At 34.9% G+C, this 72,089-nt stretch overlaps 3 protein-coding genes across 3 annotated transcripts; 2 read left to right on the plus strand and 1 right to left on the minus strand.

Moving 5' to 3' along the window:
• Nucleotides 1-13,843: 13,843 nt before the first annotated feature.
• Nucleotides 13,844-15,925, minus strand: LOC120150673 (U-box domain-containing protein 12-like). The gene is made up of 2 exons (XM_039163309.1): nucleotides 15,259-15,925; nucleotides 13,844-14,932 (listed from the first exon to the last, which is right to left on the minus strand). Exons 1-2 carry the CDS (start codon nucleotides 15,870-15,872, stop codon nucleotides 14,008-14,010), a joined length of 1,539 nt encoding a protein of 512 aa, XP_039019240.1. The 5' UTR covers nucleotides 15,873-15,925; the 3' UTR covers nucleotides 13,844-14,007.
• A 21,378-nt stretch (nucleotides 15,926-37,303) lies between these two features.
• LOC120150686 (probable CCR4-associated factor 1 homolog 10) lies at nucleotides 37,304-38,452 on the plus strand. The gene has a single exon (XM_039163314.1). It carries the CDS (start codon nucleotides 37,402-37,404, stop codon nucleotides 37,735-37,737), a length of 336 nt encoding a protein of 111 aa, XP_039019245.1. The 5' UTR covers nucleotides 37,304-37,401; the 3' UTR covers nucleotides 37,738-38,452.
• LOC120149640 (probable CCR4-associated factor 1 homolog 7) lies at nucleotides 37,843-40,313 on the plus strand. The gene is made up of 3 exons (XM_039162374.1): nucleotides 37,843-38,187; nucleotides 38,868-38,940; nucleotides 40,210-40,313. Exons 1-3 carry the CDS (start codon nucleotides 37,843-37,845, stop codon nucleotides 40,311-40,313), a joined length of 522 nt encoding a protein of 173 aa, XP_039018305.1.
• Nucleotides 40,314-72,089: the final 31,776 nt, after the last annotated feature.

The raw sequence follows: 72,089 nt of genomic DNA on the forward strand, positions 1-72,089 counted from the left end.
GGAAAGAGCTTCTGAGTATTGGAAAGATGAAGCTCATAGCCTGAAAAGAAAGTTGGAGGAGTCTGATGAGAGAGCTCTGAAGGAACAGCTGAAAACTACTTAGAGGCGCTTAGCAAACAGTCAACATCAGAACAAGCGCTTGAGAATCCAGGTAGTTGATATGGAGAAATCTCTTTAGAAACAACATGAGCAAGATGGCAAAACAATAGTTGAGTTAGAAGCTATTGTGATGGATTCAAGAAGCAAGCAAGCAAGCTTCAGATAGTGCCCTTTGACGGAGGTTTACAGTGGTGTTTCTGTTGGGAGCAAGCTCAACAAAGGGTGAAGGCCAGAGACACAGTCATCTGAGATTTCCTGGATCAATTACAGAAGGCATCCCGTTATCTACACGGCCTGGCAAGGGAAGCTGGAGTGGTTCGACAAGGCATTCAACCAGTGACAGATGAAGAAAGAATACTTGTCAACCTACTAGAAGATGTTTGGGGTCTAGAGGATTTAGTTCGGATATACCTTTGATTTTTTTTATATCTCTTAAAAGATAAAACATTTTTGTCTAAATAAGGATTATTTATAATAACGAACACTTTTCTGGATCAATGCCTCTAGATTACATACATCATGTATTGCATACTTTGCATTTTATATTTCATGTTTATTTTTTTATATATATTTTCCATGTTTTTACATTCGTATTAGCTAACAGAACATGTCTCAGAAAGAGCAAACACCAAGCTTACCTCCACAAGCTCAAAATACACATCATTTGCACAACACTCAAACATAAAAGAGACAAATGGAGGCTAGAATCGAGAAAATCGAGGAGAACATGGCAAAATTATAGAAAGAATTGGAGGACAAAATAACCCAGAACAATCAAAGTACCTTCGATTCCATAATGAAAAGCCAGGAGTCCTTGGTCGATCAAATTGTAGCCAGGTTGTCAAGTTTGCACCTGGGGTAGGTTCATCTAAAATGGTAGCTATATCGCCAACCCCATAAGTGGTTGTCTCATCCGGGATCTTACTACGACTACAGGGGGACTCATCTGCTAACAAAGGGAAAGTTGTATCAGTTGTAAATATACAAACTTCTGTAACCAACCCCGACAATCATCCGGACGACTGCCCTATCCCATATTTTGACAAGGAGGATAAGGCAAAGAATATGGAAGAGAAGATCAGAATGTTGGAAGACCAGATGAAGATGGTCAAAGGGGCCCATGATTATTATGGAGTGGATGCCATGGAGCTGAGTCTAGTTCCTGATTAAGTACTTCCACCAAAATTCAAAGTCCCACAGTTCGATGGGAACAGTTCCCCCTCAGCCCACATCACTATATTCTATTGGAAAATGACAGAATATGGGGGAAATGACCAACTCCTGATCCACTGCATCCAGGAGATCTTTTTCGGTTCAGTTATCCAATGGTACAACCAGCTCAGCCGAATTCATATCAAGACGTGGAAAGATTTAGCCAAGTCTTTCTTAGAACAGTACAAGCATATTAATAATATGAGACTAGACCGAGTTATGCTGCAGAGCCTGGAGAAGAAGCATAACGAGAATTTCCGACAGTATGCATAGAGATGGAGGGATTTGTCTGTGCAAGTTCATCCACCCTTAGATGAAAAGAAAATTAGAAAGCTATTTGTACAGACCATAAAGGCACCTTACTTCGGGCACCTGGTGGCAATCACATCGGGAAGTTTCTCAGATCTAGTCATGGCCGGTGAAATGATCGAATTGGCCATTAAAAAAGGAAAAATTGAGGGAGGAGACTCCAGTAGAAAGCCTCTCATGAAGAATAAAGACCGAGATATCAACAATGTCAACACCTACAACTCCAATAAAGTTGTTACGATCTCAAGTTCAAAAACGACTGCAGCTGTACCATCCGGTACTTCTAACCAAGCTCAGAGAGAACTAAGGAAGGAAAGGGAGAGGGAGCAGTTCGATCCCATTCCCATAACATATAAAGAGTTATACCAACAGCTCTTTGACGAGATGGTTTGACGAGAACGCTCATTGCGAATATCATGGCGGTGTGCAGGGGTATTCGATCGAAAATTATCTCACTTTTAAGAGGCTTGTACAACGGATGTAGAACAATAATTGGATACATTTCAACCCTGGAACACCGAATATCGCCCAGAATATCTTGCCTAATCATCCAGAGACTAGAATACATGCAGTCACCACCGAGAACGGTAGGAGAATCAAAACTAGTGTTTCAAAAGTTAAAGCTCCTTTAGCTTGGGTATGGAGCCAAATAGTAAAGGCAGGGTTTCTTGCACCCCAGTCATGTGCAGCAAGAAATGAAGGTGGTAACCATTATTGTTACCACAACGAAGAAGGGCATGAAGTGCAAGAGTGCCCAGAATTCATTTCGTTAGTCCAACTCATGATGGACCGGAAAGAGCTGGAATTTTACGAAGAAGTTCAGGATTCCCCGGAAGAGGACGTTTACGCTACCGGAGAATCATCAGAAAAACAATTCGGTAGGGGTAGTCATTTGATAATTACCCCTAAGGAAAAGATGACAACAACACCAGCTAAGGTGGTGATCACAGGACCTCGACCTTTTTAATACTAGGACAATCGACAAGTGCCATAGAAGTACGAATGCCAGGTGAGTACTTCCAAAGGATGTGATAGCAAAGTGGGGAAGAGACCACTTGAGCCTTTCAAAGAAGATGTGTTGGCTATAAACGAACCTATAAAGGAGGAAGAAGCTAAAGAATTCCTCAAAATCCTAAAGCATAGCGAGTACAGTGTTGTAGAACAACTCCACAGCTTGCCGACATGCACTTCAATGTTGGCATTATTATTAAACTCGGAGGCACACTGAGAAGAACTACTGAGAGTCCTAAATAAGACGTTTGTGCCGCAAAACATACCAGTCAGCAAGATGAATCGACTGGTAAATAATATTCGAGCTGATAATCTTATCTCATTCTCAGATAATGAGATTTCATCCGGAGGAAGATGCTGAACAAAGGCAACATCACTACGTATTGCAAGGGGCATGCCCTACTAAGTGTGTTGATCGATAACGGTTCGACCCTGAACGTGATGACTTTGGTTATATTAAAGAGGCTGCTAATAGATACCTCTCATATGAGAACTTGCTAGAATGTAGTCCGAGCATTTGATGGACTAGAAGAGAGGTTATTGGTAAGATCAAGGTGCCATTAACCATCAGACCAACCACCTATGATGTCAAGTTCCTAGTGATGGATATCATGCCTTCCTATAAGTGTCTTTTGGGAAGGCCATGGATTCATCAAGCAGGTGCAGTACCATCCATAGTGCATCAAAAAGTTAAATTTTTTTATTGACGAGGCCTTAGTAATTATCAATGCTGAGGAAGATGTCGTGGCAAGCGTGACCACAGAGGCCCCATACATCAAAGTAGATGAGGAAGCGATAGAATGTTCATTCTACTCCTTGAAATTTGTGAATGCTATATTCGTGGCAGAATGAAAGAAGATTCTTAAATCCTGACTCTCTAAATACACAAAGATAGAGATCAATCAAACCCTAGGTTGAGGTGCCAAGACCAAAAGGGGGTTTGGGAAGCAATTCCAATGAAGGATTAGTCCAGTCCTTCCCATTTCAAAATTAGATCAGTTTGGGCTTGGTTTTTTGCCCAATTATCAAGAAAAGAGGAAGGAAATCCAAAAGAACCGGGAAAAAAGGATAGCCAAATTAACTGGAAACGACTTTCAATGGGAACCGATGGTATTCCTACCTCTTTACCATACGTTCAAGTTAGGTGATTATGTGTTCGAGACCACCTCATCAGATTTAGAAGCGGTTGTGGAAGATCTAAGCATCAATATTATGACCACAAAAGACAGATAGATCCAAGATTTGCCCTTTACCACCTAGGTTCGTGCCTAACAGCTGGTAGGTAGAAGAACTACCTGTGGTTTACAAGAGTCTTTTAGAGTAATATTCGAACTATCCCTATTTACCTATACTCGGGGCAATAGGTGATCTTTTGTAAGGGTGAATAAACTTTGTGGTTTAATTTCAATAAAAGATGCAGTTTTTCTTTTTTCATAGCAAACAATTTTTCTTGTTCATTTATTTTTAATTTTCTTTATTTTAGTACTTCGTTTCCATTTTCTTTCGAATATAATTCTTAACTATTCCGTGTGAGATATTTTCCTCTCACGCATACATGTTTCTCTCTTCTTTCAGGTCCCAGATAACGATAATGTAGGCACTGATGATTCTGATCCGGAGGTGGATTTTGAATCAGTCGTTTGCCTCAGAGAATTCGATGAATGCGATAATGAATAGGAGTACAACTTACCTACCGAATTGCTGAGAATGTTAGAAACAGAAGAAAAACAAATACTACCACATGAGAAGACGATCAAAATCTTAAATTTGGGCACTGAATATGACAGAAAAGAGGTTAAAATCGACACAACTCTTTCGACTAAAGTAAGATAAAACTTGATAACCTTGCTTCAAGATTACAGAGATGTGTTCTCCTGGTCGTACCAAGACATACAGTGTTAGACACAGATATGGTAGTCCACAAAATACCAATTAAGCTAGAAATCAAACCCGTGCAACAAAAGCTAAGGAGAATACGACCAGAAATGCTTCTTAAGATCAAAGAAGAGGTCAATAAGCAATTTGATGCCCGTTTTCTTTAAGTAGCCAAGTATCCGGGGTGGGTAGCCAACATAGTGCATGTTTCGAAGAAAGACGAGAAAATACACATGTGTGTCGATTATCGGGACCTTAACAAGGCAAGCCCTAAAGATAACTTCCCTCTACCTTACATTGACACATTGGTGGACAATACAATCGGGAATACTTTCTTTTCATTCATGGATGGATTCTCGGGATATAATCAGATCAAGATGCTTCCTGAAGACATGGAGAAGACCACGTTCGTCACAATGTGGGGAACGTTTTGCTACAAGGTGATGCCCTTCGGATTGAAGAATGCTGGGGCAACATATAAGAGAGCTATGGTGACCTGTTCCATGACGTGATACATAAAAAAATCAAGGTTTATGTCAACGACATGATCGTCAAGGCACAAACCGAGAATGAACATGTCGAGAACTTGAGAAAGCTCTTCTAGAGATTGAGGAAGTTTTAGCTGCGATTGAACCCTAACAAGTGTACCTTTAGGGTAACATCCAGAAAGCTATTAGGCTTAGTGGTTAATAAAAAAGACATCGAGGTCGATCTCGATAAAGTTAAGGCTATCTAGAGTCTACCTTCACCATAAACACAAAAAGAGGTCAGAGGTTTTCTGGGCAGATTGAACTACATAGCATGGTTCATATCTCAATTAACCGACAAATGTGACCCAATCTTCCGTTTTCTCCAAAAGAACAACCCAGGAGCATGAGATGAAAACTGCCAGACTGCATTCGAAAAAGTAAATGAGTATTTGTCTCGCACTCCTATCCTGATGTCCCCTATCCTAGGCAAACCTCTGTTCTTGTATCTATCCATATTCGAGAACTCAATGGGGTGTGTCCTGGGTTAACATGATGAATATGAAAAAAGGAAAGAGCCATATATTATTTGACCAAGAAGTTCACCGATTGCGAGGTCAGATATGCTCCTATCGAAAAGGTTTGTTGTGCTCTAGTCTGGGCCACAAAAAGACTTAGACAATACATGTTATATCACACCACTTGGCTAATCTCCAAGTTAGACCCACTAAAGTATATGATGGGTGTTCCTGCTTTTATCTGGAAGGTTAGCCCAATGGCATATGCTCTTGTCTGAATTTGACATCGAGTACGTGAGCCAGAAAGGAATCAAAGGAAGTGCCATATCGGAGTTCATGGCAAGTAGAATCGATAAGAATTACGAGCCATTGGACTTTGATTTCCCAGACGAATACTTGATGGCTATATCCTTAGAAGAAGCAAGTACTTCAACAGACATTTCCTGGGGAATGCATTTCGATGGTGCATCAAATGCATTAGGAGATGTCATCGGGGCAAAATGTAAAGACCTTGCGGATATACAGAGATTCGTCATTAGTAATCTATCAGTGTCATGGAGAATGGGAAACCAAGAATACAAAGCTGATGGAATACCGAAAGCTAATACTGGATCTGCTCGAAGAATTTGATGAAGTCACATTCCACTATGTGCCTAGAGAAGAAAATCAAATGGCTGACACTTTAGAAACCTTGGTAGCCGCATTCAAGGCTGGCGGGGAGTCTGAAATGATGCCAATTGACATGTAGTAGTATGAGTACCCAGCTCATTACTACCAAATTAAAGAAGTGAAAGACACTAAACCTTGGTACTACGATATTCTGTAATATATCAAGCATCAAAGTTATCCAGATGAAGCCACTGAAACTGATAAAAGAACCATTAAAAGGATGGTAGCTGGATACGTCCTTGACGGGGAGGTCTTGTACAAGAAAAGCCATGATCAAGTCATGTTATGGTGTGTCGATGCAGAAGAGGAAAAAATGATAGTGGAAGAAGTACATGATGGAGTTTGTGGAACACATGCAAATGGACACATGATGTCAAGACAAATAATGAGACGCGGGTATTTTTTGGTCCACATTGGAAAGTGACTGCATCAACTACGCTAGAAGATGTCATAAGTGTCAGATTTATGGGGATAAAATTAATGTTCCTCCTCATCCACTTCATGTGATGACATCGCCATGCCTTTCTCTATGTGGGGCATGGATGTTATCGGGCAAATCCATCCGAAGGCTTCAAATGGTCACCATTTCATCCTTGTAGCAATCAATTATTTCAAAAAATGGGTACAGGTTACGTCATATGCTAGTGTCACTCAGTCCACTATTTGCAAGTTTTTGAAGAAATCGATCATATGTTGGTATGGTTTACCTGAAATAATCATTACCAACAATGTTACAAACTTGAATAGAAAAATGATGAATGCTTCATATGAACAATTCAACATAAAGCATCACAATTCTACTATTTACAGACCAAAGATAAATGGAGCAGTAGAAGCAGCAAACAAAAACATCAAAAAGATAGTGGAGAAAACAACTGAGACTTACAAGGATTGGCACGAGAAATTATCTTTCGCTTTGTTCACTTATCGAACCTCGGTACGAACCTCGACTGGGGCAACTCCATTTTCACTATCTTATGGAATGGAAGCAACGCTACCCATTGAAGTAGAAATTTCGTCACTTCGGGTCTTGACATAAGTCAAGCTGGATAATGCAGAGTGGGTGCAATCCCGATATGATCAGCTAAACCTGATAGATGAAAAGAGATTGAAAGCTATTCATCACAGGAAAATCTATCATAAACGAATAATTCAAGCACATGACAAGAAGGTGCGCCCGAGAATATTCCGTGAAGGAGATCTGGTGCTAAAGAGAATTTGGTCAGTCCAGAAAGATTTTCGAGGAAAATGGATGCCAAATTGGGAATGACCTTATGTCGTGAAAAAAGGCCTTTTCCAGAGGAGCTCTTATCCTTGATGCAATGGACGGATTAGAACTGCCACATCTCGTCAATTCGGATGCAGTCAAGAAATACTTTGCTTAAAACGAAAACCCGAGAGGGATTTCTAAGTCAAAGAAGAAAAAGAAAAAAGAAAAGAACAAAAAAGAGAAAAACATTTAGGGTGAAAACCCGAAAGGGTGCCCTAAATTAAAAAAATAGAAAAAAGAACAAAAGAGAAAAGAAAAAGAAAAATAAGGTGGGTTCAAGATGAAAACCCGCAAAGGGCGTCTTGCAATAAACGATGGGTCTAAGTTGAAAACTCGAAAGGGCAATTTGGATATTGATTCAAGAAATCCAGAAAATGGAAACATCACATCATCTGATTTTTGTACAAACTCAACGAGTCAGAGAAAGGTTGCACTCTCTAGAAACTTTGTCGTATTTTAAAAAATTCCTTGACAAAGGATGTGTTTAAGGTTAACTAACGGATTTTCAGCTTAGAAGTGCTCAAATTATCGAGATCTAAGACATTTATTCACACCTCATCATTCCAGAATGTTTATCATGTATTGTTTGTTCTTTTTCCCTTATGAATAAAGATATTTTTTTCTCTAAATCAATTCCTTTTGAGTATCTTGGATTGAACTTAAATCTAATGATTTATTTACTTCTACAAAATATGATCATATATTATTGTACAAAGATTCGTTGGAAAGTACAGTTATTCGGAATGTCGATCAAGGCTCATGCACGTACTTGAGATAGACGAGAAATATTTCCCAAATCAAGGATCAAAAAGATAAAATCTTCACATCAGATTTAAACCTTTGAAGAGTTCAAGATCGGGAATCAAAACTTTAAGATTCCATAATCGAAATTCCAGACATGCAACCGGAGATCGAGATCTCTCTCCAGAGCCCGAAACAACATATTTCACATATGCGTTTTAGGCACACTTAAGAACATTGCATCCATAGTATCACATATATGCATCACTTTGCAGGTTCTAGTTAGAGTCAATTTTCAACTTCACAGCGAAGGATATTGGACTCGAAATGACACAATTTGCTCGAGATTGGATTTAAACTTCACAACGAAGGATATCCAACTCAAAACCATTCATCTTTATATTGGATTTCAACTTCACGATGAAGGATATCCAATTTGAGGCTCAACTTCATGACGAATGGGTCTTCCACGATTTTAACTTCACGACAAAGGATATCGTGTCCATCAGCAAAATCATTGGATTTTAACTTCACGATGAATGATATCCAATTCGAGGCTCAACTTTACGACGAAAGGGCCATACACGATTTTAACTTCACGACGAAGGATATCCAATTCGAGACTCAACTTCACGACGAAGGGGTCATCTATGATTTCAACTTCACGAAGAATGATATTGTGTCCATTAGCAACATCTTTAAATTAGATTTCAACTTCACGACGAAGGATATCCAATTCGAGGCTCAACTTCACGAAGAAGGGGTCATCCACGTTTTCAACTTCACGACGAATGATATCTTGTCCATAAGCAACATCCATCCTTATATTGGATTTCAACTTCACGATGAAGGATATCCAATTTAAAGCTTAACTTCACAGCAAAAAAAGGTTTCCCAGTTTCATTCAGAGTCGATTTCCACTTCAGAGCGAAGGATACTGGACTCGAAATGTTGGATTTCAACTTCACGACGAAGGATATCCAATTCAAAGCTCAACTTCACAGCGAATGAGCCACTCTACGATTTTAACTTCACAACGAAGGATATCGTACCCAAAAGGTTGACCCAACTTCACGACGAATGAGTCATCTGTGACATAGGAATGAAAAACATGTTTCATACAGGTCAAATTTTAGCCTCACAACAAAGTATATTGGGCTAGAAGATAATCCATGAGCTACTTCCCAATGCTTTGAGCTTGGTTTAACGTCACAATGAGGGTTATCGCACTCAAGAGGTCTGCAATTTCAACTTCACGACAAAGGATATCGTGCTCAAAATTTTACAGTTCAACTCAACTTCACAACGAAAAAGTCACCCATAATTTCAACTTCATGAAAAATGATATCGTGCCCAATGGATCGACTTAATGTCACAGGAACCATGTTATCACCCTTAGACGACCCGAACTCTTCATCATATATGAGTAGTGTTGTCCCCAAAAATTATTAACACAAGAATGTACAAAAAGGGGCAGCTGTAAACACCAATTTTTGTTTACATAACACTGCCCACTCCACCACCCATACTTGTCGGCCACCAACACGCCCCATGCTGTTGTTGACTCTCCACCCATGCTGCTCCATCATGCCGTGCCAGCACCCCATGTCGTGGCCATATCATGATCTATTATCGTTGTTTTTTATAATGTTGTAATGGGTATAAAACCCAACGGAAATCGATGTAAATGGGGGATTACACTCATTTTTCAAAGGGAAATAGCAAAAAATACAGAATTTTTTTCAGCAATCCTAAGATATTTCAGTTTCCTTAATTTATTTGTTCAATTCGAATGCAACTAATAATAAGAATTTTAGTTTGTAATTTTGTTCGTAGTTAACGTAAATTCCATGAGTTTAAAAAAATAATTAAAATAGAAATAGGGAGTTAAGTTACCTTGTTGCGGTGTTCGTCAGAGTAGGAGTGTCGCCGTCGTTGGGTCTAGAGTCGAGTGGTCGATGTTTTGTTCACATATATTAATGGTTAAATCATGCATAAGGTCCTCGTTTTCAGCGTGTTTTGTGCTTTGGTCCTATCAGGGTAAAATCACCTTTAAGTTCCCTTATTTTCATGTCTTTTGCACTCTGGTCATATACTTTGTTATGTGTTTCAAATATGCATATTGATTTTAATAATTTTCAAATTTAGTCACTGTTTATTTTATTTAGTTGTTGTCTTTTGTTTTATTGCATTTTAATCCATATAATTAGATTTTATTATAATTTAAGCCCCTGTATTTATTTTAAATTGATTGTTTAGGATCTTATTTGTTCATATTTATTAGGTTCTTCTAGTCTCTATTAATACTATTTTAATCCTTTAATTTTCTATTTGTGCTATTTTATTACTTTAATTTTTTCCTTTTGCTATTTAATCCCTTAAGTTTCTGACTTTTCTCTTGCAATTCATTCCTATAATTAACTTGATCTATGAATTTTAATTTTTTTAATTTAATCTTGTTTTAATTTGATTTTTTTCATTCCTTTTATTTACTTTTTATATTTTATTTTACTAACTCTTTGTCTTTGTTTGTTTTAATTTTTTTCTTTATTTATGATATTTTTAGGATAATTTTAATCGATCAAAAGGTAAATAGTTATGATCGAATTTTTAAATTTTAATTTTAATTTTCTCAATTAAGACAACCGACAAATTAAAGGTACCGAAAGGGCAGTACAAGGGTGTTAATCTTTCCTTGACTGTAACCGACTTCCGAATTCGACATATTTATGGTAAAACGCAAATCATGTAAGATGGTATCCGGTCAACCGATTTCTTTACGAAAAATAAATGATTTGTGGCGGCTCTAATATTTTATGTAAGTCGAAACCAAATTTCAGGGCCCACCCGAAAGACGGTCGCAACACTGACGTGGCACTTAACTGTCGTTAACTCTCTGACATGGCAGCTTCTTTTCTCCATCTTCTTGTAGCTTCTTCTTCTTCTTCTTCTTTTTGCAGTTTCTTTTCTTCTTTTTCTTGCATTTTCTTATTCTTATTCTTCTTCTTCAAAACTCTAACTAATCATTTACAAATCAAAAACACATATTTATAGTAAAAATCAAAACTTTTCAATCCAAAAGAGAAAATAAATAAAAAACCATAATACAACAATCCTGTAAATATAATGAAAATCATTACCATGTTTACGCTTATAAGGAAGTGTTCCCACCTCAAGCCACTTAGCAATTTCATGGATTCTTTCTCTCTCTCTACTTTCATAAGAAAATTTAGCTTCTCTCTCTACTTTCATGGGAAAAATTGATTAACTATGAAAGAAACACTTTCTTTTAATTTATTTTGAATGAAAAATTTATGATTTTTTAGTTGTAAGAAATTGGTGGCAGCAAGGAAACAATTGTCTATACGTTAAGCACCAAATATCCTTATTATTCAACTGAAGGTGATTTACAGAATATCTTTGAAGTTTTCATTCCGATTTTATAGTTTATTTTGTTAGTCTTTATTATAATTATTTTTGGAGTAAGGAAGTTAATTGTTAGATTGTTATGGCAGAGATTTGAGGGAATACTTGGTTCGAAGATTGGTTGTATTATTACATTTGATGAGGTTTTGGTTCTTTCAATCTTCATGTCCAAAGCAAGTGAGGTTTGTTAAGAAGTTGGTTTTATGTATAAGTTTCTGTGGGTGATACCAGTTGCTACATTATATGAATTCTAACATTAAATTTTATGAGCCTTTCATTTGCTTGTGTAGAGTAGCATTAAATGATTTATTGCCCGGAAGGAAATTGTCGGAAGGAAGGTTGGATTTTCTTGCAAAGTTAATTAATTTTTTTCTTGAGAAAGTAGAGAGAGAAGTTGAATTTTCTTGGGAAAATAGAGAGAGAGAAAGAATCCATGAAATGGCAAGACTTTGGATATGAGATTTGAAGAAGAAGAATAAGAATAAGCTGCAAGAAGAATAAGAAAAGAAGCTGACACGAAGAATAAGAAGAGGAAGAAAAGAAGCTGACACGAAGAATAAGAAGCTACAAGAAAATAAGTTGTCACGTCAGAGAGTTAACGACAATTAAGTGTCACATCAGCAAAAACAAACAGGAGCTAACAGCAGGGTCCTTATTGAAAACAAACTAAAAGTTTGATGATTGTATTGCAAGTTTCAAAAGTTGGATAACCAAAATGTAGGTGTCCTAAAAGTTCGGGGACTATTTATATACCTTATCCATACAAAAATGTGAGTGGGAAAACAATGCGTCTCAAAAAGACAGTTTGCCCCTTTTACTTTCTTCGTGGCTGACCCCATTTGGTAAATGACTTTATAGCTTTGTTTTAATGAAAGATTGGCCCATCCCACCGTCTCTGTTATGAACGTCATGGGATATTTATTGGCAACAAAATGTATACCATGAATTCCAACTAATCATTGCCTACCAATCCTTTTATTTCTCCTCCCAATCTCATAAGTAAACATCAACTTTCATTTCAATATTAATCGTGTTAATGTTTACAAATCTCATTTCTCATTAATATAGGCTCAAATTTTGGTTACAAAATTAATGTGAGATGGCCCAATATGAACTAGAAATAGCAACTCTAAAACAAAAAGAGAGAGAGAGAATGGGTGTCGCATCTAAAGCAAATTTTGTACCCCTAAATTCATTCATATTGATGGCAATGTACCTTCCCACAATCCTCATTCAACTTTCAAGATCTGCCATGACCCCCCCCCCCATCACCACCACCACAAACTCTGTTGGATTTTCTCGTAACCGAAACAGAAATAAATCTCTGACCACCACCGACATCACGGGTATCATATTGCACATTTTTTATGTTTTTTTTTCAAGTATTTGTTTCTTCTCCAGCCCATACATGACTGTCTAAAGCATATACACCAAGTTTTCTTCCATCGAGTCCTCTGGTAAGAGCCCAGTTACATAATTTAATGCATGCTTAATATTTATAATTGTTTACGGTATTTTATTATTTCGAAGATTGTAATTATAAAAAATATTATATGTGAAATAAGTCCGAAAAAGATATAATAATAATCAACATTGTTGTAATCACTACTATGATGAAGAACAACATTTAAAAGGCTGTAATAATGATAATCCAGCCAGTATAGGTGGGGTTCATTAAAGTCGATTATCAGAGATTTATTTTACTGGTTTTTTGCTTAGCTGGGTTTGCGTTGATTGTGGGTACCAATTAAATCGTAATTGCAAATCAAGATTGAAATTTCATTTGCAAAGTCCACACGCACAAAAGGATTCATTTATGGCAAAGGCAAAGATAAGAATAAATACAAAAGTAACAGTGGTTGGAAATTGCAAAGAATGGTGTCTGGACTGCACAGGAGAAAATGACCGACACCTCTTCGCTTCACATGAGCGTGTGATGAAAATTGAGAAAAATAAATAAGTAAATGGGGATTAAAGGCGTAGGGCCATGTCTTTAGACAAAAACTGTACCTTTGAGGAGGTTTGACAGTGACAACATGACCTTGATTATAGGGCGGTAGGGACCGAGATGGGCTAAAAACATTAATCTAATTTGACAAAATCAACCTTCTGATTTCTCTGTTTTGCATGCCATTCCCACTGACAACCGGGAATCACTTGCTGCAGATTCGTCATTCGGAGCACATTCAATCAGAATTCACACATTCAAGTTACTTTTGAACTCAAAGAAATGGTTTCTACAAAGCTTATGATATGATGATGATGGAATATTGACACTGGTGATATCATACATTGACAAAAGCTACCCAAATAGAAGAAAAAAGAAGCACAAGGGACTGCAAAACAAGACTGAAATCTTCTTCATTTCCCCATTCACGGCAATGGGTTGTAAATGGTAATCCATTTTTGGTCAAAAGGGTAAGCTCTTAGAAGTTGAGCTTGCTGTGAGTGTCTTGAAATGTTCCGATGGAACAAAATCTTGCGGCAAATTGGCTCTATTCACAATTCTCCTCATGTTGTTCTGCAAACTCTGTTGGACCAATTGTTTAACAGCTTTCTTCTCCTCGCTCATCATGCCTTCTTCGTCCACCAAGCACTCCTTTCTGTTCGGATTCGTCGAGGAAGATGAAGAGCTGCAAATTGGAGCCGATACAGCTGCATTCATGTTCCCACCAAAGTTCTCCGATACACGCTTCCCTTTGTCCACTCTCAAGACCTCCAAAATCCTAGAAGCTCTCTTCTGTGCCAATGTACTACCCAAAAGTGTTAGCTCGAGCAATGACGAAACGATGCCCGCTTCGATCATGGCCTGTCGATCCCGGTATGCTTTATGTGCCATTACCATGAGAATATACGATGCTTTCTCTTGGCAACTCGGCGAGTCGGTCCAATTCAACACGTCGACCAAAATGGGGAATGCTTCCCGTGCAATACTAATCCCCTTTCTACCTTCGGGAGTGGACACTAAATTGCTCAAAATCGAAAGAATTCTCTCACTAACATCCATATCCCCCAAGGCATTCAGCAGTAAAGGTATCAAATCAGCCTCCGCCATGAAGGAAATGTTGGAGGGAGAGATGGATAGATTATAAAGAGCTCGAAGAGCATCATGTCTGGCTTGAGACCTGCTTTCTGTGTCCAATATCTTGAGGGATTTCACCAAGAAAGGTATAGCCCCTGAAGATCCAATGATAGGTTTATTCGAATCCAAGGCGGTCAAGCCAAGAAAATTTGCTACAACGGCATCAGAAATCCCCTCGCTTGGCTCATCTGGGGATTCAATAAGCTTCAGCATCTTGTGCACAGCCCCTGCTTTGACAATGGCCGCTTTGTTCCTGCAATATAAACAATTTTATTTTAAGTAACAAAATCGAACAAACAAAGCTGTGCCCAGAAAACGTCAGTTAGAAGGATTAAAGGAAAAGGAAATGAATAAGATTAAAGACAAATTAAATGCATTATTCCCCAAATCCGAAAAAATAATATGATACGAAAGCAAAAACATGGAAAACGACTTGTCCGACCAAATACCCTTCTATCACTTCAGATATTACCCAACATTGCCAAGAAACACAAGGAAAAAAGATTAAGATTAGTAAGATTAGAAGAAAAAAATAACAGTTTTTTTTAAAAAGAAAAGCAGTAAATTTAGGAAACTTACACGTCATTCCCGATTCCCAGATTAAGCAGAGCATAGAGAGCAGAGATCTGTGAATCAGAATCTTGAAAATCAAGCATTGCAACCAAAGGCGGAATGGCTCCGAGCATGGCTAAAGTGACTCTAGCTTCCGAGTTTTCTTTAGTAAGAGACCTGACTCTACTCGCAGCTTTTCTCTTACTTTCTTCGTCTTCCCCTTGCAACTCCTTAACCACGCGCTTCAACTCCTCCAAAGCTTCCACTTTCCTCTTAATCCCAGCATCAGTTTCAGTTTCGACCAAGTTCAAGAGATCCGCCAGTTTCTCCGACCTTCCATTGCTGATGGGTTTCTTCACCGTTTTCTCTGGCTTTCTCGGCTCATTCAACTCTTTCAATGCCGGCTTCATTGCGGTGGTCTGTAGAGGATGCTGCTGAGAGACGGTGTCGCTGGGTATTTCTTGCATGAGCTCGCGGCGGTGCCGAGAGCTCTCACCACAGCTTACTGCGTCGAAGATTTTCCTTCGGAATGCGGCGCCGGAGAAGGTTGTCCATAATCTGATGTTGTTGCCGGTAGTGCTGGTAGTGGAAGGGCGATCGATGGCTATTGATCCGATGTCGTTTCTGTGACACTTGGCCATTGTTTTTGTTGCAAAAATCCAACTTTACATTTGCAAAAGAAAAAAAAAAGGCAGCTTTGAGAGAATGCAATTGAAGAAACTCTTTCAATGCCGGCTTCATTGCGGTGGTCTGTAGAGGATGCTGCTGAGAGACGGTGTCGCTGGGTATTTCTTGCATGAGCTCGCGGCGGTGCCGAGAGCTCTCACCACAGCTTACTGCGTCGAAGATTTTCCTTCGGAATGCGGCGCCGGAGAAGGTTGTCCATAATCTGATGTTGTTGCCGGTAGTGCTGGTAGTGGAAGGGCGATCGATGGCTATTGATCCGATGTCGTTTCTGTGACACTTGGCCATTGTTTTTGTTGCAAAAATCCAACTTTACATTTGCAAAAGAAAAAAAAAAGGCAGCTTTGAGAGAAGTGCAATTGAAGATTGAGAGGAAGAAGAAGAGCTAATTCTTCATATTCACTCCCCTCTCTAATTTATTTAGTTTTACTATTTATTAATAATTTTTGCAGTTTCTTTTCTCAGAGCTCAGATATAGAGGAAGTAGTGAAGAGACAAGCGAGGTATTATTTATTTATTTATTGCGGTTTGCTTATTTATAACTACACCTACATATGTCAATATCACAAGAAAAATATATCATAAAAACACCGTAAAAATAAAGGACTGTTTGGATAGCATTAATGGAGTGGATGAGGGGTTAGTGCCTATTTTACTTTATAAGTTTTAATTTCGGTACTTATTAATGAAATTGAATAATCTTAGGTACTAAAATGAACTTATAAAATCATATTTTTAAAATAAAAAAATATTATTCTTTTGTCGAAATGAATCTAAAAATGCTTGAAAATAATATAAGCAAAAATATGAACACATTATTTTTGTTGAAAATAAGTAGCACAATATTCAAACCAAGCACATTCGTTCAATGTTTTCATTAACCTGTGAAAAAGGAGGAAAACACACACAGCTCAGTTAGTTTAATTTAAAAATAATTTAGAAAAACTATTTTTAAGAAAACGATAAAAAGGAAGATAAGGGGTTGAAGCCTTACAAGAGAAGGGAGTTTTGACCAAAAAAATCATCTTCCTTAAAAAAATTCACCCAATCAGACATTTATTTTTAACTATTTCCCGATCTAACACCATTTTCAGGAGAGAGAAAGAGGTGTTGTGCACGAAATACACTTGTGGTGGGGGAGAAGGCGCGTCGCATGAAACGTGCCTCCCACCTAAGGCGCGTCCTAAGAAACTCGCCTCCCATGAATGATGCGTCCTGCGGCAAGCGTCTCCTTTGATCGGTAATTTTAAGTTTAAGGATTTTAGTTTAAGAAGGTTTTAGGGTTTTGATTAGTGGTTTAGGTCATTTTCTTAGTGGTTTAAATTATATTTATATGTTTTAGGGTTTTTAAAGAAGTTTAAAATTGGTTGTATGTTAAGATGTTTGTGCTTTTAGTTGTATGTTAGATTGTAAGAAAAAACGTTAAATATTTAATTGGAAAAAATACATAGATATAAGAGATAAAAAAACTAAAATCACATTAATCGAAACTAAAAGGAAATAGAATAACATAAGTTGAAATATTAGATGATATGATTACATGAGTGGTGGTCAATGGTTACATGATGATAAAAGAGATGGATAATTTTTCCTATTGTGGTCAGGGTTTATACAATGGCCACATCTTAAGTTTTCTCTTGACGTCTCTCGAATATCCATATCACAATGAATTCGATTGGATTTTGGACGACCTGGCTCCCTTAATAAGTCCTGATTCGGTATAATTAGAAGCTAAGTCTGAACCTCATTTGGGTCTTTATCATTACCTATGGGGGAAAATCATATTTATATACCTTGAATACTTCAGAAAGTTGGTATATGGGATCCAAATAACGCTTATAGTCTTGACGAGAAAATGAGCAAGCTGTTATGACATGAGAGCATGAATACTTCAAAGCTTGGAAAAAAAACCCACAATCACAACATTTTTCCCGTAGATTAACTCTAAAAGATTTAGATTTAATCCCTTGCAGGGGTCATGGAATTTCTGTGACCCGAAATAATTCTTGGGTGCAAGAAAAGCTTATTACGGACATGTTGTTTGATGATGCAACCTTTTACTGTAGATCTACTACTAATCTTGGGTGATAAACATAACCATTTTGTATCAAAGTAAGAGTTTGTCCCCCAAGTTTGGCAAAAAGTTTACCCAAACGGAAATACGCCGTTTTAGCCAAAACAATCACTAGTAAATGACATGCCCTCTTTAAGGTTGAATTGATTGCCTCAGCCAAGTTAATTGTCATATGTCTATATCGATATCCACCATCGTATGTGTTTGTCCACTTTTATTTGTTGATTTCATTGATGTAATTGTATCCATGTTCATTTATTTCTCGTAATTCTTGAAGCATATCCTCAAACGTTTGAGGTGAGAGTTCGTAACCTAAGCAAATTGAAGTAGTTACTATAAAAAAATGAAAATGAGTGAGAAATGAAATTGGGAAAATGTAACATACCCATGCATATAATTAATTGTCGTTCATTGTTCTTCTTATATTTGACATGATAGTTTGTATCAATATGTCGGATACAGAGATGATGTTTGACGTTTGAGGGTTTCCACATTGGACCTAAATAGTCCATTAATGCTTTGATCCCAACTCCTCGATCTGAAGTGATACAAATAATGTCCCGGGTGATGACATGTAGTCGTAGATTTCTAAGGAAAAAAAGCCCAAGACTTTGTATCTTCTTCTTCAACAAGGGCAAAAGCAACGAGAAGAATGTTGCAATTACCTTTTTGGACAACTGCCAATAATAAAACTTTTTTGTATTTCCCATACAAGAATGTACCATCAATTAGACAACGAGTTTAAAGTATTTGATTGCATTAATGCATTGTAGGTAAGTCCAAAAAATAAGGTGAAATTGGCAACGATCTCGAAAAACTCAATCATTGTGGTAGGCATAGTTAGTTTCGAACTCAACTACTGTCCCAGGATTAAGTCGTTGAACTAAGTTAAACCAATTGGGTTGTTCGTTGTAAGATAAATCTCATTTTTCGTGTAGTTTCATAATGGCATTCTGTTTTGCCTTCCTCGTTTTTTTATAGGAGACATTGTACCCATATTGAGATTATATTGCATAAATCAGCACTGCAATAGGTACGTGGGAGTTTCCTTTGACCAAGGGTATGATGGCTTGGCAAATGACGTGGGAGTCCAAGTTTCGAAGGTCCTAGTTGATTCCCTGTGCACAACATGTATAAGGGTTATTGTATTTTGTTAGTTCTCATATGTCGGCCTTCTTTTTATTTGAAACGCGAACTATCTAGCTACAGTCGTTATCGCTTTGGATACAATAACATACATACTTTTCAGTGGTAGATTAGTCGACTCTGGACTGAACTAAGTTATGAGTATTGTAATTCTTAATTGCCATCATTGCTTTTTCTTTAGATGTGAACTCCATTTCACGATATAAATCACCATCATTAACTGATGAATACCTCTTATAATCTCCAAAATAAGACATATCAGGAAATTCTGGCATGTACATTACATCATAGTCAGCTTCATACATGTGTGCTAGAAGTTCGTATTGTATATTATTTGTAGGAACTTCATCTGCATCATAATCAGAGTCCATGTTGAATTGCGGTGACTCAGTTCAATGAATAATCCAGTTTTAGCAGCATCTGCTCATGGCTCACGAAGAGGTTCTTCTAGATGAGACAATGGTTTTTCTGTGACTCCGATGTTTTGTTCGAAGAAGTTTGCAGATGAATGCATTCCTCTAGAACTTGAAGGGATGTCAACATATGGGTTATGTGGAAGGCATGGCCATATCGAGGTCGAATGTGCTGACAGATGAATGTCTCCCCCTAGAAGTGGAAGACATCTTCATGTTGAGGCTGGAAAAAGTGGGACCTGAATGTCTTCCCGTGGAACTTGATAAAATACTTAGAGGATGTGGGTTAGCTATTAATGACGTGAAATTATTACATATTGTTTGATTTGGACTATTAACTTGATCAACAAGTTCAGGCAATCTATAGTGGGAGGAGAATGACATACCCTAAACTATATGCACGTCAACAAAAGTGGCATACATTTATGTAATAAAGTTTGAATTTTGACTCGAAGCATCAACCATCATAGTAACATCATCGTCGTTTGAGAGATTGAACGATATATATGTTAACGGAAAAATTTAAGTTAGAAATATGTACTGTTTCCAACACCAACCTTAAGATTTTTGTGATTAAATCATGAAGAGTAATGTTTATTCTAAAAGATAGAAGAATATAATGATATGATCAAAAAATAACCCTATATTGATCTTCACCGATTTCTCCATCGTAGTAAATAAAAGATGAAATATGAGTCATTTTCGTAGTTTGAGCGTTTTGAAGTTTGAGAGTTTAGAGTTACTAATTTTATAATTTAAGAGTTTAAGATGTTTAGGGTTGGGGAATAATTCATGTCAATTATGTGAAGTGGCAGAGATTCTCTGAATAATAATGGAAAATGCTTTCCCCGAAATTCGTATTTCATTTCGTATGGGATGGAATACTCTGACATGATAGAGATTCTCTGAATAATAATGGAAAACGAATTCCCCGGAACGTGCCTTTCATTTTAGATGTGATGGAACACTCTGACATGGCAAAGATTCTCTGAATAATAATGGAAAACGATTTCCTTGAAACGATCATTTTATTTCAGATAGGATGAAACACTCTAACATGGCATAGTTTCTCTGAATAATAATGGAAAATGCTTCTCCTGAAACGTGCCTTTCATTTCGGATGGGATTGATCACTATTATAATCTAGAGATTCTCTGAATTATAATGAAAAAATACTTCCCATGGAACGCGCCTTTCATTTTTAATGGGATGAATCACAATTATAATTCATAGATTCTCTGAATAATAATGAAAAAATGCATCCATTGTAGCATGCCTTTCCTTATCATTAGATTTTGTCTTAGAATCTTAGTAAACTAAAGTTTTATCTGTTGGCATGACTGGAACGCTTCAATTGAAACACATCTTTCTTTTTCTTCAGATTGTATCTTATCCAGCGTCATACAATATATATATACATGAAAGATGAAGCAAGTGGTCCTCAGTACATTACCTTCCATGTTTCTTTATTAGTATATTATATATCATTTTCATAGACTTTTCCATCGTTTTCCATGGCAGCTAAATGTTCATTATCTTATCTCCCAAATGATATATTATATGAGTTTTTACGTTGTGATGCTTCTAATTCTATTGAGGACTTTCTCCACCTTCGTTTAACTTGTTGGGACTTTTTCTTGGCTCCTATTATAGAATCATATTTGTAAATGTTCGACTTCATCAGTATGCCTTGAAACCTTTGGATCGTTGTTAATGGCTACTCGTACGAAAGTCTTATGTTGGGTGTCATCGAAGCAACTTACACTTTAGACATTCAATTGCTTCACATAAAAGAGAGGCTGCAAGAAGATAAGAAAAAAGAGCTTCTTCATTGCAGAAGCATGACTATATCAACTATTGCCAAAATATTATCGGTTTCTTACATAAAAAAGATTCCACAAGCATATTGCGCATGTAATGACACATTTAGAGGTTGTTTTATTGTTTATGGAATCATGAAAGCAATATTGTAATTGATTTTGTTCTTAGTAGGACTAATTAAATTCAATACAACATTTGTTATATATTTGGACTATAGAAACAACAAACCATGAGCATTACATTAAAAAACAAACTATTAATCATGACATTAATAATACCAAACCAACGAGTTAGAAATACGACACATCTATCATACACCTTAAAACAATAAATAAAAGCATAGTAATAGACCTTAAACAATAAATATAAGCATACATGTGCGTCTTAAAACAAACTTTTTTTAATGTCGTTACGATGCCCAATTGCGTTTGAACCATGTTTTCTAGTCTTCATCATCTCTCTTTGTGTTCCCGAACTCATTCAGTTTTATGTGTTCGATAGTCGAACTCGAAGCATCATCATCAACATCATCAAACTCTACAAACAAATCCATATGAGATACAGAAAGAAAGTAGTATGTCTTAATCATTCCACAAAGGTTGATATCATAGCTTAGAACAAACCTCTTAAACGAAACAAGCAACTTACAATATAGCAAAAAAATTATTCTTTTCCTCCCGAGTTTAACCTTTCTTTCTATTTTACGCTTCAACTCCTAAAGTGAATTTTTGTTGTTGAAATACATGCTTAAATTCTTGCAATAAAAAAACATTTGCATAAATAGTAGTCATCCTAGCTAAACAACTCAAGCTTTTGCCTGGATAGATTAAAATTAGCTTTCACCTCGTGCATAGCCATACGGTTATGGAAAATGAACCGATGAATTTAGAATCTCAACTGGTGGATATGGCATATGAACCGACATCGATGGCGTCTGAAACTAAGGCATTATCCCCATGTAAGATGGAGGGCTAGGGATGAATACTGGTGTCACTGGTGGTTGGTGTGAAGGTCCCAGTGGAATAGATGCAGATGATCCAGAATCGCTTGTTCTTTGTCCAATAGTGAGGGGATGATGATGTTGCGATGTCGGAGGTCTTGGTCGCCGACGATGAATTGACCCCCTCGTGTTTCCTTTAAAAGTAAGAATGACTTCCCGTTTACGTTGAACCATTCTATATATCCAGGTGAAACCATGCAACGAGTTTATGATATATATTATCGATGGGGCAAACGATGATGTCGGATCTTCCACATCATGAACCAGTCTCTGTGTTTCACCAACCAATTCACCTCTTTTTTACCCGCCTATCAACGTTATGCCTATTAACCATTTCACCAACCAGTCTCTATTTTTCTTAGTGCTTTAGGAATGTATTGTGTAAAACCAAATTGATGAAACATGCGATCAATCAGATGCCACTCAATAACAGCATAACAAATAAGGAGCACAACCATCATCCATACATCCAATAGCCCACTCAAGTTAGGCGGGATACAAACCCTCAATCCATCGTCCAAATATGACAATCATTTGAACTAAAACAAAAAAATATAGATTTCTTATCAAAATTAAAATGAGATTCAAATTATATCAATACAATTAAATCAATAATGAAAATAAAAAACGTATATCTCCACTAGCTTTCTAATCAATCAATAATCGTATATCTTCTAATTCTTGTGGGATATCACAATGATTTTTCCTTTTATTTGACCACTTAATTAATATAAAAATATATATGTGTCATTCTATAATAATAAAGAAATGTTTTTTAAAAATAAATTTGTCTTGATACCTTGAAAGTAATGGAAAGACATATGGGTCATTCACGATCGGGCATAAAAAAGGCATGCGGTACCATGCCCACGATTGAAGAAGCATGAGACACCCGCTAATAACATTCTTACTATATTTTGTCGACAGACACATTTTTCTAAATAAAAATGTCAAAATTGCAAACCTCCGACTCAATGCATCAACTTCTTCAAAATCAATCAGATGCAACAACCACATACAATGCACCTGATTCCGAGATTTGTCGGGCATCAATATCCCTCCAATGTGTTGTAGAATATATGCCCAACAAAATTCTTTTGCATCGTCCTCTGAACAATTTTCGGGTAACTCTTTAAATTCAATTTTCAGCCACGGTAATCTTATTCGACCACCGTTGAAACTGGGCAGCGTCTTCCTAAGATACTCTATGCATAGACCCCTCAATCATCATCTGCCACACCACGTATGACAGTTCCATTTATCGGTAGTCTGAGTTGCATTGAAATATCATCTAGTGTAATTGTGCACTTCTCACATATTAGATGGAACGTGCGTGTCTCTAGCCTCCATCTCTCAATGAGTGCAGAAATCAGGGCGGGTTCAAGTTTACAGCCTCCTTCAACTTTTGCTAAGTAACCGAATCTAACCATAGACAAATATGGACAGATACGCCTAGGTGTTGTCATCTTCTTATTGCAAATAAAAACTTCTAATATATGATCATTTTCTAACAAATAAATTCTGAGCATTAAAATTTGAATTACTATTTTTGTGTTCTTTAAATAAATTCTAACATTTTAAATCATATATAATTGATTCCATAATATTCGTATATTTAAAAAGAATATAGTTCCATATTCTTATCGTATTCTCAAAATGACTCAAAATATGTTCAGCATCCAATCGCAACAACGCGTCTTCTATTTTTTTTACATGTAATTAAAAATATTAATTAAATTAGTTTATAATAAATGCAAAATAAATAATAAAAAAATAAAAAAATATACTAAAAACTAAATAATTATATAAACAATTATACATTGCTTATATATATATATATATAATAAATTGAATTTTGGTGTGATTTTTTAAGTTGGGGAAGAGGTTTATAAAGGGAGTAGGTTGGGGGTTTGGAGGGAGAAACTGAACGGGAAGGTTCAGGCGAGAAGCTTCGGGCGGAGGGCAGAAACGGCAGAAGGCGCCCTACGAGTAGCGCCCGTCAGAAAATTAAGGGGAAGGCGAGTCACGTGCGATGCGCGTTTCATCGGGTGCGCCTTACTATTTTTATTGGTAATGCGCGTTCCCTCAAATGCCTCTCCTTCTCTTAGGTGTTAGATCGGGTAAATTTTCGGACTCGGTTACTGATCGATAATATTTTATTTTAAAGGTGATTTTTTTTTTCAAAAAGCAAAATAGAAGTTACCGTGCGCTTGTATTTTATGTTTTAAATATTAAATCAAATATTATAATTTTTTATTATATTAATATTTTCTTATTCAATTTGAATTCTATTTTTTCTTCAATTATTAAAATCGTATTATATTATAAAGAGTAAATTACACCGTTCTTCACTGAACTATATTCTCTTATATTTTCCTCACCCAATTTTCAATTTGATCAATTTGCTGATTGAACTTTACAATTGAATCACTTTGCTCACTCGACCGTTTTCTCTCTAACAGTTAATGATGTGACATTTTTTAATTATTTTTTAATATAAAATAATTAAAATAATAAAATAAAAACAGAAGGTGGTCATGCCACCACCGACCACCATCGACCACCGTAGATGGTGATTGTTCAGTCCTAAAATTGGATGGGTCGCTTCGTTTTGACACCTTGAGTCCGAATCTGACATCCATTTTGTCGGAACTTGCTTTGAAGCCCATGAATTTGGGATTGAAAGTGAGAAAACTGAAACGTTTCAGTCCAAATTAACGGATTTTGGGACAATTTTCGGTGAAACAATCACCAGATTTGGACTCAGGGGGTCGAGACGAACTGACCCATGAAATTTAGGACCAAACGACCACCATCTACGGTGGTCGACGGTTTTCGGAATGAAAATGACGTGGTGCCCGGTGGAGAGAAAATGAAGAAGAGCAAGAAGGTAAATTACACCATGAGTCACTGAACTTTACTCTATCTCTTAGTTTACTCACCGAAAGGATGTCTTTTTGGAGTATATTTGATTTTTTCAAAACGACGTCATTTTGATGCATGTGCCACGTCATAACATCGTTAAATAGTTAACGACAAAGTGAGCAAAATGATTCAATCTGTAAAATTCAGTGAGCAAATTGATCAAATTGAAAGTTGAGTAAGGAAAATAAGAGAGAGAATAAAGTTTAATAAGGAACGGTGTAATTTATCATATTAAAAATTATTTACATAACATAAGAAAGGAAAGAATGTGTTTTAATTTTTAGGGTGTATTTGGATATGCATTTATTAATTATACTTAGAAGTTTTTATATAATTATATTTATATACACACAATATGCTTAGATAATTATTATAATTAATAAATATTACTGAATTGAATGTAGTTAAAGTACACAATAACGTATTCTTAAAAATGGATGAGAATTAGGTATAATTATATAATTAATGCTAAATAATTGTACTTTTTTACCATTACTTCCGGATCTTCAAACGTTTGCTATTTTCAAGCATTTTGATGTGTTTCTTATATTTAGTAAATTATTATTATAATAAAAAGTAGGCCTGTTTATGGATGGTTAACCGTATCGTTTACCTTAAACGATCGATTAACCGTTATAACAGTTATGAGATTTTTGTAACCGTAACCTTACTATTAAGAAATAGTTAACCACTAACGATTAATTATTTTTAACGGTTCGGTTACACGTTAACATATTACAATTTTTTTTGTAAATTTTTTCATAATTCATAATACAAAAAATATAACACTTAACATATACTTACACCTGTATAAGTGAATAAAATAAACTAGTGTAATACTTAACACATATTATACAAGTGTAAGTTAATAAAAAAACTGTAGCACTTAACACATACTTACACCGATGTAATAAATAAAATAAAAAAGTGTAACAATTAACATATGTGCATCTCTCAATATCTTAGTATCTAATAATAAACATATAATTATATTAATGTAAGTATGTTTCTATATTTTTAAAGAAATAAATAATAATAAAATATATTAAATTATTTTTATATAAATTTTATTAAATATAATAAATTAATTTATTTATATAGAAACTTATATCAAGTTACTTATGTAAAAATATAATAAATTAAAAATATAATTAATTTATTAACGGCTAATCATTGGTTAACTGTTTATTAAAATTTGTAACCGTAACTTTAATCGTTAACCATTACTTTTACCTGTTCGATTAATAAAAATCGTAAAATATTAATAAAAAAAGGTTGGGGGCAGCGTGCAAAGCAGCACTGATAGAATGTATATGGATGCAATGGCCTAGGTGCTGTTCTCTCATCAGGTACCGTCCATTCCATCTAATCGAAAGAAGCTCACAGTGGATCACTTTAAAGCAATACGGAAGAGGTTGGACTTTGGGAAAGTAGCAGCGTTTACTCTCTTGACTTCGGATCACGCCCTAGTCCACGTGGCATCAGCATCCCCCTCCACCCCCACCAAATCACTGATACGCTTCTTGTCTTGTCGCTTTTATCACTACTTCTCAAAATTAATTAAACTAATCATATTGATACTGTCACTAACATATTATTTTATCATTAAAATCACGGTAATTATATATTTAGTATTTAAATTATTAGTTTTAATTCGTTTTTTTTATTTAAATTTTTATTTTTTTTCAAAATATACTTAATATTTAGTTTTTATTTTATTTTAATACCACACCATTAAAAATTTATCGCGTTTAATTCCTAAACTATCAGTTTTAATTCGTTTAAGTATCTAAACTTTTATTATTTTTTAAAGAAACCAATGTTAAATTTTGAGCGGTGGTAGTAAAATGAAATAATAAATATTTTTTTGTATGATTTTAAAAAAATTAAAGTTTAGGTATTAAAATAGATCAAAACTGATAATTTATGTGATAAACTTGTAATTTATCCTTAAAATTTAAAACAACAAATAGTATAAGTATAATATTATGAAAGTACTGTCATATTTTTAAGAGATGAATAAATAGTTTGAAAGAAAAATAGAGATTAAATAATGAAATTTTAAGAATGAAATGTTAAATTTGCTAAAATGTTTCGAATTAAAAGTAAATTAATATATATAAATTTTAAGGATTAAAACTATTAATATATTAAGACGTGTCGCTATTTATATCTAATATTTAATTGATTATTAGGATTTGTGTTGTTTTCTATACGTAAGATCAATTTTCTTTTATATGTAATTTATCACTATATCGATTTTGATGTTGATTGTCGATTATTGATTATTTTTTTGTTTTGGTATTTTTTTAAAATTTTTAATAAGAATAATTATATTTTTGTGGCACGTTTTTCATTTTTTCTGATTGTTTGACTAGTTTTATTTTATTTTATTTTCTCAATATTAGATTTGACAACGTCACGTCTGGTCAAGATGACATTTAACTATAATCTTGTTGATCTTCTCTGCTATGGTCCATCATATTTGTTCATATCTATTTTTCGTTCGAGTCTTTTGATTGAGTTTTAAGTATTTTTCATGTATGATCTTTATATGATCTAAAGTGACTAGTTTCAATGTTATAGGAAAATGTCTAAATTGTGTATTTTCTTTACGATAGTAGTTGCAAACACTTATTTTAATTTCGGATATTTTTACCTTTTTAATAAGACTAATTGTTTCTTTTAAAAAAATTAACCGTCAGTGGTCTTTCTGTAATTATATTTTAATTAAATAATTTATTTAGAAACTTTTAAAGTGAAATGACTGATTATCATTAAACTCATAATTAAATTGCCTGGAGTGTAGTTTACCTCATTTTTTAAGTAAAAAGTGCACTCGTGTCTACACACAGTCGAATTATTCATGGCCCAATGCCTGCAAGGTCTACATTTGCAATGTAGAATAAAAGATATTTTGCCCAGGCCCAAATTGAAGGATCCATGTCCAATGTTCAGTAAATTCTCTCTTTGTGGTTTGAATCGGCTAACTCTATGGGATACCGACTGTTCGTCTCTTTATGGTCGAATGCCAAAAAGGAAGAGGTTAGACCCCGAAAGATTCACATATTTTAAGCCTTGTATATAATTAACTTACCCGTTCTTTGTACATAAATCCTTGTGAGGCTTTTGCGAAGTTTCAGTAGTTCTTCCGCTTCTAGGATAAATTCTCTCATTTGTGCCTCATAAAAAGAACTAGCAGGTTGATGGATCATTACACTGATGATATAACATGATAAAAGGTTCTTCTAACTCACATAATGAGGCGAGAAGAATAGCTAAAGAATAATAAGAAAAAGATAGAATTGAACCTAGTAAAATATTTTCAGGGGGTACTTCCTATCTTTTATAGTATTCAAATGATAGGACAAATATACAAATGATATGACAAATATGAGGAAAATAAATAGATATTTCATTTCATACCAATAAAATTAACCCATTATATAGAATAAACAATACATTTTTAGATTAATATTTTAGAGATACATATAGAATTCTGTACGTTCAATATGCAAATGATAGGACAATAAAGGCCTTACTAGCCAATAATAGATTAATATAGGGTAACATCACATTATCTATGGGTTTGGTTCACGCGAAATCCTATTTTTTTAGTACGAGTTGAAGGGATAGACGTTATTGGTGGAGAAGAAGCTGTAAATTGGGGTTTATCTAGTCCAATGCTACGAGCTTGATCATTATGAGTGTTACGACGAGTTTGATTAGGAAATCCAGTGGGAAAAAGAAGGAGATTTATTAGCTCGTTATTTAGTCTGAATTAGTGAAATGACAAAATCTATAAAAATAATTCAATGGGCCCTTGAAGGAATTCTGGGGGTCCCTATGAGAATTTAGAAATTCGATGCTTTGATTGAGAAAGGGATCCATAATGGAATGATTTTGAATATTGATTCATTAGTAAAAAAACATTCTCCCACATTTGAATTACCGAGACAAGAACTTTATGTGAGAATGGAAGCCCCAAAGGGAGAATTAGAATTTTTTCTGATAGGGGATCAAAAAGGTTTCCATTGGAAATGGAGAATTCGCCCGTCGGTTTTATCAATTTGCAAATTCTTCCTTAGTTAGTTAAAAGAATGAAATTGATTGATATTATGACGATACTAGGTAGCATAAATATCATTATGGGAGAAGTGGATCGCTAAAATGATAATTTATATGACAAAAGTATAAGATATCAATTCTTTTTACATATTAGAATCTTTAAAAGAGGTACATGGGATCATATGGATGTCAGTCCTTATTTTGAATCTTGTAATGGGAATCACAATAGGTGTACTAGTCATTGTATGGTTAGAGAAATATCTACAGGAATACAACAATGTATTGGGCCTGGATACGCCAGTCATTTGGGAATTCTTCAAGCTCTAACAGATGGAACAAAACTACTTTTCAAAGAGATTATTCTTTTTTCTAGAGTAAATACCCGCTTATTTAGTATTGGACCATCTATAACAATTATATCAATTTTACTAAATTTTCCAGTAATTCCTTTTTCAATGAAGCTAGGGGAACAATAGTTGGAAAATGCTGCTAATACCCCGTAGGCTGAGGAGCAAAAGGAGGAATTCGCCCGAGGAGGGGTTCGCGTCTAATTAGCTAGTTGGTGAGACAATAGCTTACCACAGCGATGATCAGTAGGTGGTCTGAGAGGATGACCAGCTACACTGAGACTGAAACACGACCCAATATCGTAATTAAATGTACATAAATGACTGAAAATAAGTTCACGACCAGTGGACCTCTACCTCCACACGACATTGCTCTGTCAGGCTTTCGCCCATTGCGAAAAATTCCCCACTGCTGGCCCCCGTAGGAGTCTGGGTTGTGTCTCAGTTCCAATGTGGTTGATCATCCTCTCGGACCAGCTACTGATCATCGTCTTGGTAAGCTATTGCCTCACTAACTAGCTAATCAAATACGATCCCCTCATCGGGTGGATTCCTCCTTTTGCTCCCCAGCCTACAGGGTATTATCAGCCGTTTCCAGTTGTTGTCCCATCCCAATGGTAGGTTCTTGCACGTTACTCACCCGTTTGCCACTGGAAACACCACTCCCCGTCCGACTTGCATGTGTTAAGCATGCTGCCTGCGTTTATCTTGAGCCAAGATCAAACTCTTCATGAGATTCATAGTTGTATTACTTATAGCTTCCTTGTTTGCAGACAAAGCCGGTTCGAAATTGTCTTTCATTCCAAGGCATAACTTGTATCCATGCGCTTCATATTCGCTTGAGATATATGATGTTAGCTTTAGGTATGGGGTCTTAGCGAGCCGTTTTATTTCATTTGATTACTCATGCTTATTCGAAAGCATTATTGTTTTTAAGATCCAGATCAATTATTCATTCCATGGAAGCTGTTGTTGGGTATTCGCCAGAGAAAAGACAGAATATGGTTTTGATGGACGGTTTAAGAAAACATGACCTATTACATAAATTGCTTTTTTAGTAGGTACACTTTCTCTATGTGGTATTCCACCCCTTGCTTGTTTTTGGTCCAAAGATGAAATTCTTAGTGACAACCCTACCTTCCCGCATCCATTCGACAAGCGCAATTTCTTTTCCGTTGATACGCCATGCATTTTGCATTTGAATTTCTTTTGTATCCACTTGCTCGGTTTTCCAATAGTTTATTTAATTGCTTTTCGAAACAAAACTCGATTCTTTAATTGTTCGGCTATAAATTCAGTAAGAATATTAGGGTGTCCATAAGGATTTCCAAAATCTTAATAGTAATGTTGAGTTTTCGGTTCATACAATTAAGTTCTTTTTAACATCCGTATGTAGTTCTTTGAGTTTACGTGGCACATCTTCAGTTAATACTTTAGGAAATCCCATATAGATTATGACCTGAATTAGATCGATTCTTTTTTGAATCTCTATACGTGCAATTCCCTCGACACCAGAAGATAGTCTCATATTATTTTGTACATAATTCTTGATACAATCTCTTATTTTTTTTATCTTCTTTTAGAACCTTAGAATAATTTTTAGGTTGTGCAAACCAAAGAGAATGATGACTTTGGGTTATACCAAATCTAAAACCAAGTGGATTTATTTTTTATCCCATAATCCTCCACTACTATATATTAGTATATGTCATATTTGTGTTCTTATTTATCACTTTATTATCCATCCTAGCCATCCGGTGTTTTTTGGTTTTGGGTGTAGCACATATATGTCAAGTGGTTGAAATTCAATATCTTTCAATGCGATAATTATAAGATAAGTGGGTATTTTTATGAGATAACTCCATCCTTGAGCTCGAGGTTTTAGTCTTTTCATAGTAGTTCCCTCATTTACTGCGACTTGACTAATGAATAAACTCGCTTCGTTGAAAAAGGAATTACTGAAAAATTTAGTAAAACATGTTTATACAGAATAATCATGGTATGCACAAGATCTTATGTATGTGTATCGACAGAAAAAAGATCGATCAAATTCTATTGAGTCTGACTCATAGTAATCATTTACTTACTATACTTAATTGACATTCATAAAAAGTATGACTGGTTATCAAATGATTGAACAATCGGATGTATGATTTTCTTTCCAATTGAAATCCCCTAGTATATGAAAGAGTGAAAAAGTGTTTTCTTTGTTGTGGAATAAGAAGCCTCCGTATCTTAATACACGTATTTAATTTATTCATGGCTATTAGAGTGGGATCTACTTTTTGGGGAATATTAGTCGAAGCAATAACAAGAATATTTCTAGTAGAACATATTTCACAATCCTTGGAGGGATAGTTCACTAATAGACCGAGGGATAAGTAATTCACCTCATTCACATACAGATCATGAATGTTTGGAATCTATATTATGCAAAGAGACATTGCTTTTGCTAGTTCAAATTGAAGGGTGATATAAAATCGGTCTATTTCTGACATCATATCCATAGTTAACGTATTCATCATAATTAGAAACTTCAGCTCCGTATCAAGGTCAAGATCGATATTGTCATTATCATCAATAGCGTCACTAGCATCAATATCGTCACTAGCATCAATATTGATATCATCAATAAGAAAACCTTTAAGCTTGTTATCCAGGAACTTGTTCAGAAATATTGTAATGAAAGGAACATAGGAGTTTGTCGCTAGGTATTTGACCAAATAGGATTGTTCGGTTCTTATAGAACATATCACTAAAATACCCTTAGAGGGAGATAGGGCTAAGCGGAGTGGAAAGATTTTTCCATGAGACTGGAAATGAAAACTATTAGCCCCACACGAAGTTTGTGAATAAGTGATTGTCTGATGATAAGCAAGGAATATCCGCCTTTATGCTAAACAGGATGTATTGAACTCATAATTCATTAGATATTATTTATGAATGTGAACTAAGTATTGTAAGTAAATTGGTCTTGGTTGTTCAATCATATGATAACCAGAGTCATTCTTGATAAATGATCATTATGAGTCAGACTCAATAGAATTTGATCAATCTTTTTTTCTGTCGATACACATACATAAGATCTCGTGCATACCATGATTTTTTCAGATTCTTAAAAATGGGATGTATAAACAAAAGTTCTGTTTATACGAGAATTTTCTCTCAACTTTCTCGGCTATCTTTCAAGTGTACGATTAAATCCTTTAGTGGTACGGAGTCAAATGCTATAAAATTCATTTATAAAAGATAATGCAATGAAGACGTTGGATACAAGAATTCCAATTATTTCTCTTATCGGATCATTATCTAAGGCGAAATTTTGTAACACATTAGGGCATCCCATCAGTAAGCCGACGTGGGCCGATTCCTCCTCCCAATATTTTATTGTTAAGTTTAGTTAAGATTTTTTCGGTCGATCTGTCTATTCAACAAATAAATGGAAGTTCTATCTATCAATATGTATGGTCTTGGACCATCAATAATTATTTTTCTTTCGAGTTTGGCTACTTTATTGATTCACTTACCTCTATTATGTCAATATTAATCACTACAGTTGGAATTTTGTTCTTATTTATAGTGACAATTATATGTCACATGATCAAGCATATTTGAGATATTTTGCTTATATGAGTTTGTTCAATACTTCAATGTTGGGATTAGTTACTAGATCGAATTTGATACAAATTTATATTTTTTGAAAATTAGTTGGAATGTCTTCTTATGTATTAATAGGGTTTTGGTTCACACGACCCACAGCGGCAAACGCTTGTCAAAAAGCATTTGTAACTAATCGGATAGACGATTTTGGTTTATTATTAGGAATTTTAAGTTTTTATTGGATAATGGGAAGTTTCAAATTTCAAGATTTGTTCGAAATATTTAATGTACCACGCGAAATCCTACTTTTTAGATAATCTCTTAACCATCCCATCAAATAAGTGGAATATTATGCATACCAACTCTAACATTCAGATCAACTAACTCTATGGGATACCAACTGTTCGTCTCTTTATGGTCGAATGCCAAAAAGGAAGAGGTTAGACCCCGAAATATTCACATATTTTAAGCCTTGTATATAATTAACTCAAAATATATGCATAATATTGAATCTTGTTTTCAATATTTAATCGAATAATTATTTTAATTTTTTAATTGTTTAACTTATAATGTCTTATTCTTTTTAAAAATATTTTTTAAATAAAAGTTATTGACTAATGATTGACATTTATTGTTGAATAAACCAAATCACTTAAGATGTAACGATGATATAATATTATCTCATGTGATTAATTGATAATATGCCGTACTATCATATTAAAAAAAATATTTTTAAATTTTATGAAATTTGGACCAGTAACAATTCTATAATAAAGATGGCAAGAAATATTTCTTACAACCAAGTCTTGAATCTCTTCTAGAGTAACAACTTACATGGTTATTGATTATATGAAAGTGTTGAAAGTATATCGGTTTGGTAATTTCGTCAATTATCATATCGTTTTCACGATGACTCTATTATATTTTCCTCATCCAATGTTTTTTTTATATAAAAGCTATTAGTCTATTATCAATCTCTTAATCTTCCACTAATCGTGCAACTTAACATTTCGAGTAGCCCCCACAACTTTACTTGTAGGACATTAGAGACTCCTGCACTTTTTCAAAATCCAAGTAACCAACTACCACTATAGTCCCATATGATTCCCCCAAGAGTGTCGATGTTATTAGATGATGCAACAATACAATCAGTATTGGAGCAACACCATCCTTGTGGTGGCCTTTGCCGCATTATATCTTCAGCGTAGCCCAAATGATGATTAGCATTAGAAGTTTGGCAACTAATGATGTATCGAATTTAATTAAACTATAATACAATACCACGTCCTTTTGTCGAAAAATATCAATAAATACAAAGTTGTTATGCCTCTTCCATATTTGCCATATGAATGCATAAGACAGAAATTTTTAAGGAACATCAAAACAATCAAACAAAATATTTGATACTAAATTTGTGCACAACCAGTCATAAAAAGGAAGAGCAAAGAAATTCGCGATACAGCTTAAGGATCATGTTTGGTGGGGTAAAGCTTAATGCTCAACCATTACGTGACTATGCTAACTTGGTATTAGGGATAATTGTATCCCTTCTTGATCTAAATTGATTATTATTTAAATAAGTAATTAAAATTAGATATAATATCAATAAATAATAACTAGAAATCTAAATTGATAAATACAGAAACTACGATTATCTAATTTTATATTTACACGTATCATTAAAGTCATGTGTCATGATTTGATTTTATGATTAACTTAATAAACTAAATTAAAATTTAAAATAAATTGATAGAATGTTAACATATATTAATTTAGTTGAAATAAATTAAATAATGAGATAATTTAATTACTAAATATTTTTAAGAAAATAATAGTCAACTTAAAATTTATCATTCTATAATTTACCCTAAAAGGAAAGGACGCAAGTGAAATGGCACGGTGCGAACACGTAATGAATTTGAGGCGAATAATTGGAAACCATTGTTAGTTCCACTATTAAACAATCACCTAACTTATACACTCATTCACTTCATATCGAAAAACTGTAAGGTCCACTCAGTCCAATTACGTTGTCGGGCTGGTTTAAGGGATATCTAAAGAAAGTCTAACATAAAATTAAAAAAAATGTTAATATATTTTTAATATTTTTGATATAATATTACATAAAACGTTATTTTTTACTAGAAATATTAATATTAGACGCTACATAAAATGTTATTTTTTCTATCAGAAATGTTAATATCGGAAATATTCATTTTAGGTAGCGAAATTAATATTTTCGGTAAAAAAAATAACATTTTAGATAACGCTATACTAAAAATGTTAAAAAATATTAATATTTCCGATAACGTATTTCCTTAACCTTATATTAAACGGCCGTACATTAGAACTACCCATACAATTTTGACTCGTCAATGTCTAAAATACATGTTTTTCACTACAGCAACAGTAATTTGACGGAAGTATTAATCCTTAGGCACTTAATTGATTTTTATATTCGTATGAAATATTCCACCAATTTAATTAATTTATCACCCCAAAACATATTGTTAAACAATGCTTAAAGACATTACTTTAAACAAAACCAATATTTAAGCTGTCATATATATTTTTTATTTTTATATTATAACTTTTAAAATACAAGTTAAGGGGTTGTTTGTTTACTGTTGAATGTAACCATTCAACGTTGAATGTAACCATTCAACGTTGAATGCTGAACCGTTCAGCATTTAACTTGTTTGATTCTCACATCTGAATGAAACAACAAAACACTGCTGAATGAAACAACAAAACACTGATGAATGATTCAGTATTAAAGTACATTATGAATCATTAAGCACCCGGTATCTGACCATAATACCTATTTTTTCACATGTTGTCTTATTAAACAATCATATCTTATAATATAATAAATCATTATGAAGGTAAAAATGAAAATATTCATAATTCATATTGTACATTTAAAACCATTATCAAACAGCATGTCACATTCAGAGCCAATTCATACAGAGCCTTTGAATCATTCAGACCATTGAATCATTCAACGTTTAATCGTTTTATTTTATCAAACAACCCCTAAGTTATAGTAGTAGGCAACACACTAATGCCATATTGTATGTAGGTTTAGCCCTTATATTCCGATTTCATAATATTTAATTTATAAATTTTAATAAAATTAAATTTCGATCTAAAATCTATTTGTGAAATATATTAAATTAAATTATATATATTAGATCAAGTGTTCTGTATAAAATGCGGATGTGATTTTTATATTTTAATCTAGTAATATTTAATTTTAAGTCAAACAATATCTATAAAACATGTTAAGTTGAATTTTATTAATAGTACTTATATTATGTGTAAATTATTTATTTATTTTATAATTTAATCATTTAAACCCTTTATAATAATATCTTTTAATTTTTATATTATTTGATTAGTCTTTTAATTTATAGCACAGTACATGGAGAATTTGTTCAAGAACAAAATCGCATTTGGACAACGTGGAAGGATGTATGGCTTTTGTTTTGTTTGGGTCAATAGGATTTATGCCTTTCTTTCTAGAACAGTCCCAACTCCGATGTGAATATCACCACGACAAACACATTTCCCATTTTAGCAGGTTTTTTAGTACTGTAAAAGCCAACCAAGAACGATTTCGTATCAAAAGGACATGCAGGTTGGAACGCCATCGTTTTGACATTGTCCCTCGTTGGCTCAATCAATTTCCCATGCTAATAATCACTTGTCTTTCCTTTCCTTTCCTTAAGATGAACCCAGAAAATATAGGACTGTAACGTCGTCCCCATTTCCCTTTTAACTCGTTGACCCAAATTCCTCGACTAGGACGGAACTCGGATCACTTTTTACAAGCTCTAGATGTGCTAAATACAAGGCCCGATTTCGTAGTCACAAGGTTAGATATCGTCTCCTTCTTCACTTTTTTTTTTCTTTTCATATGGTTCCTTTACGAACTCTCATACTTCGAAGTTTCAAAATCTGATTTTCCCCTTTTCTTTGTTTTCAGATTGGCCTTCACCATCAAACCGCGACTGTTTTTGGAACTGAACTCGGACAAGATTCACTTATCAAGGTTTGAAATCTGGATGCGCGTAACTTTGTTTTGGTCTAATGGAAATGTCGGTTTTACCCAAAAGTGATTCGGTTCATATTCGAGAAGTTTGGAATGATAATCTAGAAGAAGAGTTTGCATTGATCCGTGAAATTGTTGATACATACAATTATGTGGCCATGGATACTGAGTTCCCGGGTGTAGTTCTCCGTCCTGTTGGATCTTTCAAGAACATCAATGATTACAACTGCCAATCTTTGAAAGATAACGTGGATATGTTGAAGTTGATCCAGTTGGGTCTCACTTTTTCGGATGAGAATGGGAATCTTCCCACCTGTGGAACTGATAGCTCTTGCGTTTGGCAATTCAATTTCTGCGAGTTCGATATAAGCTAAGACATCTTTGCTAGTGATTCGATCGAGTTGTTGCTCCAGTGCGGGATTGATTTTAAGAAGAACAATGAGAAGGGTATTGATGTGAAGCGGTTTGGTGAGCTTTTGATGTCGTCCGGGATTGTGCTGAATGATGTTGTGAATTGCGTAACTTTTCATAGTGGATATGACTTTGGGTACTTGCTTAAGCTTTTGACTTGCAGGAGTTTGCCTGATAATCAAGCCGGGTTCTTTGACTTCATCAATATGTATTTTCCCATGTTGTACGATATCAAGCATATGTTGAAGTTCTGCAATAGCCTACATGGTGGTTTGAACAAGCTTGCAGAGTTGTTGGAAGTGGAAAGAGTCGGTGTGTGTCATCAAGCTGGCTCGGATAGTTTGCTAACATCGTGCACATTTAGGAAGTTGAGAGATAACTTCTTCAATGGCTCCACGGAGAAATATGCAGACGTATTGTACGGTCTAGGGGTTGAAAATGGACAGAATACTAGTAATTAGAAGAAAAATAATTGGAAGAAAGTAATGATGGATGTAGACTGCTTTCAGTGTGAAACTTAATTTTCTTTGTATACTTTGGCAAAAATGATTGTTTATCTGATTGTGAGCTTGTCTCCTTTGCTTGCATTGTAACTTAAACCTTAACTGGTTTCCTAGTTGAAGTCATGTATAAATCATGCAGTTAGTGTTTCAATAATAATTTTAACAATTCGTATTGCATTCGGATTAGATTATATCCTCTTCGTCTGTTTCCTCTTTTCAAAACAATTTGTTTTTGTTAATACTAAACTTCTTGAGGTCTTGATCCTATTATTTTAGTGTGGGCATAATACACTTGATTGTCATCTCTTTATAGCTATGAATGTCGGGGAAACGTCTCCCCTTAGAGAGGCAGTGCATCTTTCACAAGTGGAGATTGCTATTTCTCTGGAGACATGGGAATGAGCATTCATGCACTGAGATTGATTAATTAGTGATGAGCTCCTATTTTTGCATTTATTTCGTATATGGTCAATACTGCATAATGCATACAATGATGTTGTACCATCCCCCTTTCAATCTACATTGCTAAATTGGATGTTTAGCTGTTGGATGAACATTCAATTTAAATGCTGCTTGTTGTTTGCTCCTAGGCTGAGTTGAAAACATATGAAGTGGCAAGTGTAGAGCCAAAAGAACAGACCAAAGGTTTCAGAAATCCCAAAGGTATGGTCAATAGGGATCCATTCCCAAGCGATTGACCACTTACTAGCAGTAGATATAAGGCTTAATTATAAAATAAATGTCCAAACTATACCACTTTTCTTGAATAGTGTCTAAATTTTTTTGAATCATCCGGATGCCTAATTTTTTTTGAATCATCCGGATGCCTAACGGTGACAAACGTTGCCACTGTAGGTGTCCAGATTGTAATTGCCGTTAAATTTCTCCATTAAGTGACATTGTCACATTCTAGTAATTTTGAAATTTTTATTTTTATTTTTATAAAAATATTATTATATTTATAAAAAAACTTTAATTTCTCTTAAATTAAAAAATCCAAAAAAATCTCTAACCCTAACCAGCCGATCGTCGACCATGATCACCGTCGCCGACGTAGTCCCTGCCATCTTCCTAGTCATACACCGCCATACTTGTCGTCGATTGACCGTCAAGATCACGTGAGGTTGCGATTTTTTTGCGTAGGGTTCAAAGGTACAAACGACGATTGACCGTTGATTGGTCACGATTTAATAGGGTTATCGATTGTCGAGTGGAGGTTAAGTTTGGTGGAGCTTTGTTGACGACAAAGGCTAGCGGCCAACGTGGATTTAGGGATTAAAATGAGAGTTTTCAAAGTTTTGAGACTTTTTCAAAGTATTTCGAATTTTGTGTTTTTAATATAATTTTAATTTTTAAATTGTAGATAAATTATTTAAAATTATCACAATGTGACATGTGTCCTTTTACGGTAGAATTTCACGACAATTACGACCCATGCACTTAAAGTGGTAAGTTTTGTAACGTTAGGCACCTGGATGATTCATAAAAAAGTTTAAACACCTATTTGGAAAAAACGGTATTGTTTGGACGCTTATTTTATAATTAAGCCTAGATATAAATGGTAAGCTGTAATTTCATGCGGTATAAAATTGGTTGAGAATAGTTATTGCCTATTCACTATTTACCAGAAGTCATTCTTCATATAGCACCGTTCTCAACTTGTCGTATATAAGACAGTTAAACCCATCATAGTAAGGCATCATTCTTCTCTTTCCTTTAAAGTTTTAGACATAGGATAGTTTCCTTAACGAATTACCAGAAAATGTAGATTAGATATAGTTTTAGCCACCACGCAATGATTACATCCAGCTTTTATAGCAACACAATTTTTCTTCTTTCTTTGTTTAAAAGGGGGAGATCCTAAAGGGTGATAATTTCACTTAGTTTCACTATTTCGAGACCTGGATATTTCAAATACAATTGTTTACGTAGGAAATAATGTTGCTCAAGAAGCAAAGCACATTTCCCGTTTTCAATTTGGAGACATAAGCAATGCAGGGGAAGTTGAACTTGTGAACCAGAGCCAGAAAAACTGAGCTCTTAAGATATTATTAGGCGATAAATAACAGCAAAAATTGCAAGGAACAGACAAGAAAAGAACAGAGTGGAGGTTGATAAAGGTAGAAACAAGACAACAGATTCGATTAGTTATCAGTTACATGAGGCAAAACTATCAAGAAGAGTAGTTCTTGCATAGTTGCATTGCAGATCCTTCGGTTGCTGCAAGTGGCTACGTTCTCATCTTAGATGCAAGTCCCGAGAGAATAAGCATCGCACAATAAATCACTGTCTGTCACTTCGGCTTTATCTTGGCCCTGCATCGAAACAAAGATATTGCTCACCATCATAGTTCTATGCATAAATGGTCCAAATCGAATATGCAGCTTTGATGCAGGTGTCGTTATCGGTGACCAATATCCAATAGCAACTAACAAGAGGTTTACTTAAACAGATAAAGCTAATAACTTCTTCAGGCTCATCTGGTTTCTTTCTAAAAAACGATTCGCATATTATAGGAAGATTGCTTATGAATTTTTTAAGGAAATAATCAATTCTCTGTTTAAGAAATATTCGCCTAAAATGATAAATGCATCCATATCCTATTCCTTGAGTACCTATAGTACTGGCAAATTTGATGGCTAGAACTGTGAACATATAATCCAAACATCAGCTAAAGAAAATAGATATGATTCTTACTCGTTTTATCATTGCACTTGCTAGATCTTCCAATGAGCCAATATTATCAGAAACGTAACTCCCCAGTGGCCTAGGTTGGACTATAAGGTATCCATCATTCTCCATATCTGATGGCTCCAAATTATCAAGTATGTAGCCTCCCTGTACCCTAGGTAGGACCATAAGATACCCATCCTCTTCAATAACTGATGGCTCCATAGAAACGTTTTCACCTTTATTATAATTGATGGATATTGGATCAACAAAATTTTAAAAGTTAAACGGAATAAAGATTCATGTTTCTATTGAAAATTGGGTTATTTTGGTCCCAAGCATTGGCCCATGTTTCTGACTATTTGTCCTGAATTACAGAGGATTGTGGATGTGTGGCCGTGTATATCTGCTTTTGAACCCGTAATTGATTGGGAACAGTGTTATGATGTTATGAATGTGTGAGTTTGTTATGAATGGTTAGGCTGTTAAGCCGTTCATCTTGCTGGCATGAGTTGTTAGGTTGTTAGGATTTCTGTTAGACAGCCTTGACCTCATGACTAGCCTCTCTCAACTTGGATAAAGCTTCCTGGTCTCTCTTGAGATATTAGAGGGTTATGATTCAATAAAATTCAGAGAGTATTGCCTCTCCTTTCTTTATTCTATACTATAACAAGTAGGAGATATGAAAGTAAAGTCAGATAAAGTAGTCCCATTTTGGAATCCCATTGCAGAAACACTGCCTCTCAAACTACTAGCATGTGAATATGTCAGTTGAGTGCTTCCTTCTAAAATTAAGGGACTGAAGATGGTAGTCAGTTGGTATGCATGTTGAACAAGGCATTGTATGGCCTGTGTCAGGCACCAAGGAACTGGCACGAGAGATTAAAATAGTACATGGTTCAACTAAGGTTCAAGGAGTCTAGGACAGACTCGTCTTGTTTGTTTGACACATTGAAGGAGAACACATGTTTATGTTGATCTATGTGGATGACATTATCCTGACTTGGACTTCGAACGAGAAAATCGAACGTGTGGTTAGGCTTTTAGATGTTAAGTTTTCTTTGAAGGATCTAGGTGAGCTAAGATATTTTCTAGGTTCCGAGGTGAAAAAAGTGGGTGAGACTCTTGTTCTTAGCCAACAAAAGTTCATCTTGAACTGTTGATGCGAGCTAAGATGGATCGTGTCAATCCAGCCTCGACTCCTATGATATTGTCTTAACTAACTTAGGATGCTAGAGAACTATTGGATGATGCTCGTAAGTATCAAAGTAAAGTGGGTTCGTTGCTATATGCTTGCCACACGCGACCAGACATCACCTTTAGTGTGAATAAGGTGGCACAATATATGCATGCACCTCTTCATTTTCATATGCTTGGTGTCAGGAGAATATTATTTTGTAGGTAATTTGAAGTATGGTTTGGTCATGGTGCCTGGAGATGCGAAGGTGATGGTGACAGTGTTTGCGGGTACAGATTGGGGAGGTAGTCTAGATGATATGAGGTCTATTTTACGTAGCTGTGTGTTTGCTGGAGACAAATTTGTTTCGAGGACCTCGAAGAAACAAAAAATTGTTTTTCAGTCCACCAATGAAGCTGAATATAGGTGTGTAGCAGATACAACAGCGGAGGTGTCATGGATTTGTGCTCTTCTATCAGATATGAAGATTGACCAATAAGGTTCTCCTATAGTTTGGTGTGATAACAGTGGTGCAATGGCTATGAGTAGTAACCTGTTTATCATGCAAAGACCAAACATATTGATCATGATGCTCACTTTGTCCGGAAGGTGGCAACTAAGCAGTTGGTTGTGAATTATGTACCAGCAAGTCATTAGGTGGTTCACGACTTTACCAAGCCCTTGTCAAAAACTTCCTTTGAGGAGTTTAGATTTAAAGTGCATAGTTTTTTTCAGAGAAAAAGAAAAGCGTAGAGAGAATGTTAATAATGTATATAGTTAAACTATTTTTGTTGTTAGAGTGGTTGATAGCAGTTAGAACTGTTAAGGCAGTTTCTTCAATATGTTAAAACTAATGTAATCATTATATAACAATGTTCATGTGTTCTTTACCCTTTTTACTAGCATTCTATCAACTTCTCATCATTTCTTATATGTGGGTGCACCAACTCAACATTCTTGAAACTTGATTTTCTTGAACTATTGGTTTTATTTTGATTTATTTGGACCAAATGACTTTTTGGGTTGATACAACAACCTTAACCAATCTTAGTAATGCTCAATCCCACATAGAATGAGAAATACATTGGGATTGAGTATTTAAGGTTTTTATTCTCCACTCCCTTGTTGAGTGATAGAGAATAAGGGGGCTTCTTGCGCACCACTGTCACCACCACTACCAGCATTCTTATTGTCTCAGCTCGGATCGGGCTCGTGGACGTGGTCTAGGCTCAGGCTCGTGGTAATATGTGTCTTCGACACATCTACGTGGTTGCTATCTTTTTAGAAAAAATTCGTAAGGAAATTTTCACTTACTAAGTTTGTACGAATTTTATATTTGCAGAGAGTAAGAACTACTTAATTAGCTATATTGATTTATGAAATTTAAACAGACAATTTTTTGAAAGTAATCTGTATACGTTAGAATGAACTTGACCAATCTTACGTCTCTGTTCAAGATAAGAATTGGGCATGAGTTATACAATGCATCTGGATGATTTGAGAGCCAGATTCATCTGTTTAATTCAGCAGTTTCAGTTGTTTAAAGATAGCAGTTACACATAGTTAATTTCGGGAAATAAAATCATATTTATTTATGATTTGTGTTGGACGAAAATGGCCCTATTTGCAGAGAGTAACAACTATTTAATTAGCTATATTGATTTCTAAAAGTAATATGTAAACATTAGAATGAACCTGACCAATTTTACGTCTCTATTGAAGATAATAATTGAGCCTGTGAGTTATACAATGTATCGGACGATTTGAGAGCCAGATTCATATGTTTAATTAAACAACTTTATTTGTTTAAAGATAGCAGTTACACAGAGTTAATTTCGGGAAATAAAATCAGATTTATTTATAAGTTGTGTTGGACGAAAATGGCCCTATATCTAGCCTATAAATAGATAGCTCATTTGGCTTCTCAACTCATCTCACAATTCACTCAAATATCTCTCAACTCTCTCAAAGCTTTCTAAGCTTCTGAGTTTTTCCGACGATCAGAGGAGCAGAACCACCAGCAGTCTACTTCGGTTCTAAGTGTACAGAATTTGGAGCGACCGTGTTAACCTAGGGGACGATCCAACTATTGGAACGATTGTACACAACAGGATGCATTCGTTTCTAAGGTAGTGGTTTTTACCACGACACATTTTGGTTAATCAAATATTTATTTTTATTTATTTTTTCAGTCAGTGTTAATGGTGTGATTTTGCAGTCAACTTTACTAACAATTTAGAACCGAATTCATATACTGCAAATATGACATCACCTTTGAGCAAGCTGATTCCCGATCTTTCCAAGCTCGACCACTCGATGGAAAGAATTATCGGAGGTGGTCCCAACGTATATTGATATTCTTCGAGCAACTTGACCTGGATTACGTTTTGCTCAAGCCACAACCTACTATTCCATCGACCAGCTCAGTTATTGGAGACAATACCGATGTAGTCCAATATGATGTCGCCTTAGCCGCTGCTGCTGCGACTGTCGTTACTACTAAGAAATACGACAAGGATAATAAGACGATGCAAGGACATCTTTTTAACCACATGTCTAACAAATTGTTTGACATGTTCCTTAGAGAAAGAAGTGTCAAGGCGATCTGGGACACTCTTGAGAAGAAGTAAAGTACTGACGATGCAAGCATAAAAAAAAATACGTTGTCGGAGAATGACTCAAATTCTAAACGACGGACGAGAAGCCCATAATGGATCAAGTTCATGAATATGAGAATCTGACGAATGACATCGTTGCTGAAGGAATACAATTGTGTGAAGTACTCCAAGCCCATGTCCTCATCGAAAAGTTGCTCAAGTCCTGGTCTGACTACCACAACTTTCTCAAATATAAGAAGATATATATTTCACTTGAAGAACTGGTGGGCCACATGAAAATCGAGGAGGCCAATCGTATAAAGGATAAGGTTGCAAGTTTATTTAGTAATATGTCTTTTAAACACAACTTGGTTGAATCTGGTACTATCTTAGGGTGTAAGTTCAAAAAGACTGTGAAATGAGGGAATCCGAACAAAAAGATGAAACCTCATAAGGGCGCCAATTTTAAGAAACCAGGAAAGGAGAAAAGCTAAATATAGAGTCTAGTCGGTCACAAAACCTATCAATGGCAACACCGCTCAGATAGCTAGAATGACAACAAGCCAAATATACATATTGCGAAGAATGATGATGACATCATTATTGTGGTGGTTTTCGAAGTCAACTTGGTGGAGAAAAGCTCTGAGTGGGTGATTGATACCAATGCTTCCAAACACTTCTGCGCAAGTAAGGATTTTTCACCGAGTTCGAGGATGGGAATGGAGGTGAATGAGTGTACATGGGGAACTCCAGTAGTTCTGAAGTGCTGGGTAAAGGCAATGTTTCACTCAAGCTGACTTTCGATAAAATTTTAGCCTTAAATAATATTCTGTATGTACCTACCTTGCATATAAATTTAATAAGTGGATGACTTCTGAACAAGGTAGACATTAAGTTAGTTTTTGAGGTAGATAAACTTGTACTTTCCTGAAACAGTGATTATGTAGGGAAAGGTTTTTTAAACAGGGGTTTATTTGTCATAGAAACTCAACTTAATGAGAATAAAGCTACCACACTTAATGAGAATAAAGCTACCACTTCCACTTATATTATTGAATTTTTTGATATGTGGCATGCTAGATTAGGACACGTTAACGTTTATGCTTTAAAGAAATTAATGAAAATGAATGTTATGCCTAAATGAGACATAACTAGCTTTAACAAATGTAAAGTTTGTATAGAAGCCAAGCATGCTAAACCTCACTTTAAGACTGTTTCTAAAAGACTGAATTGTTAGAACTCATTCATACTGATCTAGCAGACTTTAAAACACTGAGATTAAAAGAGGAAAGCACTACTATATAACCTTTGTAGATGATTACTCGAGATACACAAAGGTTTATCTCCTTAGAACTAAAGACGAGGTTGAAGACTTCTTTCTTATTTATAAGACAGAAGTTGAAAGTCAGTTTGATAGAAGAATCAAACATCTTAGATCTGATAGAGGTGGTGAATATTGATCAAATTTCATGAAAGGGGTGTGTGAAAATAATGACATAATTCACGAAACTTCGGCCCCTTATTTTCCTCAACAAAACGATATAGTTGAAACGAAAAATAGAACTTAAAAGAGATGATGGACTCCTTGTGGATAACATGTGGGGATGCCATTATATCGATAAATCATATCTTGAACCGAGTACCTCATAAGAAGTTAGATTCTACTCCATACGAGTTGTGGAAAGAATACACTACAAATATACAATAGTTGAAAATGTGGGGTGTTTGGTTAAAGTGAGATTTCTGGATTTTAAGATGTCCACCATCAGACCTAAAACCATTGATGCAGTGTTCATAGGGTATGTTACAAACAACGTCGTATACAGATTCATGCTTCTACAAGAATATTCTATTTGTGAGTCGAGAGATGTCATTTTCTTCGAAGATTCTTTTCCCTTAAAGAAACCCAAACTGAATGAAGAAACACAAATAGAAAATATTTCATCCACTTATTCTAGTGTACCTGCCAGGTCTACTCAAGAAATTGAATTCAAACTTAGAAGAAGTAAAAGACAAAGAACTGAAACCTCTTTTGGACAGATTTTATAACTTCCTTTATTTCTGAGATAAATGATTTAGACTCTCTTTCTGATTCTATAGCTCAAATATTTCTGTTAGATGAGGATCCTAAGACTTATGAAGAAGTTATATGATCTATCAACCCTAGTTTCTGGAAAAACGCTATTAATGATGAACTAGAATTGATAATGTCTAATCATACTTGGGAATTGGTTGACTTGCCTAGGAGATTTAGAACTATCAGCAACAAATGGGTCTTCCGGAAGAAAATAAGGCTAAATGGTTTTTTTTCAGAGGTATAAGGCAATGCTAGTTGTCAAAGGGCTCATTTAAAAATTTGGTATAGAATTTTTTGATACATACTCTCCCGTAACGAAAATCTCAACTATTCAAGCTTTATTTGCTTTAACCTTCATTCACAACTTGCAAGTACATCAAATGGATGTAAATACTTCATTTCTGAAAGAAGACTTAGATAAGGTATCTATATGGAACAACTTCTTAGTTTCAAGGTGCCTGGCATGGAAAGAAAAGTATGCAAACTTATAAAGTCACTTTATGGCCTCAAGCAAACTCTTAAATAATGGTATGAGAAATTTCACAAAACTATTCTTAGTTTTGGTTTTGTTGTGAATGGTTCGGATGCATACGTGTATTCGAGGATATTTGGTGTTGATTGCATCATCATAAGTTTATATGTTGATGACATGTTGATTTTCAGTAACAACATTGAGTTGATTAACAAAACAAAAGATTTATTGTCCACTAAGTTTGAGATGACAAATTTAGGAAAAGTCGATATAATTTTTGGAGTCAAAGTTACCAAAACTAAAAAGGGATTTTCTTTGAGTCAAACACACTATATTGAAAAAGTTGTTGAGTTAATAGATCGATGGAAATGGCTAAGAGGGGGGTGAATTGGTAATTAAAATTTTGGTGGAAGCTTTTGCAGAAAATTGAAAATACTTGCATAACGATTTAGAGTGGTTCGACTTTCTCAACCAAAGTCTACGTCCACTACCTTAGCTATCCACACTAAGGATTTTCCAACAAATTCACTAATTTGTTCTTTCTTTTGAGGAAAAAGAGTAACCTTACAACTCCCTCAAGAATTATACCCCAAATTCTTGAGCACACTCTTTTTCAAAGAGAAATACACAAATATGCAAACTTACAAGGAAAACCTCACAAGGTAGATTGTTTGCACAATTCTAGAACAAAGAAAGAACACTCAAGGATAAATACAATAGAGCAAAAATGGTGTTCTTGAAAGTACAATGAATATTGAATGAAAAATAGGCTTGAGGTGCTCAAACAATGAGTTTAATGTTTTCTCTTTGATTCTCTCTTGTTTCTTGATAATTGTTGTTTCTTGTTGTTGATCAATGGCTTCTAAGCTTGTTTAAATACTCCTTCAATTGATTTTGAACGTTGGGGATGATTAGTGGAGTCAATGGAGCCGTTTTAGTGTGAAATCAATTAATAAAATAGCTTGGAGCGTGGGGGAATCGATACCCCCTCATAGGGAATCGGTACCCCCTTGGGAGGGAATCGGTTCCCTCCGAACATTCTATTTTTCTCGGAGCCAAACCATTCAGGGAGGAATCGGTTCCCTCTGGACAATCTAGAATTTTTGGCTTTGAAATGGTTCGAAATACTTTGTAAAATTGTTTTGAAATTATTTTAAGATTAAAACTTAATTTTACACTTGAGTAAGGATTAAAAATGACATTTGGAAGATTTGGAGTAATATTTTGATATTTGAATAATTATATCGAATATACTTAGAAAATCTTTTGGAAAATCTTAAAATTCATTTAACTTAATTTGTTATATCGAAATATCAAAATGTTTTCAACAATCTCCCCCTTTTTTGATATAACAAAACATTTTATTAATTTTAAGATTTTGAAATCAAGTTTGAAATTAGTTTGAAATTACTCACCCTTACTCTAACACTTCTCCCCTTTAAAACACTTTAACACTTTCTCCCCCTTTTTGTTAAATCAAAAAGACTCGATAAGGATTATAAAACAAGGTTTTGAAAAACATTAGCCAATTGATTTAGATTTTTAAAGCTTTAAGCTGCTAAGATCACAATAAAGAGAAATGTTAGCCATTAGTTTCATATTCAATATTCATAAGCAATGTGACATGGAAAAATTGGTCATATATCTAACATGTTGTAAATGATGCAATAATGAATAAATTTAACCAAACCAAATATATAGAAATATAAGTTCAAACATCCATAAACCATCAAACAAATTCAAACATCCAATAATTACAGTCAAACAATCCAAAAGCATTCAAAATGTTGAAAACGATATGTTTGAAGTTTTTATCCAATAAAGCTAAGCAAGAAACAGGGCCTAATCGTCTATCGGCGCATCAGGAGGAGATAAATGTGTCCAAATGTTGGTCACATCACGTGAAAGTGCATTGACCCTTTCGTCCAAAGAGTCAAAATGATGATTCATCGTTTCTGTGGTAGCAGTAAGATTTGAATCGATGGATGCAAACCTTATATCAATGTTCTCCATAAATGATCGGAAGTATGGAGGCACTTGATCTTCTTGCTGAGCTTGTTCCTCGTGCTGCTCCGGCTCATTGTCGGAGTCGTCTGCTTCCGGAGGTTGCTCACCGGTACGAACCCAAAGTCCAGTTTCTTCATTGATCTTCTATCCCGATTTAGTTAGAGAGAATAGGTTGATTTGGTTTTTGAGGGGAAAGAAAGCATCAAGACCAACTCTAAGCCCAACCTTTTTGAACAGATTACTTAGAATACAACCGTAAACTAAAGATGACCATAATTTCTTATTGGGAACAAGATTTACGGTTTTGACAAGTTCAACAAAGATAATCTGTGGAAGGTTGATTTTAAGATTATTTTGGACACAATGTAGCCAAAATAAATCTAAGGCTTGAAGAGTAGAGTAACGTCCTCCAGATGGTCAAAACCACCAAGAGATCATTAGATGAAGAAAATGGTCATGAAGATCTAAAACACTAGCACTATCCCTTCATTTATACTGAGATCATACCGTTAGTTTTTCATTGTCTAACCCATCATTATCTAATCCTAATGCGGTGGCAATGTATTCCGGGTCAAGATGAAAGAATTGTCCTAGAAGATAGGATTAAATTCCTATGGTTAAGGTTTTCTCCCAGTTTTGAATGCAAACGGCATTAGAGTAGAAGATACGAACGAGTTGGTGGTAAACTATTGGTTAAAGCTCAAAGATTTTATCAAATTTCCATTATTGAAGGGTAGGAAGATGTCGAAAATTTATGTCTACCATGGGTTGAAGGGATGTGATTCGTTCTTCCCGGATTTTGTAAGTCTCAAAGTATTGACAAAACCTAAAGTAGAGATTTTGTCTACGACCGGGTTCATTAAAGAAAAAATTACGAATGGTCATGTTTGGATCATCGGGATTAGGATTAGGAATTTGTTGGATAGGTGGAGGATTTGGAGGTGAGTTTGAAGGTTGGCTAGAACGACTAGAGGAAGGTCTAGAACGCTTGTGAGACAAGATTTCAGGAAATCAGAATGGAAAGAATAATCTGCAATTTTAAAACATATGTATGCAATATAATCAATCCCAAAACTCAAATGAGTCCTCAATATTTCAAGGTTCTCTAAACCGAATCCTAAAGGGCAATGTTTTGAAAAACTATTTGGAAATTAATGTTTGAAAATCATAATACGTATAGTTTTTATGAAAACACCATAATTGAATAAAAACCATCAATTAAAAAACAATTCTCGATTTTTTTATTTCGAAATTAAAAGATAATTTTGAAAAATTGAGTATTTTTGACGAAATTGGTTGTAAAATCATCATATAACCAATGCCTGATGTAATGTTCATCTTAGAACTAATCAAAACTAGTCCTAAGTTCAAAAATCAATGAAATAGAGGATTTTGAAATATTACCTTGAAAATTTGGATTTTATGAGAATGTGATGTTGTTTACAAGGATTAGAAGTTGAAGAAAGATCTAATTCCGACTTGTATTTGATGAATTTGGCAAAAATGGAGATTTTAGAGAGAAAGAGAGGATGAATGATGTTTAAGATAGAAGAGAGGGTTTTGAGAGAAAAGGTTTTTCTGAGCGTTTAATAACCAGAACTCGTGGGGGTATCGATTCCCTAAAGGAGGGAATCGAGTCCCATTCAAAGGGGGAATCGGTTCCTCTTCAAGGGGGGTATCGATTCCCTCTGCACTAAAACTGCTAAAATTTGATTTCAAACGCTCAAAATGCTAAATTAATTTTCTCTAGTGGTATTGGAAACTCATATTACGAAAAATTAACTATGTCCATTCAATCAAATTTATTATCAAAATATATTTGAACATATAATAAATTTTTCACAAAGAATCATAAACTCCCCCTAACTAATAGCAAATGATGCAATCAAAATTTATTATAAGCATTTTTCATTTATTCTTAAAAGTGCTAAAATTATTTTAAACAGTAAGTGAAGATAGGTCAGTTAAACCTAATTCTCTCCTAAGTGTCCAAAATTTTTCCTTGTCTAAAGGTTTTGTAAAGATATCCACTAATTGGTGCAAAATATCAACAAATTCTAGAACTACATCTTCCTTAGCGACATGGTCTCTAATTAAGTGATGTCTTATTTCAATGTGCTTAGTTTTAGAGTGTTGGATGGGATTTTTAGTGAGACAAATAGAACTAGTATTTTCGCACTTGATAGGAATGATATATACTTCAATTCCATAATAAAAAAATTGTTGTTTCATCCATAAAACTTGTGCACAACAACTATCGGCTGAAATGCATTATGCTTCAGTGGTAGATAATGAAACACAATTTTGTTTCTTTGAAAACCAAGAAATCAACATATTTCTAAGTAATTGACAGGTACCGGAGGTGCTTTTCCTATCTAATTTGCATCCTCCATAATCCGCATCAGAGAAGGCATGCAAGTTAAAACTAGAGTCTCTAGGATACCAAAGTCCTAAACTAGGAGTGTCCTTAAGGTATCTAAAGATTCTCTTAACAGCTAGTAAATGTGATTTCTTAGGATATGATTGAAATCTAGCACATAAGCAAACACTAAACATAATGTCCGGTCTACTTGCGGTTAGATAAAGCAAAGAGCCAATCATTGACCTATATAATTTAACATCCACACATTTACCTCCTTCATCTTTGTCAACCTTTGTAGATGAGCTCATTGGAGTGTAATGAGGTTTCCCATTTTCCAGTCCAAACTTCTTGAGCATATATTTGGCGTACTTAGCTTGATTGATGAATATGCCATCTTTTCTTTGCTTGATTTGGAGTCCCAAGAAAAATGAGAGCTGCCCCATCATGCTCATCTCGAATTCACTTTGCATTAGCTTAGAAAATTATTGGCAAAGAACATCATTAGTAGAACCAAATATTATATCATCAACATAAATTTGAACTACTAATAAATCTTGAGAAAATAACCTCAGTGACCGAAAATGTCTTATAATATACGATTTTAACCAACTTTTTTTGGATTTGCCAAAATGACCAACAAAATCGCAACGCGATCTTAAATTCGCAATGCGAACTCTAATTTTTCAACTTAGTTTCCAAACTCGCAATGCGAATATCCAGATTCGCAATGTGATTTTGAAAAATGTGTTGCGATAGTTAAAATATGTTGCGAGAGTTTGAAAAACGTGTTGTTGCAATAGTGAAAAAGTGTTGCAATAGTGAAAAATCCAAAATAAGTTTACATTTTAACTATTCCAAATTCACGTGGAGTTTAAAACAATAAAGAATGTATTGCGATAGTGTAAAAGATTCCCAAGCCATTTGTAAGACCTTAGTTTGAAACAATAAAGAATGTGTTGCTATAGTGTAAAAGATTCCCAAGTGTTTGCAATGCTCAATCCCACATAGTATTGGAAACACTATCGGGAATCGGTATTTAAGGCTTGGATTTCCCACTTCCTTGTTGAGTGGAAGAGAACAAGGGGGCTCTTGCACATCGCCGCCGCCGCCGCCGCCGTCCCGTCTCGTCTCGTCTCATCTCGGGTCGTGGTAATACGTGTCTTCGACACGTCCGCGCGGATACTATCTTTTTAGATAAATTTCTTAAGAAACAAATGCAATACCACCAGTCGTGCGATTTTATATTATTGCAATAGTCAGAATCACGTTGTATTGCAATTTTGTATTATCGCATTGCGATAGTCAGAATCGCGTTGCAATTTTGTATTATCACGTTACGATAGTTAGAATCGCATTGCGATTTACATAGGTCGTGGTAATACGTGTCTTCGACACGTCCGCGCGGATACTATCTTTTTAGAGAATTTTCTTAAGAAATAAATGCAATACCACCAGTCGTTGCGATTTTCCAAAATCGCAACGCAAACTTGGACTATCGCAACGTGAACTTGGACTATTGCAACGAATTTGGAAAATCGCATTGCGATTTTGTATTATCGCATTGCAATAGTCAGAATCGCGTTGCATTGCGATTTTGTATTATCGCGTTACGATAGTCAGAATCGCGTTGCGATTTACATATTCGCATTGCGATAGTCAAAATCGCATTGCGAATCTGGAAATTGATTTGCGATACTGGAGATCGCGTTGCGATTTAGAGATCGTATTGCAATTTTGTTGGTCATTTTGGCAAATCGAAAAAAAGTTGGTCAAAATCGTACATTATAAGGCATTTTCGGTCACTGAGGTTATTTTCTCATAAATCTTTACCTCTATGCTTTAAAAATAATGTAGTGTCAACCTTCCCTTTTGAAAAACCTTTTTCAATTAAAAAATTTGACAATATTTCATACCAAGCTCTAGGAGTTTGTTTTAAACCATAAAGAGCTTTTGTCAATTTAAAAACATGATTTGGAAATTTTGAATCTTCAAAACCAGAATGTTGTTCCACATACACTTCTTCTTTTATAAAACCATTTAAAAATGCACTTTTTATATCCATTTGATATAATTTAAATTCTTTGAAGCATGCAAATGCTAATAACATTCTAATTGCTTCCATCCTAGCTACGGGAGCATATGTTTCATCATAGTCTATGCCGTCTTCTTGAGTATAGCCTTGAGCAACAAGTCTAGCCTTGTTTCTTACTATATTACCACTTTCATCAAGCTTATTCCTAAATACCCATCTAGTACCTACAATAGATTTATTACTAGGCCTTTCAACTAATGTCCATACTTTACTTCTCTTAAATTGATTTAACTTTTCTTGCATAACCATAATCCAATGTTCATCTTTTAATGCTTCTTTAATATTCTTAGGCTCAATGAATGAGATAAATGCAACATAATTACAAATATTTCTAAGAGAAGATCGAGTTGTTACCCCTTTGGATGGATCACCTATAATTTCACCATCCTTGACATAGTTGTATTCTCTTGGGTAAGATACTTCCCTTTCTTCAATAGTTGGATTCTTGAGAGGATCATGAGTTTCCTCATCTTTCGTTTCTTCTTTTGATGATGGTTCTCCAACGTCATGTCCAACGTCATTTATATTTATAATGCCTACATCATTATTCACATAAGAATCCTTCCTTAGAAGGGGATTATCATCGAAAACAACATGTATAGATTCTTCTACAACTAAAGTTCTTTTATTAAATACTTGATAAACTTTAGAATTTAAGGAATAGCCCAGAAAAATTTCTTCATCACTTTTAGCATCAAATTTGCCAAGATTGTCTTTATCGTTGTTTAAAACAAAACATTTACATCCAAAAGGATGAAAATAGCTAATGTTAGGCTTTTTATTTTTAAAAAGTTCATATGGAGTTTTCTTCAAAATAGGCCTAATCATTACTCGATTAATAATATACCAAGCGGTATTTGTGGCTTCCGCCCAAAAATATTTTGGCAAATTGTTTTCACAAAGCATGGTTCTAGCCATTTCTTCTAAAGTTTGATTTTTCCTCTCAACAACTCCATTTTGTTGAGGGGTTCTAGGTGCTGAAAAATTATGGCTAATACCATTAGAATTACAAAATTCAGTAAATCCAAGATTTTCAAATTCAGTTTCATGATCACTTCTAACACTAGTTATAGAGTAACCTTTTTCATTTTGGATTACTTTTGAAAACGTGATGAATTTTTCTAATACTTCATCTTTAGTACTTAAAAATAAAACCCAAGTATATCTAGAATAATCATCTACCAATACAAATGCATATTGTTTTCCACCCAAACTAGTAGTCCTAGATGGCCCAAAAAGATCTATATAGATCAATTGTAATACTCTACTAGTTGATACATCATTAATGGACTTAAAGGAGGCTTTTCTATGTTTTCTTTTAGCACAAGCATCACATATTTTATCATTATCAAATTTTAGCTTAGGCAACCCTTTTACTAAGTCTCTTTGAATTAACCATTGCAAAACACTCATACTAGCATGTCCTAGTCTCCTATGTCATAACAAACTATCATGCTCATCCTTAGCAACTAGGAATAAATTAGTCATATTGATAGAATCTAAATGCACCATGCATATGTTTCCTATTCTATGACCAACAAGCATAATCAAAATAGATGCAATGTCAATCAATTTTGCAAACACTTAATTTAAAAATAAGACATTGTATCTTTTGTCAAATTTATCTAATCGGATTATGCTTTAATACATTCACATACAAAACATTATGCAATGTTGATTATCGAGATTAAAAGCACATGCATAAAGTTTTTGAAAATGTTATGCATTAAAACTTTACAATATTTAAAAAAAAAATCTATGCATAAACATTAAGAAAAATTTAAGGTCAAAATTTTGCAAAACCAAAGTTCTTGAAAAATCGATATCAATTGTTAAAGAGATATCAATTACATTTTAAAAACCAATTTTGACCAAAAAAATTAATATGATGAACTAGAGTTTATAAAACATTACCAAAAATCACTATGTTCATCATACAATATTTTTCAACATACATGAGATAAAACATAATCATTTAGAATTATTCAACATTTAAAATCTCATGCATGCATAAACTAAATGAGCAACCAAATAAAATAAAAAATTAAGTTTAGAGGTTACCCATTCATTTTTCATGTGTGGCTAGAGCATCTTGAATATCATCATCTTCATCACCATTGCTCCTACACACCTACAAGAGACATTTAAGTAGATTTTGGTATCCAAATTGCTTTGGATCCTTGAACATTAGTTTCAATACCTCTTGTTCCTTTTGGAACCCATACTTGTCTAATTTTAAATCGTTTTCCTTTCTTTAAAGGACAAGTATGTTCCTTATGACCATGATAATGACAATGTGAACATATTGTCATTATTGAACTAGATGAATTATTTAAAATGATCTCTTTTTCTTTTGTTAAACATTCAAGCTTAACTTTCAAATCGAAATTTTCATTTTCAATACTTTCAAATTTCATTTTTGAAAGCTCTAAATCCTTCTTCAAGATTTCATTTTGATTTTCAAAATCCATTTTCGTTTCTAGAAGAAGTTTGTTAATTTGAAAATTTCTTTTTCAAAGTTTTTATATTTTATTTTTTAAAGCTCTAACTCCTTTCTCAACATTTCATTTTAATTTTCCAAGTCTGTTAGCTTTCAAAAGAAGATCATTTTTAGCAATAAATTTTGAAATCAGATTTTTATATTTGGAGTTCATGGTCTCAAACTCCGAAAATAATTCATCATAAGCATCTTGTAACTCATTAAAAGATTTTGAATTTAATCTATTTGAGTTAGAAGATACCTTTGGCTCTGTGAGATCTAATAGAGACATCATCTTTATTGGTTCTTCTTCTTCCTTGTCTCTATAGATCTCCTCAAGCTTATCCCACATCTCCTTGGCATTTGAACAAGAAGAAACTCCTTTATATACATTACGATAAATTGCATAACACAACATGTGCATAGCTTTTGTGTTTTCTTCCATTTTTGATCACTCCACTTCTTTGCCTTCTTTGCAGGAGAAGAATATCATTTCTCGATCATCATCCAAGCTTCCATATCAAATGCTTGTATAAATATCATCATAAGCTTCTTCCAACGATGATAATTTGTTCCATTGAAGTGTGGAGGAACGTCAATTGGTCTGGATTCTTCCATGGAGAATGAAGCGGAAGTGGACGCCATCTTTATTGATTTAACTCTTCTCGGATCTACTCAAGAGGCGGTTAAACCTTCAAATGAGTCAAGCTCTGATGCCAGTTGTTGAGTTAATCGATCGATGGAAATGGCCAAAAGGGGGGTGAATTGGCAATTAAAATTTTGGTGGAAGCTTTTGCAGAAAATTGAAAATACTTGCACAACGATTTAGAGTGGTTCGACTTTCTCAACCAAAGTCTACGTCTACTACCTTAGCTATCCACACTAAGGATTTTCCAACAAATTCACTAATTTGTTCTTTCTTTTGAGGACAAAGAGTAACTTTACAACTCCCTCAAGAATTATACCCCAAATTCTTGAACACACTCTTTTCAAAGAGAAATACACAAATTTGCAAACTTACAAGGAAAACCTCACAAGGTAGATTGTTTGCACAATTCTAGAACAAAGAAAGTACACTTAAGGATAAATACAATAGAGCAAAAATGGTGTTCTTGAAAGCACAATGAATATTGAATGAAAAATAGGCTTGAAGTGCTCAAACAATGAGTTTGATGCTTTCTCTTTGATTCTCTCTTCTTTCTTGATAATTGTTGTTTCTTGTTGTGATCAATGGCTTCTAAGCTTGTTTAAATACTCCTTCAATTGATTCTGAACGTTGAGGATGATTAGTGGAGTCAATGGAGCCGTTTTAGTGTGAAATCAATTAATAAAACAACTTAGAGCGTGGGGGAATCGATACCCCCTCATAGGGAATCGGTTCCCTAAGTGTAAAATTCAAATATTTCGACTGTTAATCAGGGGGGAATCGGTACACCCTTGGGGGGGAATCGGTTCCCTCCGAGCATTTTGTTTTTCTCGGATCCAAACCATTCAGGGGAATCGGTTCCCTCTGGACAATATGGAATTTTTGGCTTTGAAATGGTTCGAAATACTTTGTAAAATTGTTTTGAAATTATTTTAAGATTAAAACTTAATTTTACACTTGAGTAAGGATTAAAAATGACATTTGGAAGATTTGGAGTAATATTTTGATATTCGAATAATTATATCGAATATACTTAGAAAATCTTTTGAAAAATCTTAAAATTCATTTAACTTGAGAGAAAATCGCCTCAGTGACCAAAAATGCCTTATAATATACGATTTTAACCAACTTTTTTTGGATTTGCCAAAATGACCAACAAAATCGCAACGCGAAATAAAAATCGCAACGCGATCCCCAGAATCGCAAATCAGTTTCCAAAATCGTAACGCGATTCTTGAAAATCGCAATGCGATAGTACAAATTCGCATTGCGATTTTACAGAATCGCAACGCGAATATGAAAATCGCAACGCGAACACATAAATCGCAACGCGTATCCGTAAATCGCAACGTGTATCCGTAAATCGCAACGCGTATCCGTAAATCGCAATGCGTATCCGTATATCGCAACGCGTATCCGTAAATCGCAACGATAATCCGTAAATCTGTAAATCGCAACGATAATCCGTAAATCGCAACGAGAATCTGTAAATCACAACACTGAAATTTTGGGTATATAACTACGCAACAGCAGCAAATCATAAACTAAATCCCTAAATCGCAACTCATTCCATCTCCATCTATCACTCTCTCGGCGACATCCGTTCCTATATCCAACGACATCCTTCCCAATCCGGCAACAGGTTTTAGTTTCGCAGCTCGTCTGTTAGTAAATTAATTTACAACCATGAAATCATCTAATGTTGATCATGTTTGGATAGATTTGTGTTTTGGAGGGTCATGGGATAATGTTCATGGTGTTTTACAATATATGCCTTTACCCATGAATCTTCAACTAAAATTGTCTTTACAAAAGTTAACTTATGAAACTCTAATGCTACGTGTTTCAAATAAATTGAATTTAGAGCCCCTAAGTGGATTTAGGCTATCTTATCAGAGAAATGGTAAAGTTTATTTGTTAACCGACAATGAAGATGTTGAACGATTCATTGCTTACATTAGTGTTTCACAAGATGATGTTACATTGTATGTTGTTGAACCTAGAAGTAGTATTGTTGGGTCAGTAGCGGGTAGTAATCAACTAAGTTTTTCTCAAAACCCACATTTTGATATTGGTCAATACCCGAATTTTGATGATGAAACAGCCGTTGCCGAAGAATGTATTGTTGATGATAATGAGGAGGAAGTTACGACTGTGAATGAACATGTTGAACATCCATTCTGTAATTATAAATCCTGAAGAAGAAAAAAAGAAGAAAAAGTCCCCGAAGAAAGAAAAAATGCCACGGGCGTATAAATGGAATATGCCAGAATTACTTCAGATACCGGAAGAAGAGTTGGTAAAGAAAGCAGTTGATTGTTACACAAAAGTTATTCGTATCAAGAAAGATGATTGTTTGATACAAAGGAAGACTTGAAGATAGCTTTGTATACGAAATGTGTGGAAGATGGCTATCAACTAAAAGTTAACAAATCAAGCAAAGATCGTTTCGAAACAAGGTGTATGATTGACAAAAACGGTACGTGGCGTATGATTGCAAAGAGAATAAAAGATTGCGAAATGTTCAAGTTAGGACTTTTATTGATAAACATACATGTTCAAGAACCCAAGTTTTTCCTCACCATAGACAGGCAAACAAAAAGGTGTTGGGTGGTTTTCTGGCTGAGTTAATGTTTTTGAATGGCAGGGTATATCGGGGACATGAATTATGACTGACATGAATGCTCGGTTCAAGATAGTATATCATATTCTCAAGCTTGGAGAGCCAAATGTTATGCTTGGAATTGTTGAGGGGGTCGCCAGAAGCATCGTTTGCCAACTGCCGGCTTATGTCACAATTTAAAGCTGAAAAATCCTGGGTCGGTAACTCATATCAAAACAGATAGAGATGGACGCTTTGAGTTGCTGTTTATCGCCATTGGTGCTACGGTTAGTAAATCAATATAATTTTGTTGACTCATTTTGTTAGTTACATGCATTTCACATTTAAATGATTATATTTCTTGTGTATTATTTTGTAGATTCGTTCGTTTATTACTTGCATGCGCCCAGTTATTATAGTTGACGGAGCACATTGAAAGGTCGATACCTTGGAGTAAACTTATTAGCAGTAGCCATGGATGCTAACAATGGGATATTGCCATAGCTTACGGGGTTGGCAAATCTGAAACCTCTGATTCATGGACATGGTTTATGGGGCATCTTAGGGATTGCATAGGTCCTATTAGCAATCTGACAATCATATCCGATAGGGCAAACTCAATTGACAACGCTGTTAGAAGGTGTTTCCCAGATGCTTTTCATGGACTTTGTGTTCATTTGTATAGAAATCTAAAATCAAGGTCTGCTGGTATAAAAAAGCACAAATGGACATACTGGAAGGCTGTAAAAGCTTATCGGGAAGTGGATTTCAATAAGCATAAATTGTTTAAGACGTGTTTTGCCTCAGTGTGCTCAAACACTAGAAGATGTCGGGTTTGAAAGATGGTCAAGAGTACATCAACTTGGAGCAAGATATGGTTTCATGACGTCTAATAGTGCAGAATCAATCAACGCTCTAAGTCGTCATTCCCGGAAATTACCCATTACTATGTTAATGGAGTTTTTTCGAGCTCTATTCAACAGTGGTACTACAAGAAAAGAAACCATGCAGGTATTATTTCTTTGAATTCGTACTTATCATATTTATATTTTACTAAGTATTGTTTATTTAAATTTACAGGAACATTGGAACATCGTGTTACACCATGGACTGAAAAAAAGATAACGAAACGTGTTGTGAAGTCAACGTCATGGAGAGTGAACCATGTTCAAACACTTTATTTCAAGTACTGGATAATAACTTAAATGGGTAGTCGATCTAAATGCAAAGACGTGTAGTTGTATGAAATGGCAAACATCTGGTTATCCGTGTGGCCATGTTATAAAAGTTGCTCTTCATTTAAACCAAGATGATTCAAGCGCATACGCTATGGATTGCTACACTATAGAAGTTTATCGACAGACTTATGCCGAGATTGTCTACCCTATTCACATCCTTCTGAGTGGGACATACCAGATGACTTACAAACAGTTTTGCCACCAGCCATGGACAGAAGGCTACCTGGCCGACCAAAAAAGTCACGATCGTATACCGTCTAAGGGTGAAGAGAAGAGATCGACATGTAGTCGGTGCAAGGAAAGTGGTCATACAAGGTTGACATGTGGATCACCAGTGCCATCAAAATCATCTCTCTACCAAAATATGGATCCTCATCAAAATCCAAAGCTCATATGGTGTCAAGCAAAAGGCAATCATCTTTAAAATCCCAATCAATTGGCTTCACCTTTTGGGACTGTTACTTAGGTGATTTTTAAATGCAAACGTTGTATTATGATTTTATGTGTGAACTTTTAACATTTTCAGTTGAATTAATGACTCAGGCCAACCATTTTGACTTAACCAACTCTTGTTATTCAGTTGTTATCACTTATTAGGCAGCATTTGACTATCGCAACACGGAAATTACAATCGCAAAGAGAGATCGCAATGCGAAATGAAAATCCCAACATGAAAAATCGCAATGCGGAAATGAAAATCGCAATGTGAAATGAAAATCGCAACGAGAGAATCGCAATGCGGAAATGAAAATCGCAATGCGAAATGAAAATCGCAACGAGAGAATCGCAACGCGAAATGAAAATCGCAATGAGATTTTGGTTTCGCGTTGCGATTTTGTCGTTGCGATTTTGGTTTCGCGTTGCGATTCTTTTGTTGCGATTTTCATTTCGCGTTGCGATTCTCTCGTTGCGATTTTAAGTTTCGTGTTACGAAAGTAAACTATTTCTTCTTCTGCAAATTGAAACTTGAATGGATTGCATTACTTCAACCAAAAGACAAAACAAAGTCAAATACTATTTCACAGTGTTAAATACACAGTTTAGCAGAATTGGCAGCAACCGAACAAATTTACTTTCAACCAAAAGACAAAACAAAGACAAATACTATTTCACAGTGTTAAAGAATACACAGTTTAGCAGAATTGGCAGCAACCGAACAAATTTACTTTCAACCAAAAGACAAAACAAAGACAAATACTATTTCACAGTGTTAAAGAATACACAGTTTAGCAGAATTGGCAGCAACCGAATAAATTTACTAAGCAATCTAAGTGAAATGGCTAATCTAAGTGAAATTACGAGTAAATTTATCATTAAGTTAAATATGGAAAATCTTAAACTTACCTCGTTGCGTAGAGTATGAACCTCATTCTGCAACGATACTATCATCTCACGTAGAGCGGCAACCTCACCACGTAAAGTTGACACCTCCACACGCCATGCACCATCGTTATCGCGTAGAGTACTGATCTCCTCACGCAAGGCATTGACCTATCACGTAACTCATCCAGTGGAGGTGGAGAACAAGGAGATAAATGTCGTGGCCTCTTTACCGGTCGCCTATCATGAGGTAATGGTGGAGAAGAGGCTCGATGATGTGACGGGATAGGTGATGGCTCTCGTTCTAGAGGTGTATAGTCGGGTCGATCGGGTGATGGCTCTGGGTGAGGTGATGAATTGGAGGAATGGATGCTGCTCATCATCCGTGCCATCAAAAAACTCTGACTAGCTTGCCACCAATCAGTGGCAAGCTCTTCCTCCATGGGTGTCAGTCTTTGTAATGAATGTTGGCCTCCTAACAATATAAAAACTCAAACAAAGTTAAACGTCTACTATTATAACTTGTTTATATATTATATGAAAGTATTTGTATTAACTTACATTATTTATTCGCATATGGTATTAAGTCTTCCCAATCCAACAGAGTTTTTTCCTCTTCCAGGAAATATCCCTGGGAATATCATTTGACGTTTTATTGCATATGTACGCATGCTGGGGAAAGCCTCGAATATCCAAATCTACAAACAATATAATAACAAAATTAGTAATTGTTAAATAATTAATTATATTTTAGAAACATTATATAGAAATTCTTACCTTAAAGGCCCAAACAAAGCCTGACAAAGTGTATTTCGACCCATCGCCACGCAAACTTTTGCGGTCATCAAAGGCAGTAGACAACTTAGTCCAGGTAGCTTTCCATATATACGAACCCCACGGAAACAGATTCCATGCATTCAGGTCCTCTACCAATATTATTAGCTCCCGAGGAATAGGTTGTCTGGCCTCTCTGCCTAAAAAGCCGGCATACACAAGTAGTAGAAGGCATACTCGGACAACATCGACGTCATCCATCCGAGTGAAACCAGCTTTCTTATTAAACAATTTCTTCAGGTCGTCGACGTGTAGGTTCGGCTTCTCCATTGACTCATCCGGAAAAACCCGGGATAACCATGATGGGCGGGCGATATGACGAGTGTACCGGCCTACATCATCATGTCCGAATCGTAGACCAGTGATTAAGCAGAACTCCTTCCGCCCAAAACAAGTATACGCTGGTGGAAAATGAAACCATATCTCTTCCTCACCACGTTGTATACTGTCGGGTAGATTTGATGTCATGGTCTGAAGCCACAAATGGGTCAAATTAGCATCTCCACCCGGATGCTGTACTCTCAGCCATGGCCCGAAGCAGGTTTCCTCAAACAATTGTCTTTGTGCAGGTGAAAGCTTCGAAGCAATTGTAGTGGCTAGGCTAACTTTATTCCTTAATGTCAATGCAGCCGAAAAAAATTTCTACAAAAACAATAAACATACCAAGTTAGATATACCAAAAACTACACTGTGAAGATATACCAAAAACAATAAACATAAAAAGTAGTAGTTTATTCTTGAAACTAAAATTTGCAACACTGTTTTGTCTTTTGGTTGAAATGAAATCGCAACGAGAGAATGACTGTCGCAACGAGAGAAATGAAAATCGCAACGAGAGAATCGCAACGCGAAATGAAAATCGCAACGAGAGAATCGCAACGCGAAATGAAAATCGCAATGCGATTTGGTTTCGCGTTGCGATTCTCTCGTTGCGATTTTCATTTCGCGTTGCGATTCTCTCGTTGCGATTTTCATTTCTCTCGTTGCGACAGTCATTCTCTCGTTGCGATTTTCATTTATCTCGTTGCGACTCTTCTGCAAATTGAAACTTGAATGGATTGCATTACTTCAACCAAAAGACAGAACAAAGACAAAGACAAATACTAACTTGAAAATCGCAACGAGAGAATAGCAACGCGAAATGAAAATCGTAACAAGAGAATCGTAACGCGAAATGAAATCTAAGTGAAATGGTTAATCTATTATTGAAATGACCAGTAAACTTATCATTAGTTTCAATATGAAAAACCTACAATAATGAAAAAATTTCAAAATAAAAATAATTAAAAAAACTACCCTCGGAGGTTGATTTTCCATTTCTGAATATTGTGAGGGATTTCTGACCGTGAATGGTTGTGAGGGATTTCGCCGAGATGGGGACGGAAATCTTCGGAGATGGGGACGGATTCGCCGTAGAGAGTGAGAGATGGAGATGGGACTGAGTTGTGATTTTAGGTTTTAGGTTATGAGTTGCGATTACGGGATTTTGTCTTAATATTCGTTTTTGTAATTTGAAAATAAAATACGCGTAGCGATTATAATGGCGCTTTAAAAATCGCGTTGCGATTTACGGATACGCGTTGCGATTTTACGTATTGTCGTTGTGATTTACGGATACGCGTTGCGATATACGGATACACATTGCGATTTACGGATACGCGTTGCGATTTACGGATACACGTTGCGATTTACGGATACGCGTTGCGATTTATGTGTTCGCGTTGCGATTTTCATATTCGCGTTGCGATTCTGTAAAATCGCAATGCGAATTTGTACTATCGCATTGCGATTTTCAAGAATCGCGTTGCGATTTTGGAAACTGATTTGCGATTCTGGGGATCGCGTTGCAATTTTGTTGGTCATTTTGGCAAATCCAAAAAAAAGTTGGTTAAAATCGTATATTATAAGGCATTTTTGGTCACTGAGGCGATTTTCTCTTTAACTTAATTTGTTATATCGAAATATCAAAACGTTTTCAACAAAAGTGTTAAAGAAATTCGACAATTTTGACTTTGTCCCTATTTTAACCCCTTATTATTGAGTTAATCGATCGACGGAATCGGCCAAGAGGGGGGGTGAATTGGCAATTGAAATTTTTGTGGAAGCTTTTGCAGAAAATTAAAAGTAATTGCGCAGCGAATTAGAGTGGTTCGACTTTCTCAACCAAAGTATACGTCCACTACCTTACCTATCCACACTAAGGATTTTCCACAAATTCACTAATTTGTCTTTCTTTTGAGGACAAAGAGTAACCTTACAAATCCCTCAAGAATTATACCCCAAATTCTTGAGAAACACTCTCTCCCAAAGAGAATATTACAAATTTGCAAACTTACAAGGAAATCATCACAAGGTAGATTGTTTGCACAATTCTATAGAAAAGAAAAGAACACTCAAGAATGAATACAATTGAGTACAAGTAGTGTTCTTGAAAGCAAAATAAATATTGAATGAAAAATAGGCTTGAAATGCTCAAACTTGAGGTTTGATGCTTTCTCTTTGATTCTCTCTTGATTCTAGTTGCTTGTTGTTTCTTGTTGTTGATCAATGGCTTCTAAGCTTGTTTAAATACACTTTCAAATGATTCTGAACGTTGGAGATTCTTAGTGGAGTCAATAGAGCCGTTTAATTGTGAAAACAATTAATAAATTCAGTTGGGAGTGTCCGTGCATCGATGCATACCCATGGTGCAACTGTGCATCAGTGTAAAATTCAAATATTTTGACCGTTGAACCCTTAGTGCATCAGTGCACTAAGAGTGCATCGATGCATCAAGTGCATTCGATGTTTCAAAATAGCCAGAGTGCATCGATGCATGGATGGTGCATCGATGCATCAAATGCATTCGATGTTTTCATAAAATCCTCAGTGCATCGGTGCATGGTATGTGCATCGATGCATGAAATGCATTCGATGTTCAATTTAATTCATGGTGCATCGATGCATGGATTGATGCATCAATGCATCACTTTGATAAATTGATTTTAGGCTTGATTTTGGTTCAAAAAACTTTATGAAAATTGTTTCAAAAATAGTTTAAGTATAAAACATAATTTTACACATTTAGTAAGGTATGAATTTGAAATTGAAAGACGTGGAGTAATAATTTGATATTCGATTAATTAAATCGAATATACTTAGAAATCATTTGTAAAATCTTAAAATTCATTTAAACTTAATTTGTTATATCGAAACACAAAAATGTTTTTCAACAATCTCCCCCTTTTTGATATAACAAAACATTTGTGTTATTTTAAGATTTTCTAAAAATTTGAAATCAATTTTGAAAAATTACTCCCCCTTACTATAACACTTCTCCCTTTTAACACTTAATATTTCTCCCCCTTTTTGTTAAATATTTTTTTTTAAAAAATTCGATTTAAACAAGGGTTTGAAAAACATAGCCAATTGATTAAATATATATATAGCTTAAGCTGCTATGATCACAATCAAAAGAGAGATTAGCCATTAGTTTCATAAACAATATTCATAATTAAATGTGAAATGGCATAATTGGTCAAAATGAACTAATATGATGCAAAAAATAATAATCATTAAGCTCAAAATAATAAAGATAAAATCAAACCAAATATATATATAATAAGTTCAAAATCCATAAAACATCCAACTCCTAACAAATTCAAACATTTATCAATCCAAAACAAACAATCCAGAAATATCAAAAATTAATCCTTTAAACTACTTTTGAACATAAAATTAATTTTCATCAAGCAACATAAACTCCCCCTAACTAATAGCAAAGAATGCAATAAAAAATTATTATTATAAGCATTTTTCATTTATACTTAAAAATGCTAAAATTATTTTAAACACTAAGTGAAGATAGGTCAGTTAAACCTAATTCTCTCCTAAGTGTCCAAAATCTTTCTTTGTCTAAAGGTTTTGTAAAGATATCCGCTAATTGGTGCAAAGTATCAACAAATTCTAGAATTACATCTTCCTTAGTGACATGATCTCTAATGAAGTGATGTCTAATTTCAATATGCTTAGTTCTATAGTGTTGGATGGGATTTTTAGTGAGACAAATAGCACTAGTATTGTAACACTTGATAGGAATGATACATACTTCAATTCCATAATCAAAAAGTTGTTGTTTCATCCATAAAACTTGTGCACAACAACTAGCAGCTGAAATATATTCCGCTTCAGTGGTAGATAATGCGACATAATTTTGTTTCTTTGAAAACCAAGAAATCAGCACATTTCCAAGGAATTGGCAAGTACTGAAGGTGCTTTTCCTATCTAATTTGCATCCTCCATAATCCGCATCAGAGAAGGCATGCAAGCTAAAGCTATAGTCTCTAGGATACCAAATCCTAAACTAAGAGTGTCCTTAAGGTATCTAAAGATTCTCTTAACAGCTAGTAAATGTGATTCCTTAGGGCATGATTGAAATCTAGCACATAAGCAAACAATAAACATAATGTCCAGTCTACTTGCAGTTAGATAGAGCAAATAACCAATCATTGACCTATATAATTTAACATCCACACATTTACCTCCTTCATCCAAGTCAAGCTTTGTAAAAGAGCTCATTGGAGTGTCATGAGGTTTCCCATTTTTCAGTCCAAAGTTTTTGAGCATATTTTTGACGTATTTAGCTTGATTGAAGAAGATGCCATCTTTTCTTTGCTTGATTTGGAGTCCCAAGAAAAATGAGAGCTCCCCCATCATGCTCATCTCGAATTCGCTTTGCATTAGCTTAGAAAATTCTTGGCAAAGAACATCATTAGTAGAACCAAATATTATATCATCAACATAAATTTGAACTACTAATAAATCTTTACCTTTATGCTTTAAAAACAATGTAGTGAAAACCTTCCCTTTTGAAAAACCTTTTTCAATTAAAAAGTTTGACAATCTTTCATACCAAGCTCTAGGAGCTTGTTTTAAACCATAAAGTGCTTTTGTCAATTTAAGAACATGATCCGGAAATTTTGAATCTTCAAAACCTGGAGGTTGTTCCACATACACTTCTTCTTTAATAAAACCATTTAAAAATGTACTTTTAACATCCATTTGATATAATTTAAATTCATGAAAACATGCAAATGCTAAAAACATTCTAATTGCTTTCATCCTAGCTACGGGAGCGTATGTTTCATCATAGTCTATGCCCTCTTCTTGAGTATACCCTTGAGCAACAAGTCTAGCCTCGTTTCTCACTATATTACCTCTCTCATCAAGCTTATTCCTAAATACCCATCTAGTACCTACAATAGATTTATTACTAGGCCTTTCAACTAATGTCCATACTTTACTTCTCTCAAATTGATTTAACTCTTCTTGCATAGCCATTATCCAATGTTCATCATTTAATGCTTCTTTAATATTCTTAGGCTCTATGCATGAGATAAATGCAACATAATTACAAATATTTCTAAGAGAAGATCGAGTTGTTACCCCTTTTGATGGATCACCTATAATCTCACTATCCTTGACATAGTTGTACTCTCTTGGGTAAGATACTTCCCTTTCTTCAATGGTTGGATTCTCGAGAGGATCTTGAGGTTCCTCATCTTTCATTTCTTCCTTTGATGATGTTCTCCAACGTCATGTCCAACGTCATTTATATTTATAATGCTTACATCATCATTCAAACAAGAATCCTTCCTCGGAAGGGGATTATCATCGAAAACAACATGTATAGACTCTTCTACAACTAAAGTTCTTTTATTAAATACTCGATAAGCTTTAGAATTTAAGGAATCAGAAAAATTCCTTCATCACTTTTAGCATCAAATTTGCCAAGATTGTGTTTACTGTTGTTTAAAACAAAACATTTACATCCAAAAGGATGAAAATTGCTAATATTAGGCTTTTTATTTTTGAAAATTTCATATGGAGTTTTCTTTAAGATTTGCCTAATCATTACTCGATTTACAATATAACAAGTGGTATTTGTGGCTTCCGCCCAAAAATATTTTGGCAAATTGTTTTCATAGAGCATGGTTCTAGCCATTTCTTCTAAAGTTTGATTTTTCCTCTCAACAACTCCATTTTGTTGAGGGGTTCTAGGTGCTGAAAAATTATGATTAATACCATTAGAATTACAAAAATCAGTAAATCCAAGATTTTTAAATTCAGTTCCATGATCACTCCTAACACTAGTTATAGAGTAACCTTTTTCGTTTTGGATTACTTTTGAAAACGTGATGAATTTTTCTAATGTTTCATCTTTAGTAATTAAGAATAGAACCCAAGTATATCTAGAATAGTCATCTACTAAGACAAATGCATATTGTTTTCCACCCAAGCTAGTAGTCCTAGTTGGCCCAAAAAGATCTAAATGGATCAATTGCAATACTCTACTAGTTAATACATCATTAACGGATTTAAAAGAAACTCACTTTTGTTTTCCTTTAGCACAAGCATCACAGATTTTATCATTATCAAATTTTAGTTTAGGCAGTCCTCAAACTAAATCTCCTTGAATTAACCGTTACAAAACACTCATACTAGCATGACCTAGTCTCCTATGCCGTAACCAACTATCATGCTCATCCTTAGCAACTAGGCATAAATTAGTCATATCTATAGAGTCTAAATGCACCATATAAATGTTTCCTATTCTATGACCAACAAGCATAATAGTTTCAAACATGACATTGAATCCCTTATCACAAAATTGACTAATGCTCAAAAGATTATGCTTTAATCCATTCACATATAAAACATTTTTAATTTGTATGGAAGAGGTATTACCTATTGTACCTATACCTTCAATGTGTCCTTTTGAATTATCACCAAAAGTCACTTCTCCTCCATTTTTGGCGTTAAGTTCTATGAACCGACTTTTTTCTCCGGTCATGTGTCTCGAGCATCCACTATCAAGGTACCATGAGTTTGAATTTGTTTCCCGTGCCTTGTAGCAATGCTCCTTTTCCTACAAACATAGATTAATTTCTAATTTTTGGTACCCAAATTCTTTTGGGTCCATATTCATTAGTTTCCAAAATCCTAGTCCCCTTAGGTATCCATTTGTGTAGGATATCCTTATCTTTAGTAGTAATGAGCTCTATGATTGTAGTTTTTAAAACTTTTTCTAATAAAGTTGGATTTTGAATTTTCTCCATTTTCAAAACGTTTTGTTCCAACTTTATCAAAAGAGGTTTTAAGATCATCAATTTTCTTTTAATGATCATCATTGACCTTTGAAAGTAAATTTTGTAAATCCAAAATTTTCTTTTCAAACTCTTCTAGTTTGATTTGCAAATCTTTGATTTTACTTTCAAGATCGTTGCTGGTTTTGGATATGAGTTTATTTTCATTTTTCAATTTTGAAACATCATTTTTATATTTTAAAAACAATTTCTCATAATATGAAGCCAACCCATTATATTCTTATAATAGCTCATTATAAGATAAATCATCAAATTCAGATGAGTTAGAGGTTACCTTAGAATCTTCCCCGAATGCCATCAAGCACAAGTTTGCTACTTCTTGTTCATCTTCATCGGAACTCTCTTTATCGCTCCATGTAGCCACATGAGCCTTGTGCTTATTCTTTGATATGCCCCGACTTTTTGCATTCATAGCAAATGATAGGGTCCTTCTCTTTTGGTTCATTTTTTAGGCCTTCATTTCGTTTGAATTTTCTTCCTCGGTAAGGTCTCATCATTTTTCTGAACCATTTGGCAAACAATGTCATTTTCTCGTCATCGTCATCTTCATCCGAATCACTATCATCTTTTGTGGATTTGAGAGCAACTCCAATGTTTTTCTTCTTCTCCTTCTCCTTTGGTGTCTCGTCAATCTTATCAAGGTCCACCTCATCTTCAAGCATCATTTCATGAGTGAGGAGGGAACCGATTAACTTTTCAAGAGTTAAGGACTTTAGGTTCTTAGCCTCGATGATTGCAGTCTTCTTGGATTGCCATGATTTTGGAAGTGAGTAAACTAACTTCCTCACAAGCTTTTCATTTGGAATGATCTCTCCATATGATTTGAGACCATTGACAATCGTTAAGAATCTACCTGTCATAGCTTTGATATCTTCATTTGGTTTCATCATGAAATTTTCATAGCTAAGTGTTAGAAGACTAATTTAGATTCTTTTACCTCGTCGGTGCCTTCATGAGTGACTTGTAGTTTATCCCATATTTCTTTGGCGGTTGTACAAGATGAAACTTTTCCATATTCATCTGGTCCAAGAGCAGAAAATATGATATGGATGGCTTTGGAGTTGAGCTGGAACATTATTGTCTCTCATTCACTCAACAATCTTGGATGAGTGAGAGACTTGATATATCCGTCTTCTACAACATTCCATGCTCCCATGTCACTGGATTGAATGAAATACATCATCCTATTCTTCCAATAGGCATAGTTATCTCCATTGAAGAAATGAGGCTTGTTGACGGGCATCGAATCGAGACCGGAGTCGACATTTGAAGTAGAGGCCATTGATGACTTGATAATCGATGTAACTCTTCCCGAATCGACTCAATAGGCGATTAAACCTTCAAATGAGTGAGGCTCTGATACCAATTGTTGAGTTAATCGATCGACGGAATCGGCCAAGAGGGGGGGTGAATTGGCAATTGAAATTTTTGTGGAAGCTTTTGCAGAAAATTGAAAGTAATTGCGCAGCGAATTAGAGTGGTTCGACTTTCTCAACCAAAGTATACGTCCACTACCTTACCTATCCACACTAAGGATTTTCCACAAATTCACTAATTTGTCTTTCTTTTGAGGACAAAGAGTAACCTTACAAATCCCTCAAGAATTATACCCCAAATTCTTGAGAACACTCTCTCCCAAAGAGAATATTACAAATTTGCAAACTTACAAGGAAATCATCACAAGGTAGATTGTTTGCACAATTCTATAGAAAAGAAAAGAACACTCAAGAATGAATACAATTGAGTACAAGTAGTGTTCTTGAAAGCAAAATAAATATTGAATGAAAAATAGGCTTGAAATGCTCAAACTTGAGGTTTGATGCTTTCTCTTTGATTCTCTCTTGATTCTAGTAGCTTATTATTTCTTGTTGTTGATCAATGGCTTCTAAGCTTGTTTAAATATGCCTTCAAATGATTCTAAATGTTGGGGATGCTTATTGGAGTCAATAGAGCCGTTTAATTGTGAAAACAATTAATAAATTCAGTTGGGAGCGTCAGTGCATCGATGCATACCCATGGTGCATCGGTGCATCAGTGTAAAATTCAAATATTTTGACCGTTGAACCCTTCAAGTGCATTCAATGTTTCAAAATA

The sequence above is a fragment of the Hibiscus syriacus genome, unplaced genomic scaffold (assembly GCF_006381635.1).
Source record: "Hibiscus syriacus cultivar Baekdansim isolate YM2019G1 unplaced genomic scaffold, ASM638163v2 tig00002793_pilon, whole genome shotgun sequence".
NCBI classification, from domain to species: domain Eukaryota; kingdom Viridiplantae; phylum Streptophyta; class Magnoliopsida; order Malvales; family Malvaceae; genus Hibiscus; species Hibiscus syriacus.

What these genes read in the sequence shown, in the direction of transcription:
- LOC120149640 (XM_039162374.1), top strand. Translation starts at nt 37,843, where the DNA reads ATGTCGTCCGGGATTGTGCTGAATGATGTTGTGAATTGCGTAACTTTT. An exon ending in CCACGGAGAAATATGCAGAC is followed by an intron (nt 38,188 to 38,867) that starts GTATTGTACGGT and finishes GTTTGCTCCTAG; the next exon opens with GCTGAGTTGAAAACATATGA. An exon ending in AGGTTTCAGAAATCCCAAAG is followed by an intron (nt 38,941 to 40,209) that starts GTATGGTCAATA and finishes TTGTTTACGTAG; the next exon opens with GAAATAATGTTGCTCAAGAA.
- LOC120150686 (XM_039163314.1), top strand. Translation starts at nt 37,402, where the DNA reads ATGGAAATGTCGGTTTTACCCAAAAGTGATTCGGTTCATATTCGAGAA.
- LOC120150673 (XM_039163309.1), bottom strand. Translation starts at nt 15,872, where the DNA reads ATGGCCAAGTGTCACAGAAACGACATCGGATCAATAGCCATCGATCGC. An exon ending in CTGGGAATCGGGAATGACGT is followed by an intron (nt 14,933 to 15,258) that starts GTAAGTTTCCTA and finishes TTTATATTGCAG; the next exon opens with GAACAAAGCGGCCATTGTCA.